This window comes from Magnolia sinica, chromosome 7, assembly GCF_029962835.1.
Source record: "Magnolia sinica isolate HGM2019 chromosome 7, MsV1, whole genome shotgun sequence".
Taxonomy (NCBI): Eukaryota; Viridiplantae; Streptophyta; class Magnoliopsida; order Magnoliales; family Magnoliaceae; genus Magnolia; species Magnolia sinica.
Window position 1 is genome coordinate 13,345,746 of NC_080579.1, and position 72,089 is coordinate 13,417,834.

A 72,089-nucleotide genomic window follows, 5' to 3' on the forward strand; every position below is an offset into this window, starting at 1 on the left:
TGCTAAGATAATCAGTATAAGCTTGTCGAACCCTAATGGATAGCAAGTCAGCTAATGCATGCACTACCACATACACAGTGTGGCAGTCAAGTGCAATATCCAAACCATCCATCTATTGGACCTCATTGTGTAGATTTTACTGCCCGAAGATAAAGTTGATCCATATAATAGGTGTGCCATGATATTAGAAATAAATTGATGTGTTCGAGAAGTTACTCATAATTGTACATCTGTCCAGTTAATTGTGGCACACCCATTTAGTGAACGGACTAGATTCTTGAGATAGAGAATATACATAGTGGTATATCCTTTTAATGAATGGCTTAGACATGACACTTGTTGGCGCGCGCGCACACACACACACACATATATATGTATATATATATATATATATATATATAGAGAGAGAGAGAGAGAGAGAGAGAGAGAGAGAGAGGATTGACACCTTTGGACATTTTTTGGAACTCGAGATTGGACATACCGGTTATTGAATAAGGGGAATTATGGTTCATGGATATCAGTATCCTTTTGTACCATGACCTTCATAGGTTTCAAAACGGACCTATAATCATTACATCATGTGAAGAATGACCATATTGGGTTCGGATGAAATGTCTCCACCATGGAGGGCCGACTTGGTGTTGATTTTGCCTTATCCCTACCCACATATGAGTGTAAGTGGATAGGAATCCTATTGAACATTTGGACACTTACATTAGTGGATCAAGATCAAGTTGCTAGTTGAGCCCATTAGCCTAAACTTGGATTAGGCTTGATAATGCATGAATTAATCGGTAGACAGGAATATGTAATGGTTAAGATCCTGATTATACGGCTTTAGCTCGCTTTATGGAGCTACTATTCAGCCAATAAAACTGGGTGTGGCTGGGTACATCCATCTAAGTGGAGAGAGAGAGAGAGAGAGAGAGAGAGAGAGAGAGAGAGAGAGAGAGTCCATCTCCCTCTTCTCACATCTCTATCCGCAAGTTTGAATATGTGGGGCCATAGGCGCAGATGGTGGTGTGTCACTCACCCCTACGACCAAGGCAGACGTGTGTTCTCATACGCCTTTAATTTGGGATAGATTGAGAAAGAGACACCTCCTATGTTGGAGGATTAACATTGACAAATTAAAAAATCTACATCATGCCCATATACTGTGTTAAAGTTCGTAAGTTTAGATATTGTAGAAATTTGGGATGATCCATACTAGAGATCCTAGGGTTAATTTAAAAGATGGATTTTTTTTTTTAATAAAATGTTTAAATTCAATTGCATTTCTAATAAAATCCAACATATCCAATTTAAAAAGCACTTTCCTGAGTTACAACAGCTATTTCCCAAGTTTCTTAGTGGTGCAAGATGCTGCACATTGGCTTGAAGTTGAAAGGTAAGAGAAGTTTGTCTGCTGATTTATCTCATTCCCTGTTGGGGCTGCCTATCCCCCCGCCAATCTAGCATCATTTCAAGTGGGTTAAATGGGTGAATCCTCTGCGGGGCTAGTCCAAGCTCAACATTGATGGGTATGCTCAAGGGAACCCGGGTCAGTCGAGGTGCGGGGGTATTTGCAGAGGGTGTGATGGCAGGTTCTTGTTTGCATTATCAGCGGGGTACGGGGATGGTTCCAATAACCGTGCAGAATTGCGGGCAGTGTGGGATGGGCTCTTGCTTTGTTCTAAATATGGGCTGAATAAAGTGGAGGTGGAATCTGATTCCAGGCTGGTGGTGGGCCTGCTTAACGAGAGAGGATACCTTGCTTGGCGTTGGAAGCAGTGGGTTAGAAGGATCACCAAGCTTAAGAACCAGGTCCAATATACTGTTACCCACATTTTAAAGAGAAGTTAACGGTCTGGCAGATGGGCTAGCTCGGCTCGATAGTGACAATCAATCCTTTACTTATTTCATGAATATTTCGGACCTCCCGGCGCAGATCAGAAGCCTATACTTCCTGGATAAAGTGGGGCTGGGGTCAGTTAGGGATATCAGGAAGGCCCCCTTGGGCGAATCTTATCTTTAGGCTATTTATAGCCGTTATGATAGGCCTCTCCGAGGTGGTCCCTCGGGAAGGCTTGAATTGTTCAGTTTGTTGTACAGTTTCTCCATAGAAATGAAATTGTAACTTAAAAAATAAAATAAAATTTAAAAGCACTTTACAATTACACTAGGGGTTAGGCAAGTGCTGTCAATAGGTTGGACTTAGGCTGTAGAAATTCAAAATTGTGAATATGAGTGTCCCAATAGGCCTAGCCGTATCAGTTTTAAATCCAGGCCGAACCAACCCAGGTCTGGTCCATGACCACTCTATACTTGCCATAGTTTGATCCTTTCATTGTGTGCTCTCCTAGCAAACCTAGGTATCTAGGTTGAGGCCCCACATTTTCCCCATGTGCTTCCGCCAAGTGTCTTATGGGGCCTAGCATGAATCTTACCTAACATGCATGCATTTTGGCGCTTGGCATAAATCTTACCTAACATCCATGCGTTTCGACGCCTGTAACAAATCTTACCTAACATGCCTGCATTTTGGTGCCTGGCACGAATCTTACCTAACATTTACGCGTTTCGGTGCCTGAAACGAATCTTACCTAACATGCATGTGCAAATGCATATAGCCCATCGGTGGCAGCCTGTCACATGTGCATTGTCCATTCCTAGTATAAATATGTGTTGAGGAGTTTCAATGCTTTGTCAATTATGTACTCTTGAGAGGCGGTAGTGATTTATCTTAGTTTTGAATTGAATTACATATCAAGCGATCAAAGTTCCCATGAGAGGTGCCTTTCCGGCTGGTGGCACTTTACAATAGGTATAATTCCACATAAATTTTTAAAGGGGCTATTAGGCTGGTGGCCCTCTTTTGATGGATGTTTGATGATCAAGGAGTTTCTTCTTTATTACCATATTGATGGTGCGGGGCATTTTTTTTTTTTTTGTAATTTAATTTTTTATTTGAATCTTTCCATGTCATCATCTCTGTGCTGTGTTATCATATTTTCTCTCCATTCGAATTAATTTTTGGGTTTTGTTAAGGACAGTGTATTTACTGCTGAGTGCATCTACACGCCAGTGCACATGCTAACATGGCATAAATGTGCAAGATCCAAGCAGTCTATTAAGTGGTTCGCACTGTTACATCACCTGGCCCAAATAACTGATAGTTTTTTATCAGCTAGGCACAACATATGAAACAAATAAATGGCTAGGAAAAACATGCACTTTGGCCCGCCTGATGAATGGACCATCTTGATTTTTTGGTCAGAATATTGGCTTAGCATGTCCCACTTGATGGACTGTTCATATCTTCCACATTGGCACATGCAGCAGTGGTGAAAATGGACGTTTGACCATTTTATCATGGATATCTGATTAATTATGACTTGAGGTGCATCTTAATAAACAAGTATAAAATTTGAGTTGGTTGTAACAGCTTTATGAAGTGGGCCATTAACTGTGAAGGAACTTTCATATTTTGGATTACCAGGATTGGTAAACTCATAGATAGGGGTAATATCTCTCTCAAGCTCATTCAAAGAGAGGGGAATGGTCCGGCTGATGGCTTGGCCCCGTATAGGGAGTGAGTTGCAATCGTCCCTCTCCTTTGATTATGCTAAAGACCTTCCGGCTCAGATTCGGGGCTTGGTTTTCTTGGATCAAGTTGGCCTGGGTTCATAAAGGGGTAGTCATTTTTTTTGTCTATGTTTACGATAGGTGCCCCCAGTTTTATGTTACTACGGGGTACCCGAAATTACTCCTGATAGCTGTATAGCATAGTTGCCATTGAAATGAAAATTTGCCTGAGTTTTTTTTTTTTTTTTTTTAAAGAAAAATAAAGGAGCTTTCATATTTCTACGATACTTGTTATGCTTTGTAGAACATCTGAGACATCCAGGTGGGCCTCACCATGAATCATTTGGCATGAAATAGAGCCAATTAACTCATCGTATAGGTGACCCGTCAAAATCCATATGCCAGTGATCTGAACGCAGGCGCATATGCGGCCAGCATGATGTGTGGATTGGCTTGATTTTTTTCCAGATGATTGTCATGGTGGGGCCTATCTTCTGCATGGATGGGAAGTCCCACCTTACAACAGTGCGCAAGTAAAGGTAATACCCACATAGCATGCAATGAGTTGTACATGACCTCTCTCTCTCTCTCTCTCTCTCTCTCTCTCTCTCTCTCTCTCTCTCTCTCTCTCTCTCTCTCTCTCTCTTTTTCCTTAGAAAATGACATGGATTCTACTGGAAAATTCCTCAAGAGTTCTAACATACCAAATAATGCTTGACAAAGTGAAACTCAAAGGTGGTTTTGGAGAGCCTAATGACCCCAGCATCCAATTCTTTTCTCTATCAGTAAAGCTTTTTTTCCTTTGGGCATCATTTGACACATATTTAATATCCAATCCATCAAATAGATCGATGCATCACCTTGGCGATTAGACGAACCAAAATTCCAGCTTGTCCCATCATCAAACGGAGCACATGTGAATTTGGATCCCTTTGTACATTGTTTTGATGATGTGGCCACCTGATGATCAGACAGCCCGAGTTTTGCTTATTCTAATCATCATGCGGTGATGCGTCTGTTGGACAGGTTGGATGTCATCCATGCACCAAGTGGGCCTGTTTTACCACTTTCTTTTTAGAGAAAAATAAAGAGGCATTTAGGTCATTTTAACCCCTGAAAAGTACCAACCTGAAAATTTGGCTCGTAATTCCTCAGGGTAAAGTAGATGTCATGTTTAAATCCGAAAATGGTAGTTAGAAATTAAAGATTGACCTTATATGGCCAGGGCAAGGACCGAGTCCTTAGACCAATCTTGTAAGCACATTCCCAACCCTTTGTGTAGCATCCACAAATAGACACGTGCCGATATGAAACACTTGTCAAAGATTCGAGCTTCGCATGTGGTTGGAAATAACGCTTACATCTTTTGCCTTAAAAGTAGGCAGTTTCACTCAAGGTGCACTGCAACGTGCAAAGAGCATATGCAGTTAAATAATTTTTTTAGCCTTCCATATATTTTGCAGGTCATGGCCAACTTGAAAAATTGCCTGACTTTTTAGGTCAAAAGTATTAAACAGTATAGTCCACCTAATGGAAAGATCTAATCAGCATGTGTTTGATATTGACATGTGTGCCCATCTTTGTCAGGTAGTGGTCCCATACCATATGGAATCACGTTTGATTTGATTGGCTGCTTGTCTTGTATGGATGGATATATATATATATATATATATATATATATATATATATATATATATATATATATACATATATATATATATATATATATATTTTAAACACACACCCATCTATACTATATGGGCACCCAAATGTATGACCTCGTTGTTGAAATGCAATCTGTCTACCACTGAACTATGGAACTGGACCCATCATAATATATAAGAATATCATTGTAAGTTTAAATGTAACGATGATTATATTACCATAATAGTTGTATGATAGAAACTGTAGGATGTGTATAAATAGCATAACAATCGATGCCATGATCGCTATAATTCTGATTAGTGGTGTTCACATCATGTATCTAATTAAATTTTTTTTTTTTCCTTCTAAGAATTGATTATCATCTGAGTTAATGGTCTTTCAGGAATGGGCCACAAACATAGGACCCAAAGACGATCCTTGGTTGAGGTCATGGATTTGATCCCAGATCTTCCAATTTTGGAAAAAGAAGCTATTAGAACTGACTCAATTACGATAGTCAACCTTCACATTAAGGTAAAAAATATTATATATATATTTTTTTATAGTAAGTCTCAGGTTGTTAGTGGCCACAAGGAAACTTCTCTCTTGTTCATGGAGTTTATTGAGACCCAATTGTCTCATGATCGAAACTATTGAACCAGTGTCTATCATCATTGATGGATGGACCATGCCCAAAAATATTCTTAGTTAGACAACTCTTGCCTTTTATTCTTTGAAATGCAAATACATGGTTGAAGACATGTAGACGAACTATCCACATTTAAGGGGAAAACAGCTAATGATCGGACGATCAGATTTTCCAATTTGGATGGGGCCATCATATCAATGGCTCAGATAAGTGTGCGTTGGCCCCTATGCATGAAAACTACATGCACTGCAAAGTAGTTCCCTATTATTCCTGAATCTCCAGATTTTCTATCAGCGCACGTACTTCCCTTTTCCCTTTTATCCTTCACTATAATCGCCTTTCATGTCAATCCTTTTTCAACTCTAATTGTGACATCTCCTTGAATATTTATCTGTAATAATACAAACTATAAATTTTTTTTTTTTCTGTGTTGACAGAAGAATATAACCGTCCACTAGCTGGGACGGTTAGGAGAGGTAATACAATTGAGGAGGATGAGATGTTAGAAAAACAGCTATTAAATGATGACAAGGAATTTGCAGAGCACATTATGTTAGTGGATTTGGGGCGCAACGATATTGGAAGGTTTTTTTTTATTTTTCCTTTCCTTTTATAGAGATATGCAAACAATTACATATTTTATTCATTTCAAGTTGGTGTTGCGCTATGCATCATCATCATCATCTAAGCCTTATTCCAATTTATTGAGACTGGCTACATGAATCCTTTTCCACAATTCCCCGCTATCAAGGGCCATAAATTCAGTTAGACCGTAGGTCACGCATGAGTGCATTCATGAATACATATATTTTACTGTGAAATTTTACTCTATTTTATTCATGTAGCAATGATTTCCAATAATGTATTATTGAGAAGGGGTCCTCTAAAACTTTGCCTCTGTATAAAATGGAATTTATGCTTTAATTTTAAGATTACGCTTGTTTACTCATAAGTTTTTCGTTTGCCTAGATCTCCATTTCAAGAAGCAAATATATTTTTTTATGGCCTAGGAACCATTTTCCCTCGCCGCCTACAATTGATGGGCTTAATTTTCATTTTTACTAGCTTATTGGTTACATATTTCTGGTCTAGTAGATCCTTAAATGGTATGCATGTAAAATGCTGTTTCACATAAGCAATTCTCAAGAAACAATTCCATAGAATTGTTTCCTGAGAATCAATTATGTAGGTGCTAGAGGTTGAAAAGCACCGTCCACCACTGAGCCATGGGTTGTTTCTTGAGAAGCACTGTCTACCACTGAGCCATGGGTTGAATCCATGCATCATTTTTCACTTGGCATACATACAAGGGGATTTCTAAATATGTTTGTTGGGGGAATTGAGTAGTGGATTGGCCCTTCAAAAAATAGGTTGTGCCCTGCTGCTTCTACTTGAACGTTTTTTTAATATAAAATCTCTCTTTATTTTGTAGGCACCATATTCATGTGCCAGTGATTCTTTGAAGACAACCGCATGCATTTTTACGACCCAGGGCGCTAGTGAGGAGTCCAATGAAATGAACTTGATCCCTCTCAAATGACATATTTGCTCGATGTTCTTACCTTTAATCAAAGAATCTTTCTCTTCAATCTCTACTCATCGAAGGAGGCTGCTATGTGTAGATGGCTATAATATAGTAGCAAGATCCCTCAAACATGCACTGTATGCATTTTTACGATTAAGGAGGCTAGTGATGAGTCCAATGAAACAGACCTTATCTCTCTCAAATGACATATTTGCTCGACTTTCATACTTTTAATCAAAGAATCTTTCTCTTCAATCTTTACTCATCAAAGGAGACTGTTATGTGTAGATGGCTATACTGTAATAGCAAGATCCCTCAGACATCCATGTATATAGATGCGATTAAATTAAACACACCAATCCATTTGGTGAGTAATTGGATGGTGGTTATCATAAAATCTAAGGTGATAGATCGATATTGTCCCAAATCATCGTTACTTTTCTGGCATATAATTGCAATTCTAATACCAGCTCAGAAAATTGCTTCCTACAACCACAAGGTTCCCAACCATCACGCTCCGTCAATTCGTGATGCAGAGAATAACATAAAAAAGTTCACGGGGAGGAGGCTTCTGATATCTATGGAGAAGAGATGGGCATGGGATGCGCCGTGTGGTCCATTGACATAGCATCTCCTTATTTAAGTAGATGTACATGTGAGAATTAATGAGAGTGGATTAGGTGTTACCCTTGCCGTATGGGGCCCACCTTGATGAATGTGTTATGTATCAATGCATCCCATCCATTTTTTCAGCTCATTTTAGGACCTTAACCTAAAACTTAAGCAGATCCAAATCTTTGGTGGACCACACCACTGGAAAAGAGGTGAATGACCACTATTTTTTTTTGCAGGCTACAATTTTTTTGGATCAAGCTAATCTTTGTATTATCCCTTCATTCAAGTCTTTTTTTAAAAATAAAAAATAAAAAAAAAATCTTATCAATGGGTTGGATGGCAAATAAGCATTATGGATTTGCTTACGGTGGGCCCCCCACCTGAGAAGTTTTTAATGGTGAGCTTTCAATTACCATTGTTTCCTGTGATGTGGTCTACCTGATATTTGGATCTGCTTAATTTTTGGGACCACATCCTTAAAATGGGTTGGAGAAATGGATGGAAGGCGTAGAAACAACACATCATCAAGGTGGACCCCACGGTAAGAGTTACACCCACTCAGGTACCACCTAATCCGCTCCCCATTGTAATAGGGCAGTAGACCAATGAGATCAGAGTAAATGGCATCTAAACTCATTTTAAAGACTTTGGTTTTGTCTATTATTTTTTTCAAGTTCTTTTAAGATATCACAGGGTATATTGTGATTGACATCATATCACGGTGGTTCATAATCTACTAATCATTTCTCATTAATATGATAGTTTTGGTGGAGATGTCAATGGATCGGATCCTATAGTACCCATAATTAGCTTAATTAGGCTTGTGTCTTGTTGAGTTGGGGTCCTTTCGAGTCCGGGTCACATTTTTGAAGACCCAAATCCGGTTGGTACCCTTTGATGGATTTACATTGTGTGTTGTGTTACAAAACCTTATTATGTTGCTAAGATAATCAATATGAGCTTTGTTGAACCTTGATGGATGTGCAAGTCAACTAATGCATGCACTACCACACACACAACTTGACAGTCAAGTGCAGTATCCAAACCATCCATCTAGTGGACCTCATTGTGTAGATTTTACTGCCCAAAGATAAAGGTGATCCATATAATATTAGGTGTGCCATGATATTAGAAATAAATTGATGGGTCAGAGAAGTTACTCATAGACGTACATCTGTCCAGGTAATTGTGGCGCACCTATTTAGTGAACCTACTAGATTCTTGAGATAGGGAATATACATTGTGGTATCCTTTTGATGAATGGCTTGGACATGACACTTGTTGGCACATGCATAGATAGTGGTGTGCCGATATGTATGGGTGTGTAGCTTGGCAAAGCTCAATATATATAATTATCTTTACATATATAACACCAATGGTAGGGGAATTTTTGCCCTGCAGTTAGTTTCCAATGGCAGACAACTTTATGTGTTTAAGGAATATAAAAAGACATGATAAATAAAGTCGTGGGTATTTTGGGAATTTAAAAATGGGTGCTTGTGGTTGAGATTTCACCCACACCACACACTTATGGACCACACCAATGGAAACAATGTAAACTTGCTCCCAAAACCAGCAAGTTCATATGGTGTGGCTCATTTGAGTATTTTAATAGGTTGAGTTTTCTATATTCTCTTCATCCTGGTGAGTTAGATTTGATTAACGGGTTTGATGAAAGATAAGCCACATGGTGGCCCACATACAAACCTATAGAAGGCATCCCATTCACATAGTTGCATTTGGTGTGACTCATGATTTGTGAATCTAGCTGATTTTTATTTTCACTTCAAGAACTAAAATTGTGTATAGAAACTATTGATCAGAGTTGATTTTACACTAAAAAGTCGTTTGGAAGTCTGTAAAATATTTAAGTTGTAAAGTGATTATACAGAGTCGAATTGCATAACTGTTTGGATACTTGTATTTCCTTACAAAGGCTTTACTGGCTATAAACATATTACAACTTTTAGTTGTACTATGAAAATTATAATATGAAACCTAGCAAGAAGCCATGTTTTAGATTATTGACAAACTCTTTTCAACTAAAAGGAAATTATACATAATAAAACATGATGGTTGATACACACCCATGATGTTTGGGCCCTACCATACTATGTATGGTACATCCAATTTTTCCTTCATGTGCTTCCCTTGATGCTCTTCTATGGCCCCAAAAAATTAGTTTGATTGATCGTCAAATGGACCACATGAGAGGGAAGATGGGACGTTCTCCATAAAAAATTTATAGATTGCATTTAGACTGTGGACCAATCCAAAGCAATCAGGTGGGACCCATAGAGTTGTTGAGTATACAGGCATTTTAATACACCCCGTAAGCACCATACCAAATAAAGAGTTTGAGTCGTAATAAGCATGGCATTGATGAGGCCTGGTGAAGGAGAAAGGAGGGGAGGAATCTGATGATGGAAAAGATTCTACTACCTATTAGCCCTATAAGTCAAGGGTTCTCGGCCCTCTCTCCAATCACTTGACTACCGCATCAAAAGCCCCATTATTATCCATGAGATGATATGGAAGACCCAAACATTTGCAACAACCTTCATTTTCTTCGGTGAATGTTTGAAGTAAGTAAGGTCCCTCGATTCTCACATGATTGGGTCACAATGATTCTATCAATAATTGGGAACTCAAGATTGGACATGAAGGTCATTGATTGAGGGGGGATTATGGTTCATGGATCTTAGTATCATATTGTACCATAACCTTCAAGGGGTGTTTGGTGCATGGAATTAGATGGTTTTAAGTTGGATAGAATTGCTTTTTTGCAATAAATGCACTTGTCATCGGATTGTCTCTTAATGCCATGGGAGTGAGCCTATTCACTTTGGTGTTTGGATCATGTAGGATGTATGGCTTAAATACATGTTTTTATTCATTTAGTGTTTGGTTGTACATGGAAAACGACTACCAATCTTGAAAACTACAGGTAAGTAATCCACCCCGTCCATCTATTTTATGAGATCATTTCAGGACATGCTACCAAAAGTCAAGCAAATCCAAAACTCAAGTGGGCCATACGAGAGGAAAGAGTGGGGAAAGAATTTCCTACTGTTGAAACCTTCCTGAGATCCACCTTGATGTTTATATGTCATCCTAACTGTTTATAAGTTCATTCCTGCTGGGATGAACTGACAACATAGAAAACTTTATTGCGATACAAAACTTTTGTGGCCATATGAATGTTTCAATGGTGGTCACTCAATCCCCACTGTTTTCTCTTGTGTGGCCCACTTGAGTTTTAAATCTACCTCTTTTTGGGTCGCACACACTAAAATGATCTTGTAAAATAGATGAGCGGGGTGGATTCCTCACAAATATCAAGGTGGGCCTCACCTCCCTTCCCAGCGTAAGAACTTCCTAACTCATGCTTTTAGGAGGGAATCCCATAGATTTCGCTAATCCTGGTTGAGTAGCAGAAAGCCCTCCCTAACCCTCCCTACTCCATGTGCAAGATTCAATGTTGGAAACGCATGATGGACCAAACAAGGATGATTTTTCAAACCAAGAGATTTAAAGTTCTATACCACTTAATACCATCTAATTCTATGCGCCAAACACTCCCTCATAGGTTTCAAAATAGATCTATAATCATCACATCATGTGAAGAATGACCATATATGAAATGTCTCCACCTTTGAGGGTGGACTTGGACTTGGTATCGATATTGCCTTTTCCCTACCTCACATATGAGTGTGAGTGGATAAGAATCCTATTGAACATGTGGACACTTACATTAGTGGTTCAAGATCAAGTTACTAGTCGAGCCCATTAGCGTAGACTTTGATTAGGCTTGATGATGCATGAGATTAATCTCTAGACCTCAGAATGTATAAGGATTAAGATCATGATTGTAAGGCTTCGGCTCACTTTATGGAGTTACTACTCGGCCAATAAAAATGGGTGTGGCTGGGTACATTCATCTAAGTGGTGAGAGAGAGATTCCATCTCCCTCTTCTCACCTCTCCACGCAAGTGTGAATATGTGGGGTCATAGGAGCAAATGGTGGTGTGTCACTCACCCCTATCCCCAAGGGAGACGTGTATTCTCATACGCCCTCAATCTGGTATAGATTGGGAGAGAGACACCTCCAGTGTTGGACGATTGGCATCGACAAATTAAAAAATCTACATCGTGCCCATATATTACATCAAAGTACGTAGGTTTAGATATTGTAAAAATCTAGGATGATCCAGACTAGAGATCCTAGGGTTAATTTAAAAGAAGGATTTTTTTAAAAAAATATTTAAATTCCATTGCACGCATTTCTAATAAAATCCAACACATCCAATTTCAAAGCACTATACAATTAAACTAGGGGCTTGGCAAGTGTTGTCAGTAGGCTGGACTCAGGCTTATGAAATTCAAAAATTTGAATATGAGTATCCTAATAGGCCTGGCCCCACCAATTTGAAATTCGTGTTGAACAAACCTAGGTGTGGTCCATGACCACACTCTACTTGCCATAGTTTGATCCTTTCATCGTGTGCTCTCCTAGCAAAGCTAGGTAGAGGCCCTACCTTTTCCTTGTGTGCTTCCGCCAAGTGTCTTTTGGGACCTAGCGAGAATCCTGCCTAACATGCATGCATTTTGGCACTTGGCACAAATATTACCTAATATGCATGTGTTTTGATGCCTGGCACAAATCTTACCTAACATGCCTGCATTTTGGTACATTGCATGAATCTTACCTAACATGCATGCGTTTCGGTGCTTGAAGCGAATCTTACCTAACATGCATTCACAAATGCATGCAGCCCATCGGTGGCAACCTGTCACATGTGCGTTGTACAGTCCTTCTATAAATGTGTTAAGGAGTTTCAATGTTTTCTCAATTATATGCTCTTGCGAGGTGTTGATTTCTCTTTTAGTTTTGAATTGAATTGCATACCAAGCGATCAAAGGTGCCATGAAAGGTGCCTTTTCGGCTTGTGCAATAGGTATATTTCCATATAATTTTTTAAAGGGGCTACCGAGCTGGTGGCCCCTCTTGATGTACGCTTCTCTTCTTTATTACCACATTGATCGGTTGAGACCCTTTATCTTTTGGCATCTTCTCTATGTTGTCATTTCTGTGTTGTGTTTTCATATTTGCTCTTCATTCAAATTTTTTTTAAGTTTTGTGAAGGCCACATGCATTTACAGTTGAGTGCATCTACATGCCAGTGCACATGCTAACATGGCATAAATGTGCAAGATCCAGGCAGTCTATCAGGCAGTCCCATTGTCTACATCACCTAGCCTAAATAACTGATAGTTTTCTATCAGCTAGGCACAATATATGAAACAAATAAATGGCTAGGAAAAACGACCATCTTGATGTTTTAGCCAGAATATTGGCTTTAGCATGTCCCACTTGATGGAGAGCTCGTATCTTCCACATTGGCACATGCAGCGGTAGTTAAAATGGACGTTTGTCTATTTTATCGTGGATATTTAATTAACTGTGATTCTACTGGAAAATTCTTTTGGAGAGCCTAATGACCCCAGCATCCAATTCTTTTCTCTAGCAATAAAGCTTTTTTTTTTTTCCCTATGGAGATCATTTGACACATGTTTAATATCCAATATTCCATCAAATAGATCGATGCATCACCTTGGCGATTAGACGAACCAAAATTCCAGCTTGTCCCATCATCAAATGGAGCACATATGAATTTGGATCGTTTTGTACATTGTTTCGATGATGTGGCCCACCTGATGATCGGACAGCCTGAGTTTTGCTTATTCTAATCATCATGCGGTGATGCATTTGTTGGACAGGTTGGATGCCATGCATGCACCAAGTGGGCTATTTTACCACTTTCTTTTTAGAGAAAAATAATGAGGCATTTAGGTCATTTTAACCCCTGAAAAGTACCAACCTGAAAACTTGGCTCATAATTCCTCATGGTAAAAATCCAAAAATGGTAGTTAGAAATTAAAGTAGACGTCATGTTTAAATTTGAAGTACTAGTTTCATACATATGGAAAATGAACAAGTGCAAACTTTTTCATGGTATTCAGTGCAAATGAGTTGTGTGGGCCCACCATGATATGTTGATGAGATCCACAAAACTATGTTGCACATACTCCCTTGTTGGCCAAGGGCCCAAAGATTTGATCAATCGATGACTCAGGTGGGTCGCCTGGGCTGTATGAAGCGTTTATTCCATTCAATTCATATGAAATATTTAACTAATATGATGGCACACCTAAAAAACTAGGCTATTCTGAAGCTTGGGAGGCTCAACACTGATCAATGGTGGGCATCCCTCTCCTAACCGTTCCTGCTGGTGTAGCCTTGTGTGTGTGTGTTGAGGTTTGTAATTCAACATGTCTCAGCTAGGGGTTGCAATGGGTCACACCACCCAACCCAACCTTGTGGGGGCTGGCCCCCTAAACTTGACCAGAGGGTCTAAGCTCATGTTTGAAATCTAGGCCCAATGTCTTCGCTAGAGGGCCGAGCTCATGTTTCAAATCTAAGCCCAGTGTCCTAGCCAGATTGTCCCAGGTGGCCCTTTAATTTGGTCTGTTGCAATAATCAGTGTTACCGTTGTACAAACGAATGGGCGAAATGAAGAAACTCGTGATGGTCCCATTCAATTTTTGTGGAGTTAAAAAGCACCTTTTGAATTATAGGTCATATTTCTATAATAAAAACCATTTATATAATGGATCCTTTCATGGGTGCAGGGATACTAAATATTTTCTAGATTTTGACTATTTCAAACCTTTGATCATATAACTCTTTATCTTACCGAGCTACCCCTATCTCAACCTGACCTTATATGGCCAGGGCAAGGATCGAGTCCTTAGACCAATTAGGGCCGGGGCTTAGGAGGCTGGGCCAGGCTAAGGCCAATCTTGCAAGCACATTACAAATAGGCACGTGTTGATATGAAACACTTGTCAAAGATTTGAGCTTCGCATGTAGTAGGAAATAATGCTTACATCTTCTGCCTTAAAAGTAGGCAATTTCACTCAAGGTGCACCGCAACGTGAAAAGAAAATATGCAGTTAATAAATTTTTTAGCCTTCCATATATTTTGCAGGACATGGCCAACTTGAAAAATAGCCTGACTTTTTAGGCCAAAATAATTAGACAGTATAGTCCACCTAATGGAAAGATCTAATCAAGCATTTGTTTGATATTGACACGTGTGCCCATCTTTGTCAGGAAGTGGTCCCATACCATATGGAATCACCTCCCTCTTCTTCTTTTGTTTTTTTTTACACACACACCCATAATATATGGGCAACCAAATGTATGACCTCATTGTTGAAATGCAATCTATCTACCAATGAACCATGGAACTGGACCCATCATAATATATAATTAGATTATTGTAAGTTTAAATGTAACGGCGATTGTATTACCATAATAGTTGTATGAAAGAAACTATGGGTTGTGTATAAATAGCGTAACAATGGATGCCATGATCGCTATAATTCTGATTAGTGGTGTTCACGTCATGTATCTAATTCAATTTATTTTTTTCTTCTTATATGAATTGATTATCATCTGAATTAATGGTCTTTCAGGAATTGGCCACAAACATGGGACCCAAAGACGATCATTGGTTGAGGTCATGGATTTCATCCCAAATCATCCAATTGTGGAAAAAGAAGCTATTAGAACAGACTCAATTACGATAGTCAACCTTCACATTAAGGTAACAAATATTATATATGTTTTTTTTAGTAAGTCTCAGTTTGTTAGTGGCCACAAGGAAACTTCTCTCTTGTTCATGGAGTATATTGGGACCCAATGGTCTCATGATCCAGACTGTTGAACTGGTGTCTATCATTATTGAGGGATGGATGCCCAAAAAATATTCTTAGTTAGACAACTCTTGCTTTTTATTCGTTGACATCCAAATACATGGTTGAAGAGATGCAGACCAACTATCCATATTTAAGGGGAAAACGACTAATGATTAGATGATCAAATCTTCCAATTTGGATGGGGCCATCATATCAATGGCTCATATAATTGTTCATGGGCCCCTGTTGCGCAGCACACCAACAACGCAGTGAACTTAAATCCAATCTCCGGTCTACACCCACAAATGATAAATAAGAAGAAATATAACTAGAAGAAGAATAAAGCATTCCAAACAAACCACAAGACAATATATACGTGGAAAAACCCCAACAAAGGAAAAAAAAAAAAAAAAAACCACGGATGCAAACTTCCACTATGAATTAAAACGAATATTACAAGGTAATATACTAACTTCTCCCTTGGAAGTACAGAGAAAACCCTTTGCCCACACCTTGGAATAACTCTCATAATACCTAGAAAATCCCTAGGGATCCCTATTTATAGTTTAGGCAACTCCCCTCTCGCACCCTTGCGAAAGCCAATTCAAAAATCTACAGTCCGCATCAAATTCGGAAATGAATCTACGTAACCTCGACTGATCGAGCAGGGTACTTGACTGGTTGAGCATGGGCCTCAACCGGTCAAGTACTGCAGAACAAAAAAACCGATGCTCGCTGGACTTTGAGTCGTCCACGACTGGTTGAGGAGGCCACTCGACCGGTCAAGCAGGGCACTCGACTGGTCGAGCGGCCGTCCAGATGTGGCTCCACATCTCAATAGGCCGCTACGCATGAAAACTACATGCGCCACAAAGAAGTTCCCTATTATTCCACTCTTATTTTCATTTGAAAACAATGCTATAGCCAAAGGCATTCACTAATGACGGAATTACAATATTCCATCAAAGAGCAGTACAAAATGAAATATCAAGCTTACAACGTCCATAAAAGTGACATGTAAAGTATCCGATGGTTCATGTTAGAACTTCTACTGGTCAGATGATCATAGCCACCAATTCCAAGAATGAGCTAACAAGCCTTCTTGGAAATGGTGAGCCAACTACGAAGCTAGATTACTTCCCAAAATTATCCCAAGCATTGATATTGTGTAGGGCAGTTTTGATAATCGTCCACAAATCCCATGGGTAATCTGAACTATTTCTTAAAATTTGTAGCAATTTAGATATTAATGATTGGTCATTTATTATTTGAACATTGGGAATTCTAGACAATGTTAAGAAGCAAATTGGCCACATGTGCCTGTTTGCAACATGCGAGTGGTGAACCCCATAGAGGTGCACTCACTCGAATCCACTAAGCATTCTTCCTAGAATGTATGTGAATATAAAAGCGCACTTCTCCTATTTGTTAATAAAAATTCTGAGTTTCTTAACTATACATTCTCTCTTAGAGCATGGTGATGTAACATTTTTAACTTTTGACATGTTCCTGTACTCATACTTCATCGATCTAGATATTTTAGCTCTCAGATCTACATATATGATTGTGCTTTCTTTCAAGCACTTGATCAGCTATCAAAAAATGGAAGAGAATATGACTTGGATACTATTAGGCATTTGAATGAATATGGAGATGCAGGCTTGCCAACACTGATGCTTGCTTATAGGAAACTTGAAGAGTCGAGAGTATTCTACTTGGAGGCAAGATCTAGGTTTTCCACCACGCTTCTCTCTCGGTTGATTCTCCTTCTTTGTCTGACCAATTCCTCTCTTTCAGAGTTAGGGAGCTATGGGCTGACTTAGTTAATCAGTCTGCCACCCTCCCTGGCCCTTGGATTGTTTGTGGGGACTTCAACGCGGTCACTACCTCCTTGGACGGTTCACAGATTTTATGGAAAAGGATCTGATTCTTTTGGGTGCAACTATTGTGGACAATTTGTGAGCCTTTATTGATATGACATCTTCATGTTTGTTCTGCTTCAGTTGATATGAGCAAGAAAGAAGATTCCAACGGACCATCTTCAATTATGATTTACTTGCACTAGTTACTAGGTTGGTAAAAGAAGGAACTGGAAAATGCACTTTAGCAATGGTAACAACACAAATCATGTTGGCATGATTCAAGAGGCTAATATTGGTGTTTGTAAGCAGCGTTGAAGGCATGCAAGTTTGTTGTTCCTGCAAGCAGGTTGCCCATACATTTTCCTAACAATAGGTCATATGTCATATATTTGGGTCATGCTCATACTATAGGATCTTGGCAGCTCTACAACTAGGAATAACAAAATTGCTAATGCTTAGGTTGGTTGCACCAAATATCATGATATTTGGTCCAATCAGACACACCCTTAATTAATATTTTTCAGAACCAATATTGTTGTTGATGTAGTTTCAAATAAACAAATTCTATTTTAGTTGCTATAATCTTGCAAAATCATATATGTTTATCAACTTATTTCTCAATAACATAATTGCAAGGCAATTGATAGTTGATTTGCTATCCAATACATACTTAAATTTTATTTGAGTTGCTTTCTCCCATTAGTATTTGCCCACTACATTTGATACTAGTTATTCTGATTTTGGTTCGCATTATGCTATGATATGAACATATCTATCCATTTTCAACTTAGGACTGTATTTATTAAATTGGCAAATGGCGAGTGCAAACTAAGATCTCACTCTCTACAACTCACTATAAAAAATCCCAAAACCTCAGTTATTTTGTGTGAAAGAAGGGTGCATTTGGATATCCTGAAAGATTGGAGTGATTGGGATGCTTTTCCACCAAATCAATATCTGTGACATTATAGGCTAGATGTGAAATATAGCCAAGCTAGATTTGGGACAAGAAAAGCAAAAAAATGAAGCCTACACAATCCGTTTTCCATTTTTGAACACTACCCTCAAATGAATAGAGGAATGGATGGTAACCATTCCTGAAAAATGAAGCCTACACAATCATAAGTAAATCTACTAACATTGATGCCTCAATTGGTTATTAGATCCTTTCGGCCCTAAACTTTCCATTTGTGTAATTGATCACTTGTAATATTATTGCAAATCACAGGGAGTGTGCTTGGGGACATGATTTTCTCATGATGGGCTCCAAATCTTTATATTTTCATGGGAAATATTGCAAGAATGTATTCCTTTGTTTGCTTAATGCTTGCTTTTCGAGGTGTAGGTGATCATGGGGGTACCTTTAATTCATCATCTTTAGGTGTGGATGCAGAGCTTCTCAAGGGTGGGCCATGGCTAATGCCCATTCTCCTCTGGGCGTCCTTAAAGGGCTGCTCTTTGCGCTTTTTCCACTGCTGGGGCTGTTGTCCTGTCAATGATTCTCATTAATCTGCTAGACATTTTAAATGTAGCTACTTCTTTTTTATTTCAAATTCGTTTATGTTTCTATTGTAATTGTGGTGTTTGAGGGGAGAGAAGGCGAGGCTATCTTTTTATAATATATAAATCCCAAGATTTCGTGTGTGCTTTTAAGTGGCTCTCTCTCTCTCTCTCTCTCTCTCTCTCTCTCTGTGCATAATAAATGTGGCAAACGTGTGGTGGGATGATACTCTCTCTCTCTCTGTAATTGTGGTATTTGTCGAAAACACATTTGCTACTTTTATTATAATTGTCTTATTTTTCGAAATAACCTTTTGTTATTTTCTCGAATTGTAATGGGTTTATAGTAATGGTTTTGTGATATGAGGTTTTTTTTTTTGGTATTGTTATCAATCTAATGGAAGGTTTGTAGTATTGGTGTTTGTGGAAAACTATTCCTGAATCTCCATATTTTCTATCAGTGCACATACTTCTCTTTTCCCTTTTATCCTTCACTATATTCACCTTTCATGTCAATCCTTTTTCAACTTTAATTGTGACATCTCCTTGAATATTTATCTGTATTAATACAAACTATTTTTTTTTTCTCTGTGTTGACAGAAGAAGATAACCGTCCACTAGCTGGGACTGTTAGCTAGGAGAGGTAATACAATTGAAGAGGATGAGAGTGATGACTAGGAATGTGCAGAGCACATAATGTTAGTGGATTTGGGGCGGAACGATGTTGGAAGGTTTTTTTTTTTTTTTCTAGAGATATGCAAACAATTACATATTTTATGCATTTCAAGTTGGTGTTGCGCTATTCAACATCATCATCATCTAAGCCTTATCCCAACTAATTGAGGTTGGCTACATGAATCATTTTCTGCAATTCCCCTCTATCAAGGGCCATAAATTCAGTTAGACCGTAGGTCATGCATGCGTGCATTCATGCATACATATATTTTACTGTGAAATTTCACTCTATCTTTGTAAGACCCGACCCGAGTTCACTTGTGTGTGTGTGTGTGAGTATGCATTTTGTTCATTTTGGTCCTGTGGTCCTACCGGTCAAATTTCGGTGACCCGCGACCTTCGGATAGTGTTTGCGGATACCCTTGAGTTCGGTCATGTAAACCCAACTCGGGTTGACATGAGACCTATGTCATTGCGTCCGTCTCGTCGCCGCGATTCTAACGCCGCGTCCCGTGCGTTAATCCGATATGTACATCTCAAGTTATGATCATTGATCGATATGGGTCATTGATTGCATGATTGGTGGACCCCACCATGGGTTGCACTTTTTCCCATGTCATCATTTCACCCTAGGCTAAGATTTCTAGAAAGGCTATGATCCTAAGCCTTTTTAATACCACCATATGCCACCATCATTGCCTAGGAGAGAGAGAGTTCATTATTACAAGTCTTAAAAGTCTCTCTCTCTCTCTTTCCCTCTCATTTGTCTCTCTCTCTCTCTCTCTCTTTCCCTCTCATTTCTCTCTCTCTCTCTCTTCTCTTCTTCCCCAACAACTTCCCTTCCATCTTCCTCTCTTCTCCAGCCCCTTCTCCCTCAAATCCCCTACCATCTAACCTTCAACAATCCATCTCACCCATTGAAACATGTCCCTTGGAGCATGAAGAGAAGATTGATGTAAGCTTGGAGTGGGATCCATTAAGGTGAGTGATTATAATTGCTGATCTTCTTTTCTACCCCTTTAATCTTATTTTTCTTCCTAGATGGACCATATGGGACCCACCAATCCATGGTAGGGATCCCATTTGATCCCATGGATGTGACCCTTTGGCCCATCCTACATGCATGTCATGATCCATGATGGGGCCATTCTCCATGGACCCCATCATGATGTATTTAATGATCCACTCCATTTTAAGGTCATCTAGACCCTAAGGATCAAGTTGAGATGACATCTCAACCATCCATAGCAATTATAGATCATGCATGTAGTGATTTTATGTTGCATGTTCAATTAATGTAGTTGTATGGGTATGATTCACTCTTGGGAGGGCCCATTAGTGGCGGGGCCCTACCCCCATGGCCGGATTACTCTCTTTTCTTCTTCTCTTCTCTGATTATTATTATTATTTTTTTTTGGATGATAAATGTTATTTGTGGAAAAACACATTTGCTACTTTTATTTAAGTTTTATTTGGGGATTCAGCGCACATGTTAAGTAGCGAGAAAGTTTTGTAAAGTTTTATTTATATTTTTGTATTGTTAAATCTAGCAAGTTTGTGTATTGGATGCTCTTGGAAACCACCTAACTCCATGATCATTGGACACTTCTCTTTTCCCTTTTAATCCTTCACTATATTCACCTTTCATGTCAATCCCTTCTAGTCCTAGTATGTGATCTGGACTTATGTGGGGCCTACTGAGGAAGGCCACATACCCTTTTTATGGCTGAGATAATGAGACTATTGAGATATAGGCTGATGTGTCCAGCCATGTATTGAGGAGGATGAGAGTGATGACAAGGAATGTGCAGAGCACGTCGTGTTAGTGGATTTGCAGAGCACATCCTCTGATTATGACCAAGATATCAGTGATTCTCCACAATTGTAGCAGTTTGTTTCCTTGTATATTTGTTTCCATATTTGTAATTGTACAGCTACCATGTATCTTCTGTCTATAAATGTATATCTCCTCACAGCATATTTGCTTGAGGCATTCCCTTTACATGGTATCAAAGCCAATAGGTCAACCCTTTGCTGGTTTTTTTTTTTTTCCATGGCCGAATACAACACTTCTCTACTTCCGCTCAATACAATGGTTCACATGGTCACCATCAAACTCACTCCCACAAATTATCTCTTGTGGCGTCGTTAGTTTGTTCTCCCGCTTGAAAGTCAGGATCTTATGGGCTATTTGGATGAGTCTTTGTCTGCACCCACTGCTCAAGTCCATGCTGGCAATGACCTTGTTTCTAATCTTGCCTACAAGACATGGCACACGCAGGATCGCATTTTACTCAGCCTTCTCTATGCCTCTCTCACTGAGGAATGTATGGCTGAAGTCGTTAATTGCACTACAGCTCGTGATGCTTGGCTGGCCCTTGAAGTTTCTTTTTCTTAAAGTTCAAAGACCAGAGAACTACAGAGAGGTGTTTCACTTATTATAGGACCCACCTACAAAATTTTGGGGCCAATGGACACCTGTACACACCATGGTGGTGGCTGGACTGACCCATTACAATACGGTGTCCAGATCAGTCCGATTTTAGGATAGATTGATTTATTTAAATAAATTAAAATATTTATATATCGGTCTAAAAATTCTGAAATTTTGTGGAGATATGGTCCACCCATTCAATTCTAGGATCCACTTACCAAATTTCAAGGCCAATGGACCTCTGTGCACACTACACAGTGGCGAGGGCCGGACTAGCCCACCGCATTGGGACGTCCAGGTCAAACAAATTTTCTGGACAGTCTATTTTATTTAAATAAATCTAAGTATGCATATGTACATTAGAAGGTTTTAAAAATTTTATGGGGGTGTAGGTCACCTATAGAAGTATCACTCTATAAAATTTCAAACCAAAAATACATTTGAGTTTCCCGTGGTATAGCTGGAAGTAGTCCGCTAGGCAGGATGCCCAAGCTGGGGCATCCAGCCTGCTTCGTGGGCCCCACCTTGATGCCTGTTGAATGTCCCACCACCCATCCATATGGGATCCCTTCTCTTGTTGCTTCTCATCCTTTAAAAATCATACTTGCCTCCTTTTTATTCAATTAGAACCGATTAGGTGAATTTTTGGGTGAATTTTTGGACCAGATACCCCAGGCCCATAGGGCTGCCTACACAAGGGACATCCCTGCCAGGTGCTATGAAAAAGGGCTCTATATTCTTGATCGTGGGCTGTCCAGTCTTTTCTATGTAATTCTTGTGCCCATTTCTATATTTGTATTGCACATATCCTTCTTTTCACATCTAGTTTGGGGCCCTTTGAATAGCATGATGTGTGTGAGCCATATTTTCAAGAATTAATTATCAAAACTCAATTAGAAAAATCACCACTTCTTTTCCAAATGTTGAATCAAATTGCTCCAACGGATTCAACCTGCAGAAATTTGGGTGGGCTGGCCAATTTGATCCGGTTATTGAGCCCAATACTATTGTTCTATAGATGATTTCTCTCGCTTGGGGCAATAGTTGGCCCAGCTAGATTTTTGAGGAGGATTTATGTCAGTATCTTACCAATATGTCATTAATCAATTCGATAGTAAAATCAAATTTTTGGGCTTAATTAGTGTATGATTAGAGGCCCATTCCCATCCCAACTAGGATTCTTCTTGGGCTAGTCTCTTAGTTAAGTGTGGTATGGGCATAACCTTATAGCCTAATTGGTATTGGAAGATAGGCCACATCATGAACCCTTGGGTCTCCTATATTATTTCATTGTGATGGGTTCCTCTATGGGCCAAATATCAAGTAGTTGGGCGAGTCCTTGTTTCCACCCATGCTATCTCATCAAACTCCATCACCCTTGGGCCAAGATGTGATGGCCCAACTCCTACATGTGTTAAAAATTCTATATGGTAAAATTCCTTCTTATTCTATACTTCATACATTTGGTTGTCTTTGTTTTTCCTTTCTACGTGATTATATGCCCAATAAATTATCACCTCGCTCTATCCCTTGTGTTTTTATTGGCTATAGTTCTCTTCATAAGGGTTTTCGTTGCTTGGATAAGAAAACTAAATGGGTCTATGTGTCTCGCCATGTTCAATTTTTTGAGGATTATTTTCCTTATGCCACCTCCACTATTCCTTCTTCGGTTGGCACTGATTATGTCACTTTTACTGATACTTGTAACAGTTTTCTTCTTAGTGACAGTTCTTTCCTCATAGGTGTGACTCCCGCTTCTAGTTCGGCCCCCACACCTTGTGTTCCTTGTACTGACTCAAGTCCCCTTCTCATGCCTCCCTTCACACCCTCTTAGCCTTATTCGCTTGAACTAGCCTTGGACGTCCCACCACCTGCCTCTTCTTCCGCTGTCCAACCGCCTACCTCTTCTCACCCCATGATCACCCGTGCTCGGGATGGTATTGTTAAACCCCGCATTATTCATTTGTTATGTGCTTTCCCTACTCCTCCGTGGTTTCAGGTACATCTTGCGGTTAAAGAGCCTCATGGTTTTAAGTCAGCTATCAAGCATCCAACATGGCTCTTGGCAATGGATGATAAAATTGCCGCTCTCAAGTACAATAACACATGGCGATTATTTTCTCGTCCAGCTGATCATAATGTTGTAGGTTGTAGATGGATTTTTAAGACCAAGCTTCATGCCGACGGATCAATTGAGCATCACAAAGCTCGTCTAGTAGCGCAAGGTTTTTCTCAAAAGCGTGGCATTGATTTTGAAGAAACTTTTAGTTCTGTTGTTCAACCTGCTTCTGTTCGCATTATTTTGTCCCTTGCTGCTATGAATAATTGGCCTTTACGTTAACTTGACGTAAAAAATGCCTTCCTTCACGGGTTTCTCTCTAAGGAAGTCTATATGGAGCAACCCCCAGGCTACATTGATCCGTAATTCTCAACTCATGTCTGTCGCTTACAACGTGCTCTTTATGGTCTTAAACAGGGTCCTCGAGCATGGTTTCAGTGTTTTAACCAATTTTTACTTGGTATTGGGTTTATTGCTAGTCATGTTGATTCCTCTCTCTTTGTCTATCATAGTCCTCATGGTGTTATTTATCTTCTTCTACATGTCGATGATATGGTAATAACAGGAAGCAATTCTTCTATGCTTCGTTCTCTCATTAATCAGCTGACAAAAGAATTTTTCATGAAGGATCTCGGTGGTCTACACTATTTTTTGGGGATTGAAATTGTTAGAAATGACAAGGGTCTTTTTCTCAGCCAAGCTAAATATGTGCTTGATCTGTTGACTCGAGCAGAAATGGTCGATTGCAAGCCTATCTCAACTCCTTTTTTTGGTGGGATCTCATCTAACCGATTCTGGTACTTCTTATTAAGATGCTACACAATTTCGTTCACTAGCTGGTGCATTACAATATTTGACTCTTACGCGGCCGGATTTATCCTACAGTGTTAACTCTATATGTCAATATATGCATGCTCCCACCGTTGATCATTTTAGAGCCTTGAAGCGTATTTTACGCTATATCAAAGGAACCTACCATTATGGCCTGCAACTCTCACGGGATTCCTCTCTGACTTTGCTCGGCTATTCTGATGCCGATTGGGCCGGCTGTCCCGTCACTTGGCGTTCAACAACCGGATTTGCTGTTTATCTTGGCCGCAACTTAATTTCATGGTGCTCTAAAAAGCAAACTACCATTGCACGCTCTAGTGCTGAGGTCGAATACCGTGCTCTTGCCTCTGTTGCTACAGAACTTTCATGGACACTTCAACTTCTTAGAGAACTCCAGATCACCCTCCCCTCTCCTCCGAGACTCTTATGCAACAACAATAGTGCCATATTCATTGCTTCCAACCTGGTCACCAAATCTCGCTCCAAACATATTGATATTGACTATCATTTTGTTTGGGAACTTGTTGCTCGAAGGATTATTAGTCTTGGCTTTGTCCCCTCACACCTACAGCTAGCTGATGTTTTCACAAAAGCAGTGGCCAAATTACATTTTTTATTGGATCATGGCAAGTTGTGCGTTTTTCCTCTTTCTACCACGCCAACTTTAAAGGGGGATATTAGAGGACAATCTTACTCCTCTAATTATGACCAAGATATCAGTGATTCTCCACAATTGTAGCAGTTTGTTTTCCTTGTATATTTGTTTTCATATTTGTAATTGTACAGCTACCATGTATCTTCTATCTATAAATGTATATCTCCTCACAACATATTTGCTTGAGGCATTCCCTTTACAGTAACGATGTTGGACGATTTTTTTTTTCCTTCCCTTTTCTAGAGATATTTAAACAATTACATATTTTATGCATTTCAAGTTGGTGTTGCGCTATTCATCATCATCATCTAAGCCTTATCCCAACTAATTGAGGTTGGCTACATGAATCCTTTTCCGAAATTCCCCTCTATCAATGGCCATAAATTCAGTTAGACCGTAGGTCACGCATGTGTGCATTCATGCATACATATATTTTATTGTGAAATTTCACTCCATTTTATTCATGCAGCAATGATATCCAATAATGTATTATTGAGAAGGGGGTCCTCTAAAACTGTCTTTGTATAAAATGGAATTTACGCTTTAATTTTAAGATTACGCTTATTTAATCATAAGTTTTTCGTTCGCCTAGACCTTCATTTCAAGAAGCAAATATATTTTTTATGGCCTAGGAACCATTTTATCTCACTGCCTACAATTGATGGTCTTGATTTTCATTTTTACTAGCTTATTGGTTACATATTTCAGGTCTAGTAGATCCTTAAATGGTATGCATATAAAATGCTGTTTCACATAAGCAATTCTCAAGAAACAATTCCAACATTATGTTTATTTGATGATTTTACTATTAAATTGTGGACATTCATTTGATGGTTAAAAATGAAAATGTCCTATAGTCCCGTTTTAACAAAGAAGTCGTCACGAATTCATTGGATTGTGAAGAGCCTTGCTTACGGTTCATAGGTCAACGGAATCTACCTTGCCCTACTTCCACAGAAGTACAACAATAAGTCACAAATTTTGGAACTAAAGAAAAGTTCTCTTAAAGATGTCAACAAATCAAGATCAAATTATGATTCTTCCCTTCATAGTCCACCACTCTGTAAGCTTAAAACCTCATGCGAATCAATGGAGCATTATGAATACTTCTCTTTGATGCCCACATCTGCTCAAGCTACACATCAAAGAGGAGCATGCCGTGGACATTCTATTTTGGTGGCTTATATAGTCGAAATAAGACATTGGCTAGAGCATCTCATATAGAAGTTGGTCTAAGATCATGATGGAAATGACATGATAAAAATTGTTGAAGTAGTGATAGAAAAGAACATAACATTGTTAATTAGAATCCCTTACAGATGAAGTTTAGTGGACTAAATTACTTATAATATCATCGTTAATTATTAGGAAAGATGATATTTCCCCTTCTATGTGTTACGATTGATTTCATTTTCCTTGTAATTTTTCCTATATTGTCAGATTTGATTAGGAAGATGTTAGCTTGCAATTAATTATAAATTTCTTTTCGTGGGCTATTCCCCTTGTATTTATTCATATGCATTCTTTCAATGAAATATAAGAAAAATTAAAATATTCCTCAAATTAGTTTTTTACATTATGTGGAAAAAAATTACAATGAAAATAAAATCTATCCTTGTATGGAATATCACCTTTCTTAATAGTAATGACACCGCTACGCCAAAATTGTTGTTCATAGTGAGAAGCCAAGAGATATATGCTATTGCCATATTTAATTAAGATATGTACTAGTGAGACATCAATGCTAATATTTATAATAACATGATAAAATGCTATTTGTAAATTGAAAAATCCCTAAAACCTCTGGAACTATTAGAAGAATTGAAAAAAGTAGGAGATGTGTGATACATCATTGTTAGGCATCAACATTTTACTATGACTTATCGTTCCCTGCCACGAATTGAGATGTAATGTCATTTTGCTAACGATAAGTTGAATTTCTTCTATTTATAAAATTTATGCATCTTTTCCACCTTGTTTTTTTCTTTTAAATTTTTTACACACCCACATGGGCACCTGAACCCATGACCTCGATGTTGAAACGCAGTGTCTGCCACGGAGCCATGGATTGAATCCATGCATCATTTTCTACTTGGCATACACACAATGGAATTTCTAAAATGCTTGTTGGAGAAATTGGGGAGTGGATTGGAGCCTTCAAAAAATAGGTTGTGCCCCGATGCCTCTACTTGAACATTTTTTTAAATATAAAATTTCTCTTTATTTTGCAGGCACCACTTTCATGCATCAGTGATTCTTTGAAGACAACCACATGCATTTTTACAATCAAGGGCGCCAGTGAGGAATCCAATGAAATGGACTTGATCCCTCTCAAATGACATATTTGCTCGACTTTCATACTTTTAATCAAAGAATCTTTCTCTTCAATCTCTACTCATCGAAAGATGCTGCTATGTGTAGATGGCTGTATTGTAGTACCAAGATCCCTCAAACACGCACCGCAGCCATTTCATGCATCAGTTTCTTCTCAGACGTTTCGGCCCTTCCTCGCCTTGTTAAGGGTGGTTTTCTCTTGGATAAAGAAGTATGCTCGCCCAGGAAAGTTCCTGCTTCAGGTTAAGTGTAGGTAGCTCCGCTAGGGGAAGGGTCTGTATCTTCCGCGGGTGTTCAGCGAGAGCCTCTGTTTTTTCTTTTTTCCTATTTTCAGCCTCTTATGATAGGCTTCCGCTAGGTCCATTTTTCTCTTTGCGGAAGCCCGAAATACTGTAAAAGATGTACTATGTTGAGGATGAAATGAAAACGTCTTCTTTAAAATTTATTATTATTTTTTTGTAATAAGGCCCAACGAAACAGACCTGATCCCTCTCAAATGACATATTTGCTTGACTTTTACACTTTTAATCAAAGAATCTTTCTCTTCAATCTCTACTCAGCAAAGGAGAATGTTATGCGTATATGGCTATACTGTAATAGCAAGATCCCTCAGGCATGCATGTATATATCGATGCGATTAAATAAAACATACCAATCCATTTGATGAGTAATCAGATGGTCGTGATCTCAAAATCTAAGGTGATAGATCAATTGGATCAATTGTCCCAAACCATTGTTACTTTTCTAGCATTTAAGAGCATTGAAGTGTATTTATAATATGGGACCTTAAACTCCCGGTCAAGGTTCGAGTACCCATAGGCGCTGAAATTCCTCCAGCGTGAGTGTGTGGAGTGTGTGTGCGTGTGTGAAAAAAAAACAGAAAAGAAAGTGTATTTATAATACCAGCTCAGAAAATTGCTTCAACTGCAAACTTCCCAACCATCACGCTCCATCAATTTCTGATGTAGAGAATAACATAAAAAAAGTAATGGGGAGGAGGCTTTTGGCATCTATAGAGAAGAGATGGGTGTGGGATGCACCTTGCGGTGGAAAAAGTGTAGGGGAAAGAGAGAGTTGGAGCGATGGTCTTGGAGTACTCAATTGATATAGCACCTCCTTATTTAAGTAGATGCACATGTGAGAATTTTTAGGAGGAAACAATAGTTCATGAACCACTGTAATGGGAGCAGATTAGGTGTTACCCTCACCATATGGGGCCCACCTTGATGAATGTGTTATATATCCATGCCTCCCATTCATTTTTTCAGCGAATTTCGGGACCTTATCCTAAAACTTAAGCAGATCCAAATCTCTGTGGACCACCATTGGAAAAAGTTGTGAATGACCACTATTTTTTTGGTAGGCTACAAATTTTTTGGATCACACTGATCTCTGTATTTTCCCTTCATAATTCTTTTTTACCTTACCAATGGGTTGGATGGCAAATAAACATTATATAAATTTTAAGAATTCCAAATTCTACTATTCTAATTTTGGGTTTAGGATTTTAGTTTGCAAAATGAATCTCTTAGGTAGATGGGCCTATTTCAGCTAGGCTGTCCACTTATATATAAATGTGTCATTAGTGAGACCATCCACATAAATTTACATGTTCAATGTTTAGATATTACTGTACATCTTAGGGCGTGTTTGGGCAGTGGGATTAGGAGGGATTAAGTGGGATGGGATTTTGTCCTCTGTCAATTCCACTCCATGTTTGGGAAGAATGGAAAAGCCTGGAATTAGAAGAGATGGAACTGCATTGGGTCACTACCAATTTCACTCAATTTTAGCAAGTTGTGTAGGTCCCACCTTGATGTATGGGCTATATCCACACCGTCCACCCATTTTTTGAGATTATTTTAGAGCATGGGCTCAAGTGGACCCCACTATAGAAAGCAATGGGGATTGAATACTTACCATTGAAAACTTCTTTAGGGCCACATAAGTTTTGGATTTACCTCATTTTTAGGCCCATGCCATAAAATGAGGTTACAAAACAAATGAACGGTTTAGATATAACACGTATGTGTTATTCTCAATAATTTCAAATGATGGTAGGTATATCCATTCAATGTACCACCGTATTACTAACAAAGTATGGAATTAATCTTATCCCATAACAGGGGACAATCCCTGCCATGAGTAATAGTTAGAATGTCTTCTAATCCCACCGCCCAAACACGCCCTTAAAGTAATCTATGATTTTCTACATTAATTTATGAGTGTGCCATATGTGCACACGTGCTTAATTACTGCTACGCGTATGCTTGTCTAGGTAGAGTCGGGAGCCGTTTAGGTGAGACCCCGGCCTCACACAAGATGTGCGGCCCTTACCGCGGGGCCCACCTTGATTTACGCATTCTTTCTCAACACCGTCCATCCGATTTTCAATATGATTTTAGGGCAATATCCTAAAAATAAAGCATATCCAATTATCAGGTGGACCATCCCATAGGAAACTCCATGAGTGCAGTTTTTCGCATTCACCTGTCAACGTTGGCAATTTCAAAAGTGTCTAAACCGATCATTGCATGGGGCATGCTGCCTAATTACAATATGATAAAAATTAGGCCCATCTGATCAAGAACCAGGAGCATACATGAAATGAACGGTTAAGAGAAATAGAATGGCCGTCCATATATGCATGTGCCCAATCCGATTTGTTTATGTGCCTGATTCTCGGATAAAAGGGATGTAGATGCAATTAAAGGGCAGATAAGCAGGTTGGATCTTTTACACATGTTCTATGTTGCCACGTGTGGGAGGCGAGTGACATAAGGGTGCACTCGCGCCGGAGCTCCCTCAGAGCCCGCGTCCACCGAAAGACTCAAAGACCCAAACCCACGCGTGTTTGAAAATGAAATCCGAGAATCGCGGGAGCGGAATTGATGTTTCCTGGGTAACAGCTGGCGGGGGTTAGTTACTACCCAAACAGGACCGAGCTTGGGATGGACGGTCCTCTATGGGGCGCTATGGTCCCACTGTAATGTATGTGCTTTATCTATGCCGTCCATCTATTTTTAGAAATCATTTTCCCCTTCCCCACTGTAATGTTTGTGCTTTATCCACGCCGTCCATCTATTTTTACAAATCATTTTCCCATTCTTTCAGAGGAAGGGGGCAAACTGCTGGGAGGGTTGGTTTTCCAATGGAGCCTTTTCAGGGTGGGCCCTGATTATTAATTATATGTCAACTGGTTCAACCTAGTCACCAAGCTAGTTCAATTCGAGTTCGATTCGAGCTGGGTTCCATCCTAATTGAGTCGAGCTGGGGCTAGCTCGAACTCGGCTTGAACTCATTTTTGAGCTAAAAAAATCAGCTCGACTAAGATTGAACTCAGCTTCAAAGCAAGTCGAATCGAGCCTTTTCAAGTCAAGTCAAGCAAGCTAACCGAGCTAGCTCAGCTCGTGTACACCTCTACTTAGAAAGGTTCCACTCGAAACTGTGTTCAAGTTGATTTTTGGAGCTTGAAATTTTTTTGAAATGAGTCCAATCTAAATTGAGCTCGACTCGACTTGAAACTTGATTCAGTTTGAATCGATTCGACTCGGATTGAATTCACTTAATATAAATATTTTATAAATATTATAAATTATAAATTATATATTATAAATATTATAATAGGGAAAAGTTTCTATGCAGTCGAAGTCACGGGAATTTCCCATGAGGTTGAGTTGTGTGGGCCCACTATGATGACATCAACACCATCAGTTAGATGCATCATTCCATGGTGGGCCTAGGGCTTAAAAATCAAGTCAATCTGTGACTTGTGTGGCCACACCACATACAAAAGTCGAGAGGGGTTGCCCTCTATTAAAACATTCATAATCATTGTTGGGCCCATGGAGATATGGTTCACATATCCAGTCTATCCATTATGTGTGTCCCACTTGAATGAGGGGTCAAACTAAGTTTCAGACGCATCCAAATTTCAGGTGACCCCGTCAAGTGCTTTTATATGTTTTAAGCATGACTTCACATGATTTTAGATGGTATGGCCCACCTGAGTTTTGTATATGGCTGATTTTTGGGATATCTCATAATTTAAAGGGGACCCATCAAATGCACGATGTTGATGTTCGACATACATCATGGTGGGGCCCACACAGTTCAACCTCATGAGAAGTTCCCATGAGCTTGATGGCATAAAACCTTTTCCCATTATAATATATATTATATATTATATACATCAAAATTTTTAAAATCTAAACTGGAATTCAACTATTAGGTGGAATTTGAACTCGGCTCAAAAGATCGAGCTCAGCTGGCCTAAGTTGCTGACCAAGCTGAGTTGAGATGGCAAGTCAAGCTCAAGGACTGAGTTGGGTAGCTTGCTAGCTGAGCTGGGCCAAGCTTAACTGGGTTCGAGTCGTGTACAATTCTATCCGTTCGCCCTTCTCTTATGATTTTAATTTATGAGAAAAAAAATAAAAAATTAGGCAAATCCATTGCTCAAGGTGGACCACACTAAATAATAAGCTTAGGTTGCGTTAATGCATTAAAGCATTAGATACAAGTTATGTTAAATGTAAGAGTCATCTATGTTATGGTCCGCAGGAGTGTTGGAACTACCTTAATTTAGTCTCATATCATTTTTTCTTAAAATGATAGGAGGAAAGGGATGGGCACCATATATAAAACAAATACATCCTCGTGGGCCCCACAGATCTGGCCGTTCGTGGCCAAAGACGATCGCGGGTAGGACGCAATCCGCGTCCAGACAAAACACATGTCATGGTGGGCCTCACAATGCTGCGAGGTCGTCTCTAGCTACCTTGTGAGAGTATTACCCAATCCACGCCCCCTAACATTAGTGGGTATTTCCCTGACCGTGGGGCCCAACTTGTGATTTATGTATTTCCTATCAACGCCGTTCATCAGTTTTTTCATATCATTTGAAGATATTCTAAAAAGGCCGAAGTATATCCAAATCTCAAGTGGACCACACCACAGGAGCCAATGGTCATTGAACGCCCACCGTTAAAAACTTCCGAGGCTCACTGTAATTTTTATTTTCCATCGAACCTGTTGATAAAGTCACACATACATGGATGAATGTAAAAAACAAATATCAGCTTCGTCCAAAACTCGTGGCCCACAAGAAGTTTTTAATGGACACTGACCAATATTTCCCTGTTGTGTGGTCCATTGATATTTAGATCTGCTTCAGTTTCTGGTATCACGCCATAAATGATATGGGAGAACTTATGGACGGCGTGGATATAGAATACATACATCAAGGTGGCCCCCACGGTCAGGGAAACACCAGCACAGGTTCCCAGATAGCACCTGACTCGTTCCCGAGAATCGCAGCATGAGATCCCGTGCCCCTGCTCCCTCACGGCAGTCACGCGCCGAGATTTTAAAATATATCGTTATTTTGACTAATTTTTTTGCCATTTTATAACAAATTATCGCAAAATTTCAGGAAAATTAATTAGTGTTAAAATTATTCAATATTGTAACATTATTTAGTCATTTATAATAGAATTTTTATATTTTATTTGAAGCTATATTTTATTGATAATATCGCGAGAAAGACGGTAAATCTCCCGAGAAATTATCGGTCCCGAGATTTGTCGCTAAATGCAGAGATAACCACATCAATGTATTATTTGATGCTGCGGAAGAGCGTGATAGCTCAAACTCACGTACTTGGAGTTATATATATATATATATATATATATATATATATATATATATATATATATATATATATATATATATAAACCGTTTAAATTTCTGGGATCGCTCTAGATCGGTCAAAGGATTAACTTAGAATGATTGGATAGTTCTATATTTTGATTAACGGATATCTTTTTTTATTGAACAAAGATCGTTAAATCTTTTATTTTAACCGTCCCTTGCAATCCACCAATTCGACCGTTCAGGATATTCGTTCATGCTCATTCTTCGTTTTTTTACCTATGCAGTTTTGGTGGATACCTGACTGTGGGGCCCACCTTGATATGTGTGTCTTACATCCACACCGTCCGTCCGTTTTGATAGCTCACATGATCCCAAAAATGAAGCAGATCTAAATCTCAGGTGGACCACAGCACAGAAAACACTGGTGTTCGACCATTAAAAGCTTCTAGTGGACTACAAAAGTTTTGAATCGAGCTGATATTCATGTGGTCCCTTCATCCAGGTCTTTGTGACCTTATCAACAGGTTGGATGGTAAATAAACATTACTTTGGCCTAAAATAAGTTTTTAATGGTGGGTATTCAATCACCACTATTTCTGATCGTGTGGTCCACCTGAGATCTGAATCTGCTTCAATTTTTGGATCTTGCACTAAAATAAACTGTCAAAAAGGATGGACGGCTTTGATTTAAGGAACACACATCAATGTGGGCCCCACAGTTAGGGTTCCATCGAAGTCAGGTCCCTATTTTACACACGAATGTGAGGTCCGATCTCTCTATCAGGTGGGCCACACTAATATCTTCTTGATAGAAACTAGGCAGCGACAGCCACCTTACGATTGAAACGACCCGATCTTTAAACATTGTTCCCCCACCTGATGGAAAGATGGGATCGTCCACTCGTGTGATATATTGGCACGTGTACTTGCCTCTAGATTGGTTATGACCCTACGCGCGTGTAGCTTAAGAAGACCCGTTCAGCTCCCGCCATCTGTACGTTTTGTTCTTCTTTCTTTTCTTTTGGCTCGTTTTCAGATTCCATTCCATCCTTTTCTCCACCCTTTTGATTGATTTTTTTTTCATGGGTTGTTGAGATTTGATTTGATTTTTGTTGGGTTTGTTTGGAATTTGCATTTGTTAATCTCTATTCGTCATGGCTCTCTTCTTTTCCATTGCTTGATATGTAGACAATATCATTGTTCATACAATCCCGCTGTTTTTAGATTTCATTTTTTTTAATCTTTTTTTTTTTTTCCTATTTTTTTATGGATTTTTTGTGGGGTTTGTTTGGGATTTGAATTTTGTGATCTTTCTGTTCTGTTCTTTTGCATTAATTGATTTGAAGACAATGTCATTGTTCATAGAGTCCTGCTGTTTTTAGATTTCATCTTACCCTTTTTTTTTTTCTTTTTTTTTAATTGTTTTCTTCGATGGATTTTAGTTTTTGGTTGGATATTATTTTGGGTTGGTTTCATTCGCTTTGATTTTCTAATTTCTTTGGTTCTGTTTTAATTCCACTTTGATGCTTTTTCTTTTGGAATTTTGACATTGGAAATTCTCATGACTGAGTTAGCGATTCATGTGGTTTCTAATCCTTATGAATCTTGTTTGGATCAAAATAGGATTTTTGGAATGTTTCTGTTGGTTTTGGATTGAATGATGTTTTCTTTTGATTTTCATTTGATGAAGCATTTTGGTTTATTTGATTTTGTAATGAATATGCAGAATCAGTGCTAAGTAGTTCCAGCAATGGCCGAAAGGAACCCACGGCCTACTGGAATTTTGTCTCAAAAATCCATCTTCTTTTTCTTCACGATCCTGGCTTTCCTGATTACCTTCTCCTGGTTCTTCTTCCTACGATCCGCCGGCCACCCGAATTTCATCGACCACAACTTCTTATCCAATGCAAAGCTCTTTGCTGTGATCGATGACGGGAATTCCTCATCCCACAATCCAAAGAAAGTTCAGCCATTGGCTGCTTCATCCTTATTCTCCACCAATGAAGAAGACAATGGTCAGGAAGACGAGGAGTTCAAGAAATGCAATCCGAATAAGGCGGTCCTGAAAGTTTTCATGTACGATTTGCCACCCGAATTCCATTTTGGGATGTTGGATTGGAAAGGCGGGAACGGTAGTGTTTGGCCAGATCTTCAATCAGAAGTCCCGCACTATCCCGGCGGATTGAATTTGCAACATAGCATTGAGTACTGGCTTACATTAGACCTTCTATCTTCTCAGTTTGCCAACTGGCCTGGCCCATGTAGCGCGATCAGAGTTGAGAATTCTACTGAAGCCGATGTTGTTTTCGTCCCGTTCTTTTCTTCGCTGAGTTACAATCGACATTCAAAGGTGACGCAATTGGAAAAGATCAGCAGGAACAATTTTCTACAAGCGAAGCTGGTTCAATTTTTGATCGCCCAGGAGGAATGGAAGAGATCGGGTGGACGTGATCATGTCATCTTAGCACATCATCCCAACAGCATGTTGGAAGCCAGGAAGACGTTGTGGCCCGCCATATTAATCCTCTCTGATTTTGGGAGGTATCCTCCGAACATAGCTAATGTTGAGAAGGATGTCATTGCGCCTTACAAGCATGTGATCCATACAATCATCAATGACATTGCTGGATTCAATAGCCGGCCGACGTTGCTATATTTCCAAGGAGCCATTTACAGGAAGGATGTGAGTACTACTGCATCGTTCCCATTGTTTCAATATTTCTTTCTCATGTACTGATTTAATTTTGGTTGCTTTCGATGGATTTATGCTCTGTTTGGATGCATTATCGAATTGAAATGTGATAGCTGGTTCCATCAGGTGGGACCGAACAAATGACATAATTGCAATTTGCAGCTTGGGTTGTGGTCATGGCCATTTTAGTATTGAAGAAAAATAATTTGTGATTTTGGAAGTTCTACTCTTATTGAATTTCCGAATTGCATTTGAAAGAAAGCACACACTCACATCCTCATAAGTATCACTTCATGAATTTTAGATTCTATAAAGAGTATAAATCCCATAATTCCAGAATCATCTTTTTTGCAGCCTGGACTGAGCGCACCCTTTTTCCCGACATAGTTACCAAAAATGTAACTGCAATCTGGTCATTTCCACTTAAACGAGCAAATTGTTGCAATGTGATTGAATGGTGCATCCAAATGCAACCTTAAACTTCAATTCTTTTTTTTTGAATCGATTGTCACAAGAATCTGAATTAGCAATGGATTGACAATCATGGGAAGTGGATTGATGATCATGATCCGTCATGAACATCTATTAAAGGGTTGCTGACCATAAGAGGTTCGCTGAACATGGTACTCATGTGCTAGATCCTAGTCACTCACAGGTGGGCCACAAAAAATTCAGGTAAACTCACTAGGTGGGCCACAATGTATCAAACAAATGGATGGCCAAAACAATATTTTTCTAGCTGCACGTAGGCTACATAGTGGCCTTAACCAGACTATTTATTGGGCTTGTGACCATGAAGTCTGACCACCTGATGAACAAGTCGGATCTTGCACAAGCATGCCATATCACATTCACCGGTGCATACATGGGCAGAGATACAAAAACATGCATCCCCATAGCAAGCCTCTAATTATAATAATCCTGAGACCCTCTTTGTGTGCCTCTTAAAAATGAGTTCATCTTATTTTAGTTCAGTGTAGTTATGTATTAGAGATCATGTTTCTTTTTGGTATGGATTAAAAATAATCTTGATAACCAACTTTCATGATCTCCAAGTGTGTTTGGTTGCACCAAATATCATGAAATTTCATGTATTATCCACAAAATTACCTTGATCAATCATTACATATCATGAAATTTCATATGTTTACGGCAACTAAATGTGCCCTAATACATGTTTATGATTAACTAAAATGAGATGAAATCATTTCCAAGTGGCACCCAAACTATGCATGCCCCTTGATTCCTGCTTGTATTTTCAATTTGTAATTTCTCTTCTTGAAGCTTTAGCAAAGCCATCGCCTAGCTAATGTTCTCTTCTAGATCCACCTCGATACAAGATTTCTACCAAACAAGGTATCATATCCTACTTATGAATCTTTGGTTAAAACGTCATTGCAACTGTGCATTCACATGGCCAGTTGATCAAAGGGCTACTTTTTGATTTATTGCAGTTCTTGATTCTATAAATTCATATTACAACTAAAGTCTCCATTGTCCATACCTGGTTGAGATAGAATCTGCATTGGGTTACTGATCAGAATGTTGCCAGCTTGTATCAACGGCCATGATCAATCTCTCCTTTGCTTTTACCTTCTGTGACTTGGTGGATTTGATGCAGAACGGACTCTGACAGAAGCCTCCATAGATGAAGAAAAGAAGAAAGAAAAGAGATACTGTAGGGAACTTCCTATACACAACCCACTTGTGATTTGTGGCAGAAAAGGCTAGAAAATGGAATCCCCCCAATGCAGTTTCTATTCTTCATGTAGGAGTTCATTCTAGCCATTTCCTTTTCTTCTTGGGTGGGTTCTGGAGTGTTTGGACATCTTATTTCCTTGAATTTCCCTTCCCCTCATCCTTCCTCTTTCACTTGGGGGACTGTTTGGGTGGGTTTTCTCTGTTTCTTGCTATCCAAATCCATGTTGCTGTTTCATGAAGGTGAGAACATTCGTTCTTATGATTCGAAGAGATACATTCGCGAATCTTCGGATTATCAAAAAGTGATTTGTCCAAGAACGCTTTCATTGGTTTGATTTCAGTTTCAGTACTGGTGGGCCCATGCTCATATTAACTATGAATGATCCTACAGACTCTGAAATTTGTAACAAACTAACACTGACTGAATGGCGTTGTTGATTTTCTTACCTTGGAATTCGAAAAAATTCAAATAACGGTGAAGTATGATTTTTGGAGTGTTCGATTCTTTCTACCTTTCTTATTGTTTCTGTTACTGTATCCATTCAGTTTTTGCTTATTCTTGACCTGGGTTTTATCTTCAGGGCGGGTTCATTCGACAAGAGCTGTTCTATCTTCTCAAAAATGAAAAGGATGTGCATTTCACCTTTGGAAGTGTGAGCCGGGACGGCATCAAAAATGCAAGCAAGGGGATGCACTCGTCAAAATTCTGCCTCAACATCGCGGGTGACACCCCATCATCCAACCGTCTATTCGACGCGATCGCTAGTCACTGTGTCCCAGTCATCATCAGCGATGAGATTGAGCTCCCTTACGAAGACGTTCTGGACTACTCTAAATTCTGCATCTTTGTTCGCACTTCAGAAGCTCTCAAAAAGGGGTTCCTCATAAACCTGATTAGGAGCATTGGAGAGGCCGAGTGGACCAAAATGTGGGAAAGGATGAAAGAAATCGAGCGTCACTTTGAATTTCAGTATCCATCGAAGAAGGAAGATGCGGTTCAGATGATTTGGCAGGCGGTGGCCCGGAAGGTTTCAGCAGTTCGATTAAAGGTCCACAGGTCAAGAAGGTTTGCATGGTCTGATATCAGCAACAACGGAAGAAAACGAAATCCATTCCGCAGAAGAAAAGGATTGGTTAGTAGTAAGCACTCTAAAACAAAATTTCCATTTGAAACATTTTGATGAGACTTGCATTTTTACCAAAAATATCGAATCCATTCTGCATTTATGCAACTGCAACCGCTGATTTCATACAGCCAAAGAGGGCTTTAAGAGACGTTATTCTTTCATACCATGGTAGTGCTCTGAAGGAAATCGCTCAAAGGAAGTTGGAAAAGTTCCATTCCTGATTCTTTTTGTAGTGTTCTAGCTTTGCTAGGAGACTAACCATGTATATTTGCAGATTGAGAGAAGGTGAGACATGCATTGTATTCTCACTGTGGATTTTGAGTCCTTTTTACTGTAATGAAGAGGTTGTGTTCTTTCCATTTGCCTTCCAAATCCCATTTTGGAATGCTTGTTGTGAACTGATTTTCAATGAGCAACATGTGCACATAAACTTTAACATTACTTACAAATGTAACAGTAAAAACTCAATATAATCGATGGAGCAGGCATGCACTTACAACGATGGTGTGGGGTTCAGCCTAGAATTACTTCTCAAAGAACCTCCACGGTTGATTTTGTTGTTGATGTCTTAAATCTGTCAGTAACAGGGGTTTGTCGATGCCATCAACAAACCACTCGATGCCATCGATAGATGCTCGATCCCATCGAGAAAATCCGGAAAAATCAATGTTGGTTGCTGGAACGCTTTAAGTGTTGCTTCTCGATGGCATTGAAGTCGACGCCATCGACATATCCTCGATGGCATTAAGGAGTTCGATGCCATCGGCATATCCTCAATGGCTTGTCGATGCCATCGAAGGTCTCATCGAGCGCGCACGCAGAGTTGTGTAAGTGTGAGTTTTGTTTCATATTCCGGTTGTGATAGTATATATATCCTGTCTAATCAGGATTAGAGTACGGAGGAGGTGTATTAGGGCTTTCGAATTCATCCCTAAGGGTTCAAGGGCATATCTAGGGCTTGTGAAGTAGATTTGAGGCTTGTTCGAATTAGTAAGACTCCGTCTCTTGTAATTTTTTTGGCAAAGTGATCTAAACAACGTGGCCCACTTGATAGACTGCTTGGATTTCCAGATTAGCATGTGTACTGACATGTAGATGATGTGTCCTTACTAAAACTCTAAAAATGATTTGAATGAAATCAAACATAATAATAATAACATGGAGAATATGAGATGCGGACAAAATGGTGGTCTCATACAATCAACATGATATTAAAGAATGGACTCCTTGATTATGGGCCACTCGACCAGTGGGCCTATAAAAAATTATATGGAATTACCTCTTGTACAAGCTCAAAGGTGCCGGTCATGGCACCGGGGATCCCTTGATATGTAATTCAATTCGAAACTAAAGAAATTATCATTAGTCACTTGCAAGAGTATTTAATTGTGGAAGCATTGAAATGCCATAGTGTGTATTTATACCGTCGTGGATGCACAATGTGCATATGACACGTTGCAGCTGACGGGTGCATGCAGGTTAGGTAAGATTAGACACTAGGCCGAAGCTACTCTTGCATGGCAAAGCACCCGTGGTTTTGCGAGGAGAGCACATGGTGAAAGGATCAAACTGTGGGTCAAGCCTAGAGCAGTCATGGCCCGGGTCGGATCAGCCTAGATGAACCAGTGGGAAAGGGCCTACTGGGCCACTCCTATTGAAATGTTTGATTTCCCTTCAGCCTAGCCCCTAGTTCAAATGTAAAGTGTTTTCAAATTGGATACGTATGGCCCTTCTGTGGGTCAGGTTGGGTTGCACAGGGTGGCCATTGGTCCTTTTATTTAATGGGCCTAAATGGCATGTCCTGGCCTAGATCTTCCATCAAAACCCAAATTGACTAAATCATATTTAAAAACATTAGAGATTGGGTCTTACCTAACTTATCTATGAAAGAAATGATGAAATTGGATATGTATGGCCCTTCTCAGATGAATATGATGAATTCAATTATTTATGTAATCCAAGTAGAGTTGTACATGAACCGAGTTACCTCGGTTAACTTGCTTGACTCGATTCCGAAAAGCTCGACTCAGCTCGGTTTGAAACTGTGTTCCAGCTGAGTCGAGTTGATTTTTTTAGCTCAAAAAGATTTCGAGTCGAGTCCGAGCTAGACCAAAATCGACTCGACTTGACTTAGAACTTGAATTGGTTCGAATCGATTCGATTGGGATCGGGTTCACTCTATATAAATATTTTGTATATATTTATATATTTAAATAAGTTATATATTATATTACACACACACACGTACACATATATATACGGTTCGAAAGATCAAGCTCGACCTCGGCTTGGGCTGCTAACTGAGCCGAGCTGAGCTGGCCAGTCAGGCTCGAGGACCGAGGCAAATCGAGTTCAAGATGGGGTAGCCTGCTGGCCTAGTTGAGCCGAGCTAGGCCAAGCTCGACTCGGTTCGACTCATGTACAGCTCTAAATCCAAGTGGTTTGTAAGACATGGAGTGAAGGGTGTAGTGACTTACACTTTTAGCACTATAGAGCTCATAAGATGTGTTGGGATGTCAGCCGTTGGATATCAATGACCAAAATCATCTATATGATGGACCTCACTGAAGGTAGAGGGCACCAAAAATCTCTCAGATTAAGTAATTTTGACCCTATTCCAAATTGAAGGTAACTGTCCATTTTCAGATGGAAAGACTAGAATGGAAAAAAAGAAAAAAAAAGAAAAAGAAAAAGAAAAAAGGATTGAGATATTTCAATATGACCATTAGTTTTTAGTTTTGTAAATCCACCATCCAAGGTAAGGCCCATCATATTAGCAGTTGGGATCATTGAAAGATGACCTAGTTTCAAAGCGTAAGTGTTTATCATATAACAATATGCTGTATGCATTCTAAGCTTTTCATGGGACGAAGGATGTGGGCCACACGCGGATAGAGAGAGGGTGTAGACTAACCACACAGATGAAAGGCTCGAATGGGTAGGTCCACCAGATCTGACGGTATCTATACAGTTTTATGAATCATCGTAAAACTAAAAATTGACAGCCCTAGTCTAGTGATCAACCTAACTACTACAAGAGTGACTAATCACTCCTTTGATCCATGGTTAAATAGCCAATTGATACAATCAATCGTTTATATCATAGAGTAGAGCCTTGTGGATGATAAAGCATTTTCTCATTATTTCTCTAGTTGATTTTTCTAGGGTGTTTTTACTTTTTAGGGTGCCTTTGCACCGAGAAAATTTCTCTCTAATATAGAAAGAAATCTTTTTAGGAGAATATAAGGAGTTTGTTATGATATCCCTATCACATCTGACCTCATCTTTATACACTCTCTTTCCAACATTTCTCACTCAATAATGTTGTAAGAGGGCACAATATAAATTATCCATCTTATCATCTCTTGACAGTCAAAATCAAAAGGTTATATATGATCAAAGAAATTGAAGGCCTAAACAATGGATGACCCAGATCAATGATAGAACCTTCTCTTTGTAACAAGTACAGGTTATCCATTTTCTAGCCATTGATCAAATGGCTAAGATCACCTAATCAAAGCGACCTTTAAAAGGAATGGGCAACAAAATGTAGCCCCACATGATGGACAGTCCATATGAATGACTAGACATTATTTTAATCCAGATGGACCATCCATTTTCCTAGCCATTGCTTTGATAATTAGGTATAGCTTGATGAAAGTGATTTTGCCATAACAAGCCCCACATGTCCCTTACTCATGCCCTGGTGGTAGACTCACAAGAGTTTCAACACGAGGTCATGGGTTTGATTGCCTGTTGTGGTGATATCCCACTGTCTGGTGTTGAGTGTGTGCGCAAATAAATAGAAGGTGTGAGTGCATACATAAATACAGAAAAAACTAACATGATGGACAATTTACGTTAGTGTTCAGACCTATATATTATGGTAAATATGAACCATTCATTTTCTATGATTAAATGCATAGGATCATTTTACCACTGTGACTTTTAATTGGGACAGACACTCAAAAGGTGGGACCACATGATAGATGGTCTACTACAAGAAAACTTGCCTTTACTGGCGGTCAGGGACCTTTACCGGTGGTTTTGCTGAATGCCCCTATAGGTTTCACTCTCCAAAAAGGATTAAAAGCTACGAATAAGATTCGTAGCTAAATTAACTAGCTACGGAATATAACCGTAGCAATTTCGTTGCCAATTCTTTTGAAATTAACAATAGCTACGGTTGCGAGATAAATCGTTATGGTCAGTAGCCTAGAGCCTTTCTTTTTTTTCTTTTTTTTCTTTTTTTTTTTTTTAAACATATTGCTCTATATTTGTACCAAAGGAATCTCTTCCTCCAAGAGTACCCCAAACTGCTCTAGTTGGACTCTCATCCTACATCAGCTCAATAAACTAAGGATTCATTTGGGTTTTTGTGCATTTGGCAGCAGATGGGATGCACTCCAAATCATCAAAGTGGTAATTGGTTGGGGTGGAAAAACCAGGAAAGTAGAAACCTATTCACATCAGGTCCCATTTTCGACAGTGCCCCTGGCATAGAGTGGATTGGTCCGGCCGAAATAACAGCACCAACCCCATTTTGCATGTAACCATTGAATTTGGGCCTTTTTTATGACCAAAACCACAGTATTGTTGTATCCGATTGCACATCATTTCACTTTTTTGTTGCAATGCAAAGAACTAATTGTTGAAGGATTTCATAAGGCTACTAATTGCAATTAGTTTCCTTATGAAGGAATATGCTTAATGGAGTTTTGTAAAGTGTACATGCCTGTGTAAGGATAGCTTATGTATGTACGCATCACACATTTGCCCGTATGGATATAGGTATCATATCAATCCATCCATCAGAGGGATATTGCTATATGGATGACCTAACCCAAGAATCAGGTCAGTCCACTAGACAGGTACTCCATGGTTCAAAGAAACAAATACTAGATAGGTGGCCCATAGTTTATGAAACGAGTGCACAACTGTGAAAAACTTGGGTAAATTTTTCTAAGCCGTCTGCCTGTTACTATCATCGCCCACCTACTGAATGCATCGATCGGCTTGATTTTCTGGTGAATGACCAGATGGATGGTTGGATATTGCACCTGTCTCCTCTGTTGGCACAAGTGCAATGTATAGATGTCTTGTACAAGTGTGGGCTTTGCAAAAGCTCAATTCAATGACTTAGGGCATGTGTATTGAACGACTCCATTGTTTTATTTCGTAATGATTGAGTTCCCATCACCACCCTATCTTCTTCTAATATTGGTGATATCAACAGTAGTATTGTTATTGCTAATGACATGTCGTGCCTTCCTTAATTATTGCAAGCTTTTCCGAAGGTTGCCAATGAAAATTCATAGGTCACGTGTTTCCTTTTCCTGATGAAACGTTACATTTTTGGTTTCTACCTATCCTAACAGGCAAGTTTCCTCCTGATGTCCTTAATTATTTGATGGATTAGACCATGTTTGGACTCTGAATTTGAATTTTTCAGATTCAATGTAGATCAGAGTGGCCTGAGTACGTTAACACTGGATTTGAAATTATAATCATTTCACGTACATCCAACTTGTAATTCATGGAATTGGAATTTGGGGTTTTGTTGTCACACAAATACTAAATCTCCCAATCACCACTTTGGTCATTTCTTCTAATATTAAATTGGATTGTTGCAATTTAGATGATTTTGACATCAAACACATTTTTGAAATCTCTAACAGTGGCTGTTTGAAAATATATCTCTTTTAAAGAACCTTAAAACAATAGTTAGCAGCAAATTGTCATTAGTTCATGGGACCACCAATGTGCTCCATGCACGGCCATGTGGGACCTACCTTCAGAAATTAGACTGGCCAGCTCATTGGGTGGGTCTATTGAATGCGGACACTAGGCGCTAGCTCGCTAGGTGGGCAGAACTTGTTGAATGTGGACAATTGGCTAATTGTCCATCGCTTCGAAACCATCCATTGTCATAGTGCATGTCTAGCCCACCTGGCCAATTGACTGATTGGATTCTCAGATCAGGTCATTTTCATGGCGAGGCCCACCTGATGGGCCCTTGATGTTCCACAAAATGTGTGTTGGCAAGTCCATTTCCATCAGTTTAATATCTTGTTTAATGTTGATGCCTGAAATTCAAATGGTAGAGGGTTAGTTTCACATCGAACGTGTTTTTCTTCTATCCACGAAGAAATCGAGTGCTATCTTTCAAGACTCTTTGCATGATTGGGCATTTGATTTTGAAGTCACTTGATCGAACCTCTTAACTCTGGAATTTGATTGCAGTTTCATGTGGCTTGCATTGACATGTGGTTGAGGCAAAAATCTGTTTGCCCCATCTGTAAATCTCTAGTGAGGTACTACCATTTACTCCACAGCAGCAAGGAAATGGGATGTTTGGACGTGGAAAGCATTAAACTCCTTGACATGTGGAATTTGATTGCAGTTTCATGTGGCTTGCATTGACATGTGGTTGAGGCAAAAAGCTGTTTGCCCCATTTGTAAATCTCTAGTGAGGTACTACCATTTACTCCACAGCAGGAAGGAAATGGCATGTTTGGACGTGGAAAGCATTAATCTCCTTCAGAGCTAAATTGACATGGGGTGATCTAGACCACTCATTTGGAAGGCCCCACCAATGAAGTAGGTTCTTCTTCTTCACATCGTCATCCCCCCACCTACAAAAAACGAAAAAAAAAAAAAAAAATGAAAAGAAAAGACAATATCATCATGTTAGTAATGTGAAATTTTTGAAAGCTTATCGTTAATTATTGGGAGATTATTATTGTTATTTTAATGCTGAATTCATTCTACTATCATGTTAGCATGGTGAATTTTTGAAAGCTTATCAGCAATTGTTGGGATATTATCAATTTTTTTTTTTGCTGAATTCATTCTATTATTATGCTAGTATGGTGAAATTTTTGAAAGCGTATCAGTAATTGTTCGAGTTATATTTCTCCTAATTGCATTAGGTCTTACTCATATTTCCCATCCATGGTTTGGAATCATAAAACATAATGTTGCATTGAAGATAGATTACATCATACTATCAATGTGATTTTTTCATGGAAGCATAGGGAATGTGTTTTGAAGTTAATGGAGAGCTGAAATTAAACAATTGGAGCTTCTAGGTGAAACTATGCAATTAGGAGCACTACAACTATTAGTGCTTTGAGAATAATGGAGGAGCACTTCTATTTCATTAAATAATTTATAAAATTTTCTTTTCTTTTTTTTTTCTTTTTAAATGAGCAATGTGATTGCTTTTAACCGTTGGCATTGGTCAAACAAGCCGTCAAGAAATACAGTATCGGTGTTGCTCCTCGACGGTTTGAAGTCGTCACTAATGCCAATGGTTATGATAGTTTACATTGCCGACGGCTTTAAACTGTCAGCGAGCATTGCCGACGCCCCAATGGCCCTTTTGATAACTAAAAGCCATTGGAAAAGATTGATAGTTTTTAACCGTCGGTGTTGCCCTATTTTTGGTAGTGTATGCTTGTGTTTGAGATTATCATTTGAGCACTTTTCTGATTAATTTTATATGATTGATTGGAAATTATATTTATGAATGCTAGAAATTAAATATTTTGCACATCTAACACACATGTACACTATTGTCTATAGACTAGTTGCTTGATTAGGATGCCGATTATAATCTATATGATTAGACCCTCTATTAGCTTTGAAGCCTTAGAGTTAATTGTCTTACTTAGTTTAAATAGACATTAGTTTATGTAAGAAATTGTGTGTTAAAGTAATAAATTTGAATTGGTCCTAATCACCCCCCACTAGGATAACCATTCATTCCTTAGCTACGCCAAGCTTCCACATGTAGTCGTGGTAGACTATTCCATATTCAATTTTACCCTATCCAATTTGGTTCAAATCTTAGATGATCCTTCTTGATTATTACACCATGTGTATTTGTTGCCAAAATACCCCACATCTAGAAGGCCATATTGGTGAATGGTTGCTGCAAACTCTTTGGAGCTCCCAATGTCAGGGTTATAACAGCCCAACCTCTTAGATAGGTCTACAACCGCGATGAAGTCCCCACAAGCCGCCTACAGACCTGGGTTGGAAGAGGCTTGGTCCACCAAAGACATCCAGAGCTAACGCCTTAGAATTTTGGAACATTTAGCATAGACTATCGAGAAGAGAACTTGATCAACTCCACCTTGAAGTCCCCTTTCAAAGATAATATTTGATCAGAAGAAGAGTGAATGGAGGCTGAGAGGGGGATGTTGAAGAATACCGCCTTCCCACCTTCTCTTGCATTAGAGAGAGGGCTCACTAAATTCCCGAACTCCAAATCCAAGTTGTAACAATGAATGTTTCATTTTTCTTTTTTCCTTTTTTAATCTTAACTTACTAAAAAAACATACATAATCTTTGTTACCTTAACATGAAGGTTGATTAGGGTAATTGAGTCCGTTCTAATGGTTTCTTTTTCCACAATTGGATGATTTGGGATCAAATCCATGACCTCAACCAACGATCGTCTTGGGGTCCCATGTTTGTGGCCCATTCCTGAAAGACCATTAAGTCAAATAATAATATGGATGATAATATAAATTCATAGAAAAAAATAAATTAGATACATGACATAAACACACCTAATCAGCTATTATAGTAATATAATCATTATTACATTTGAACTTAAAACAATCTTATACATCATGAATATGGGTCCGGTTCCATGGCTCGGTGGTAGACAAATTGCCTTTCAACTGGGTTCAAGTGCCCATGTCATGTGGGTTTGTGTGAAAAGAAAGAAAGAGAGAAGAAGCAGCCCCTTATATATCATGACGATGGATTCTGAAAAATTTTTAAAAAAATGTGGTAATTCCACATACTATGGGAGCACTGCCTGGCAAAGATGGGCACACATGTAAACATGGAACACATGTGCTTGATTAGATCTTTCCAACAGGTGGACTACACTGTTTAATTCTATAAAAGTCAGGCCATTTTTCAAGTTGGCCATGACCTACAAAATAAATGAAAGGCTAATTTTTTATTTTTTATTTTATGTAACTGCCTATTTTCTTTGCCTGTTGTGGTTCAACTTTAGGAGTGAAACTGTCCTAGCCCGTAGTCCCCTGAACCCTGCTCCTCATTAGTTTATGAAAGCCTTGGTCCTCACCCTGACCATATAGGGTCAAGCGGGGCTAGGGCCTATCCTGTAAGAAAAAGAGTATAACATAATTAAAGTCTCATGATATAAATAATTTTCATGATAGCAACATGACGTGGAATTCAAAATGTGCCCTTAAACTCTACATAAAAGTCCTATATCATCCATCCCTTTCAATAAGGATGACACTTGATTATTGCAACCAACCAAAGGGTCACCCGAGACTTTTATCATTGGCACTGGGCCAATCCGGCTAGGATGCTGAGCCTAGATTTCAAATTTGACCTCGGGGCTCAAGTCAAGTACTTTAGGGCACCAAGCCCTAGCCTGACAAGGCTGTATTAGGTGGCCTGACCCAATGCCACCCTTAGCCGTGACGCGCACACACACACACACACACACGCACACATGCATATATACTAGATGTGTGTATACCTACATACAAATATATTAGTTATATATGTGCGGGTCAAGTGGATGGTATTTCTATACGCTGGAAGACCTTCCCCTAAGATTCGGGGTCTTCTATTCTTAGATAGAACGGGACTGGGCAACCTGCGAATAGGCTAATTATCGCTGCTCCTTTTGCGCTTTTGCATATTTCTTTTCTTTAGGGTCATTGTGCTCCTTTGTCTCTTCAATAGGCGGGCCCAAATCGCGGGGCTCGCTCAAATCATAAGCTGTAAAAAAAAATTGTTCAATATATTTAATATCCTTTGAAAAAAAAATGATGATACCTCATTTAGCCATGGTCCAAAAATCATGCCAATCCATTACTCAGGTGGACCACGCAAGAAGGAAGAGTTAGGAGAGAGATGCCCACCATTGATTTGCACTAAGCACCCCTAATTTCAGAATTGCCTGATTTTCTAGTGTGCCATCATCTTAGGTAGATCTTTCATATCAATGGATTGGATGGAATACACAGAGTAGAATATATCCAAAACTAGATGCATGCATGATATCCAACCTATCCAACAAATGCATCCCCACGTGATTATTAGAAAAACCAAAACTCAGGCTGCCCCAATCATCGGGTGGGCCACATCACCAAAACAATGTACACCACTCAAAAAGCATCCAAATCTATGTGTGCTCGATCTGATGATTGGATAAGCTGAAATTTTGACTCGTAAAGTCATCAAGGTGAAGTGCATCTATTGGATGGATTAGATGTTAAAAGCGTGTCACATGGATTAAATAAATAAATAAACTAATAATAATCTCTACAGCTGGAGAGAAAAAATAGTGGGTATTAGGGGCATTAGGTACCGAAAAAACGCACCTTCTCATCCTTTCATTTTGCCAAGTGCCCAACCGTGACAATCAAGCCAATCCACACATCAGGTGGGCCACACATGCACGTGTGTTCACATCACAGGTATATTGCTTTTGATGGGTCACCTACGATGAGCGAACTGGCTCTATTTCATGCCAATATTTCATGCCAAATAATTCATGGTGAGGCCCACCTAGATCGCTTAAATGTTCTACATAGCATACCAAGTATCGTACAAATATCATATAGTTCCTTAAAATTTAATGGCAAACTTCATAAAGCTGTTACAACCAACACCATTTCTACACTTTGCTATATATTAAGATGCACCTCAAATCACAATTAATCAGATATATCCATGATAAAATGAACAAAGGTTCATTTTGACTACCACTGCATGTGCCAATGCGGAGGATACCAGCAGTCCAAGTGGGACATGCTAACCCAATATTCTGGCCAAAAAATCAAGGTGGTCCACTCATGTAACAGGCACGCCACAGTGCATGTTTTTCCTAGCCATTCATTTGTTCCACATATTGTGTCCACCTGATACAAAACTACCAGTTATTTGTGCTAGGTGATGTGGACAGTGTGGACTACATGATAAACCGCTTAGATCTTTCACATTTATGCCATGTTAATTAGCATGTGCACTGGCATGTAGATGCACTCAGCTGTAAATGCATGTGGCCTTGAGAAAACTCAAAAAATAATTCCAATGGAGTGCAAAAATGATAACACACAACACAGAGATGATGGCATAGAGAAGATGCGAAAAAGGGTCTCGCACCATCAATATGATAATGAAGAAGAGACTACTTAGATCATCAAGCGTCCATCAAGAGAGGACCACCAGCCTAATAGCCCCTTTAAAAAAATATATGGAATTATACCTATTGCACAAGCCGGATAGGCACCTTTCATGGCACCGTAGATCACTTGATATGTAATTCGATTCGAAACCAAAAGATAAATCACTAGCACCTATCAAGAGTATATAATTGGCAAAGCATTGAAACTCCACAACACATACTTATACTAGGAATGTATGGTACTGCACATGTGACACGTTGCCGTCTATGGGCGGCATGCATTTGCATTTGCATGTTAGGTAAGACTTCAGGTGCTGAAACGTGTGTATGTTAGGTAAGATTCGTGCCAGGTGCCGAAACGCATGCATGTTAGGTAAGAAGCACACAGGGAAAAGGTGGGGCTTCAACCTAGATACCCAGGTTTTCTAGGAGAGCATATGGTAAGTAGAGTGTGGTCATGGACTAGACCTAGGTTGATTCAGCCTAGATTTCAAATTGGTGGGGCCAAGCCTATCGGGAGACTCGTATTCTCAATTTTGAATTTCATTAGCCTATTGACAACATTTGCCAAGCCTCTAGTTTAATTGTAGAGTGCTTTTAAATTGGATATGTTGGATTTTATTAGAAATGCAATGGAATTTAAACATTAAAAAAAAAAATAAAAATCGATCTTTTAAATTAACCCTAGGATCTCTATTCTGGATCATCCTAGAGTTCTACAATATCTAAACCTACGATGGATAATTTATATCATACTTTGACACGATATATGGGCATGATGTAGATTTTTTAATTTGTCGATAGCAATCCTCCAATATAGGAGATGTCTCTCTCCTAATCTATCCCAAGTTGAGGGTGTATGAGAACACATGCTTGCCTTATGGGTAGGGGTGAGTGACACCACTGTCTACGCCTATGGTCTCACATATTCACACATCCGGATAGAGATGTAAGAAGAGGGAGATGGAATCTCTTTCTCACCACTTAGATGTACCCAGCCACCATTTTTATTGACCAAGTAATTATGGCACCATAGAGTGAGCTACAGCCGTATAATCAGGATCTTAACCATTACATGTTCCTACTAGCACAAACCTATGGAAAATTCCGCCTTCCGAACTCCGCCTTCCGCGCAAGTGCGCTGCGCATGAGCTTTGCACTAGTGCTCCGTGCTAGTGCACGGCTAGTGTCTGTCAATTTGGTTAGTGGGCCACCGAATCTAGCCTTCTGCGCAAGTTTTCCACATAAGAGCTTTGCCCTAGTGCTCCGCGCGGAGGAGTTTCCACGCTAAAGGAACTCTGCGCAAGCAATCACGGTTCCAGGGTGAAGAAGGAAAGGTGGTTTGAAGAAGGAAGGGCGATGTGGAGCAGGGCTCCATTTGGGAGCAGAGGAGCAAGGGCGTCCCCAGATTTATGAAGGAAGGGATTGAGGTACCCTCGAGTGACTAGCAGATGGAGATCAACCTAGAGGAGGGGAGCTACCCTGCAGAAACAGGGGATAAAATCTGAAAGCTTCAGCGTGTTTGCTGGGAACCTACCGTTCGACTGCTCCCACCAAGACCTGCTAACCATATTTCAGAGATATGGGAAGGTCACTGATGTTTACATCCCAACATTCCCGAATTCCAGGCGCCCGAGGGGTTTTGCCTTCATTCGTTTCCTATATGAAGAAGAAGTGAGAGCTGCCATGGGGATGTTGGATGGGCAGCGCATAGATGGAAGAATAGCAACAGTCAAGATGGCTAGATCTAGGGTGTAGAAGCTAGATCCCCTTCCTCCTGACAAGGTCTAGCAATCGCCAACCCTTCCGCCAGACCCTAGGTCTTTCGCTGGAGTGCTGCGTAATGGCAGACAACCCTGAAAATTTCCTTAGTTCAGAGGAAGGGATGATACCATCCGAGTACAGGAAAATATCATAACAGTTGTAGATGAGAAAGCAGTGGCCGCCAAGCTTGAGCAGCTGAAATTAGGCCTTGTTGGAGTCACAACAGACCACTCCATCTCCATTCTATGGCTAACAGTAGCCATCAGAGCATCCAGATTCAAAGCATCCGTGATTGATGTGGTCCAAATTTCCTCTGTGAAATTCCTGATTATCCTCAAATCAGTGGAGGGAATTCAGTGACTTTCAACAAGATGGGCAGCTTCACCTCCAAATGGGGCTAGATAGCATATACCCTTGGTCCCCAAATGATGCAGAATCCGAAGAAGGCACTTGGCTCTGATTATTCGGTATTCCCCCTCATGCCTAGCTCGAATTAGTTATTATCGACCTAGGGAGCTACTTAAATTCGGCAAGGTTCTCCAGATTGACTCATGTAGCAGGTTTGGGCTATTCCAAATGTATGCTAGAATCCAGATTAAACTTAGGCCAGGAGTTAATCTTAAACAAGTCCTGTAATTGCAGGTGGGAAACTCATACTTCCCTGTCCACATTCAAGTCAAGGGCGGAGGTCACTTAGGGGATTGCGATCCAGATTTTCCAGTTGCTCCAAGACCACCAATTGAGCTGTTTAAAGAATAGGTCGGTAGAAGATTTGGGAATGCTCTGACCATCCAAGGTACACCAAAGCCAAATAGCTCGCAACCTTCTCAACGATATGAATCTTTCAAAACGTCCGATTCAAGGCCAATTCCAGAGCCTTCCACTGGACAGGAGATTATCGAAGGAGGAGGTAGGCATCAGATTGTAGCCCTATCTGACGGAATTGCTAGCATGGGAGCAGCAACCCAATCTTCAGAAGACGGGCTTTCTGGCGAGGATTGCTACTTAGGGAGTCTTGTGTAACCCCCACAGGCAATGCTGACTGCTCCAACCAAATCTCAGGCTGGGAGCTGTGTGGGTGGTATCCCCCTGAGGGACCTTCCCCAATAGGCAGAGGTCATCATCTTACCAGGTCCGAGGGATGCTCCCCTAGAGGCAGATCTCTATCGACCCCTCGTACCAAGCCCATCATAAAGTACCAGCAACAGAGGATTGCGAGTGCACGTAGATCCCCTATTGGATCTAATTATGCTCTTCATTGCCAAGGTAACAGCAGAGGTCAACTGGAGGTGGATCTTTCACCTTACTTTGAGGACGCTGTAAGGTCAGTGGGTCCAAATCCATCCTCAATTTCATTCTCAGCTACAGGCCGGAGAAATTTACCTGATTTGGAGTAGCAGAACAGTTTGAAGATATGCCCAGGGATTAATGTAGGCCAGTCCCCCAGGGAGGTTCGGAGCCCAGACTCTCTGACTACAGCCTCCGCTGGCTTTTCCGCTGGTAATCAGGGACCAACAGGGCAGGTGGAGAATCCCCAGTAGATCTAGCAGAAAAGTGTTCATCCCCTCCCTCTAAAGAAGCAGCCTAGGAGAGTTCTGGCAAAGCTGGGGAACGACGAATGACATAGCAGATTGAGATGGCTAAAGAGGGCCATGAATTCCGGTTGTGTTGCTGATGGATAGAGTCCTCATCTGGAATGCCTGAGGGGTTGGAAACTCCCCGACTATAAGGGCGGCTAAGAGAATTATTAGGAGCCATAACCCTTGGCTCGTGGCCATTTTGGAGCCGATGTTAAGAGAGGATAAACGTGTTGGGATCGGGCTAAAGCTCGGATTCCACTCTTCCTTATCCAATGTGACTGAAGGGGGCAAAATATGGGTTTTTTTTACAAGAACTAGATTCTTGTAAATATCCTTAATTCCTCTAACCAGATGATCTCCTTGAGTATTGCTTTGCAGGTCAATTAGGCTCCCATCACTCTATCCATTGTCTATGCTAGCTGTGGGAGAGTGATAAGAAGGCAATTATGGGGTGACATAGCAGCGTTCAGCAGCGCTGTCCAGGCCCCTTGGACGATTTGTGGGGATTTTAATGCGGTGCTAACAGCTTCAAAAAGACTGGGGAGTAGGAGAGATACGTACAGACCCGAGTTCGGTTGATTTTGCTAAAGTGGTGGATAATGCAGGCCTTCAGGATGCAGGCTTTTCGGGGAACAGATTCACATGGTGTAACAACTGTTTAGGGAATGTAAGATCTTGGGCCAGGCTGGATAGAGTGTTGATCAATGTTAATTGGGCTAACGCCTTTTAGAGATTTAGGGTGGATCATTTGCCGAGGGTTTGGTTGGACCACTCTCCCCTTCTGCTAGTCTTCCCGAGGTATTCCCCCTCGGCTCCCAGGCCGTTTCGCTTCCAAAGAATGTGGACCCTGCATGATTCCTTTCAGCTTGTTATGGAAAAGGCCTGGGAGGGACAACCCTCCACGCAGCCCATGCTAAACCTTTAGCTGAAGCTTAGGAATGTGAAAAAGGCCCTCAAGAGTTGGAATCGTGACGTGTTTGGGAATGTGTTTCTCCAACTCAAGTCAGCAGAGAAAGAAGTAGAGGACGTGGAAGCCAAGATGCAATGTCAGCCAGATGTGGACCTCTCCAATGAGCTGGCCCTGACAATGCAACATTTAGCTAAGGTGGAGCTCCTGGAAGAGGTCTTTTGGAAGCAAAAAAGCGAGAAACTCCTAGCTTAATGAAGGGGACCGGAACACAAAATTCTTCCATGTGGCGGCCCAAGAAAGAATTAGGAGAGCAGAAATTACCTCCATCATGACTGAAGAGGGCGAAGTAATCACGGACCAACAAAATCTTGAGGCTGCGGTCAGATTTTTTAAGAAAGCTTTCTTAGGTGAGAACATCCCAGCCGATCCTTCCATCCTTTCACCCAACTCCCACTTGGTTTCCATAGAGTGGAGCGATATGCTGGCAGCCCCCTCTCTCTCTAAGAGGTGCTTCAAGCGGTTTTATCCCTCCCTAAAGATGGGGCCCCTAGCCCGGATGGCTTTTCGGGCGGATTCTTTTTAGCCTGCTGGTCTACTATTGGGCAGGACGTGCTCAAAGCTATTGAATTCTTTCTTCAGGTTAGTGATATCCCTGAAGTGTTTACATCTTTCCTTATCTATCTCATCCCAAATAACCCTACGGCCTCTTCCTTCGCCGATTTCCGGCCGTTAAGCCTTTGCAATTGCATCTATAAGGTTTTCTCCAGAATCCTGGCTTCAAGGCTTAGTCAAGTGCGGCCCACCATCATCTCAGCCGAACAATATGCTTTGATTCGGGGCCGTTCCATTGTCGAAAATGTTATCCTTGCTCAGGAGCTTCTTAGGGATATAAGTAGGAAGGTGAGGGCTGGTAACATCGTCTTGAAGCTTGATATGGAGAGGGCCTACGACAAAGTTGATTGGGGATTCTTGAAGGCAGTGCTCTGCAGGTTCGGGTTCAGCAACAGGTGGATCTTGTTGGTGGAAAAGTACTAGAATAACTGTTGGTTTTCTGTCCTCCTAAATGGTGAAGCATCTGACTATTTTAAATCTTCAAGAGGCCTTCGTCAGGGCAACCCTCTGTCGCCTGACTTGTTCATTATCACAACTGAAGTGTTAAGCAGAGGTTTCAAATCTATCATAAATAGAGGTTTTTGCCATCTCTTCAAGCTCAAGCACGACTGCTAGGCCTCAACCCACTTACTCTTTACTGACGATACCCTGTTGTTTCTTAACGGGAGTAGAGCGTCCATTCAGGGTGCTCTAAATTTCCTCTCCACTTTCCAATCTACTTCGGGGCAAAAGATCAACTATGCCAAGAGCTCTTTCCTTTGTTCCAGCAAATGGACTGACAGAGAAATTAGGCATATGGAGAGGCAGTTGGGATTTCCTAAAGCTTCTACTAATATGAAATATCTAGGGGTGCCATTCAAAGTGGACAGATTAAGAAGGTCTGATGTTCATTTCCTCCTAGACAAAGTTAACAGCAGAATCAATGGGTGCAAAGCCAAGTTTTTGTCCCAAGGGTGGTGTTGATGAAGCACATTTTAAACAGCGTCCCGATGCATGTTCTCGCTGCTTCCTTTGTTCTGGTGGGCTTCTTTCAAGATTTGGAAAGGCGGTTTTCCAACTTCCTATGGGGATGGGATGACGATAAACCAAAATTCCACTGGATTAGCTAGAAGAAAGTGTGCAGGCCTGTTGGTGAGGGAGGGCTGGGGATCAGTCCTCTAAGAGTTTCCTTGAATGCTCTTAGGTTGAAGCTCGCCTGGGACATCAAAATTAGGAAGGTGGACAGCCAGTGGGCTGCGCTGATGAGGGCTAAACACCCCCAGGACTTCTATCTAGATGTTGGAGCCAGAGTGCATCGGCTAGCCTCCCCGCTCTGGGTCAACATTAGCAGGTTATTTCTCCTCCTTGAGGAGAACCTCCAGTGGCAAGTGGGCTATGGAAATGTAAATCTGTGGACGTCAAATTGGACAGGCCAGTGGCCTCTCGCTGCTCCCGCTGAAATAGCCATCCCTTCTCCCCTACGGTAGCTAAAAGTCAGAGATTTGGTGGGGCGAAATGGGTCGCTACCTCCTTCGGTGTTCTCACTCTTGCCACAGCAAGTCATTGATGATATTTTTGCTGGTGGTTTTGCGTCTTCGGATGAGCCTGACTATTGCTTCTGGCCCCATGACTCTTCTAGCTTATTCTCAGTTAAGTCGGCGAGGGACCTTTATAGATCCAAATCTCAGCAGAGGAGTTGGGCCAAGGAGGTTTGGCACGGTAAACTCCCACCAAAAATTGCCTCCTTCGTGTGGAGGTTGCTGCATGGTGTGCTACCTATGGATGAGAGAATCCAATCCAAGGGAGTTATTTTGGCATCAAGGTGTGTTGGCTTTGGGGATGATTCGGCTAACCTTCCTGCGATTGAGTCCCTTCATCACCTCTTCATCCAATGGGAGCTTGCGAGACCTCGGTTTGGGCCCATTTCAGGGTTAGGTTTGGCCTCCCGGCGCTGCAGGCCCACATAATCATGATAAGGCTGAACTAGTGGTGGATGGAGGCCTTTGGTGGCCCCAATGTGACCTAGAGGAAGATCACGCCGAGCGTCATCCTTTGGGAGGTTTGGAGGGCTAGAAACGCCATCAGGATGGGGTGCAAGAGGATCTCTAAGGCTGCCACTATAGTCAGGGTACAATGGTGGATGGACGCTCTTTGCCCCGGGCGGACCCATTGCTCGCAGCGGCGTGGTGTTGAGGTGGTCAAGTGGGCAAAGCCAAGGGAGGGTTGGGTCAAATTAAACTTGGAAAGCTCGGCTCGAGGTAATCCTAGTCCTTCGGGGGCTGGAGGGATTTGTAGGAATGCAGAGGGTAATCTGCTCTTCACCTTTTCCATGGGGTTTGGTGTTGGGTCCAGCAATAGAGCGGAGCTCCGCTCTCTGTGGAATGACTTGTTTATGTGTCTCAGCAAGGGCTTCTCCAAGATTGAAGTGGAATTGGATTCGAGGTTGGTCATTAACCTCATTTGCGGGAACTCTCGCCCAAATTGGGCATAGAAACACTGGCTCCAGAGAATTGAGTTTCTCAAATCTCAGGCGACCCTCTCCTTTCGCCACATCCCGAGGGAGGAAAACGGTTCGATCGATGCTTTGCCGCGTATTGGGAGCTGCTCACAGCAATATTCCTCCTACCAGGTTCTCTCCGACCTCCCGATTGAGGTTAGGGGATTAATCTTTCTAGATAAAATAGGGTTAGGGGCCATCAAAAGGCTCTCTAGGGCCCTGTAGGGTGTCTTCTATCAGCTTGAGGTGGCCAGTTTTGTTTTCCACTACTAAAAAAGGACAACACCAATGGCTAAAAACCATCAGCATGACCTTCCTCGATGGCTAAAAGCCGTCGGATGGTTCGTCGGGAAAGGGTGCATCGGCGTTGCTCGCCAACAAATTAAAACCGTGGGCGTTGTCAACGGCTAAAACCGTCAGGGTTTCCGACAGCTCAGGGGGACGGTTTTAGCCGTCGGCGTTTTTGATGGTTTTTAGCCTTCGGTGTTTCTCATTAATCTTTTAAAAAAAATGAAAATTAATTTCCTAATCAACTCACACATCCAAAACTAGATATACCCATTTTTCCAAAGCCCTAGACAAACCAACCTATTTGAGAAGGTAAGTCTACACAAAAAACTTTAATCTTATTGCAGGTTATGAAGTCCAGATAATTAAAAGGTACATGAAATTTTAATTATATAATATATTATGATTATTTTTTTTCGATTCCCAAAATATCTCTATTTTTATTAAGAATGTTTGCCATGTCATTGGACTTATAATGAAGAAGCCATATCCACTAATCAATTGAACCACATTGCATGATGCTATTTATCATGGCCAGGCATTGTTTTCTATGGTGTGGCCCACTAGTACCGAGAGTGCAATCAATGCTTACAGGTCATCACCTTGAATCAAGGTCAGAAGGATAAAGAAGAGAAGGATCATACAATGAGGATGCCAACTACAACTTGAGCAATATATCCAACACAGAACCACTATACACATGAAATTGGGCTCAAAAGTAAAGCAGAACACTACCTCCTATCAATGAAACAACTGATTGTTGCATTCTAACATTCTCTTCCAAATCTTGTAACCTCTTCTTAGTGTGATCTACAACATCAACCTTTTGTCCAAAAAGTCCCAGGAAACCATTACGTTGAAATTTTTGCATAGGTCTTGATTTTAAATGCGCAAGATGTTTATACAGCTTCTCTGCATCACTCTAAAAAGAACGTCAACTTGAATGTAAATATCAACATGGAATAAGATACATAAGGATGGTGTGCATGCTTAGCGAAATGCTGAAACGAAGATACTAAACAGAGTCCAAAACTCACTAATTGACTAAGAGCCCAGTCTAGCATGTTTCAGACATTAAATTCAAGTTTCAGTTCAATATAGACACACCACTGCTTTATTGAAGAAAGACAGAACTAAAATGGTACAGGTCCCACTCCCAACACAAATATCCTGATGACTGCAAAAAGGTTTTAAGTTAGTACATATCATGTCCATAAAAGAAATGATTTCACATGCCAAAGTAAAAATCTAGAGTCTTGTGAGTTGCTTTCATGATTCAAAGGTATTTCACCTGCATGAGCCGCCCCAAAAATCCAAACCATCTTCACTAGAGGGACAATAAAATTCAAAATGGATTTGATACAAAAAACATGTTAGTTGTACAATTAATGGATCAATGATTCTACAAACATATTTCAATAAAAGATAAGATTGCATAAATAATAAAAAAATAAAAAATTTGAGATGTTGGTCTTACCAGAAAAGCTTGAATCTTACAATATGACACGAAAGAACACTACCAAGCGAACACACTTCTTGCTGTAATTGACACAAGAAGACAGCCGAGGCATGCTGATAAAGCCTTTTAGTCAAAATCTGCACAAAAAGCAAACAAATCACGGGCACAAATATTTCTAAAATAAATGTGAATTGTTATAAATAGAGTTCTAGTAATAAAGCCTCTATTCTCTAAGTTGAAAGCAATCATCTGAAATTGAATAGAGAATAATTAAGGAAAAAATAAAGATAAATAGACGTGCCGCTGATCATATCTTTTTCATAGTTATAACTCAAAAGTATATTTAAAGCCATCATAGGCATTTCAAATAATTCAAGCACGAGCTTGGAAATATCATCCAAAGTCGAAACAAAACAAGAAATTATGATTCAAAAACAAGACATAATTTTCCAAATTATTAAGTCTGGTTTCCTTACCTCTTAGATCTCAACTAAGAATGAAGTTCAAGTTTCATCTCATGGTTGCTATGGAGTTCTACACTCAAAAACAAGCACACGTGTAAAGGAGCACACAAAGTACAAAAGTACAAGTTCATGTTTCATCTCATGGCTGCTACGGAGTTCTACACTCCAAAACATGCGCAGCATGTGTAAAGAAGCACACAAGTACAAAAGTCTTAAGGAAATGTTAGGATCTCTAACCTTGGGAGATATTATGAAATGGTCTATGCACAGTGGAGCCCAACAGACCAATGTTCTGGATAAAAGAACTATCAGCATGATCCTCTAAGCTGATCGAATTCCTAAACTAAAAAAAGAGACACATCCGCACTCTCAAACAGATCTCTAACCTTGGGAGATATTATGAAATGGTCCATCCACAGTGGAGCCCAACAGACCAATGTTCTGGATAAAAGAACTATCAGCATGATCCTCTAAGCTGATTGAATTCCTAAACTAAAAAAAGAGACACATCCGCACTCTCAAACACATAGGAGAATGCACCTATTGCTTAATGACTGAACAAGATATTGTTAGAGAAATGGATGAGTAATGAATTGCACAAGTAATTAAATGATCACATTGTCAATAGAAAAGCATAATTTAAAACTGCTTTTCCTCAAGCTAATACCTACATGTCATCGCTAGTTGAAAACATGAAGGAATCATTTGAAGAACACTAAGCAAATCCATCTCTTCAAGCTGACAAGAATCAGATTGTGAGAACCAGAATATCTCATTTATGCCAAAACCCTACAAGTATTTCAAAATCTAACAATAGGGAAAGAGCATATTCAGTTAGAATGGTACAGGTCTGAACAAGCCAGGGATTACACTTACAATTATCTTGATCTTGTAAGCTTCCAAGAAGGGATGTCTACTATCCGGTAGAGGACATCAAATACCTTCTGAAGACTGCAAAAGAAATGTCAGGATCATAACCAAAATTTATAACTTAAGAATAACAAGGAGAGCTAATAAACATGTAACAGAAGCATCACCTAGATGCCTGTAAGCCCATCTGAAGCAACCCCTACTACTTCCTCTCTGCTTTTCTTTCTCAACTTCAAACTTAGGGTCATCTCACTGTATGATTCAGCAACCTTCTCACTAGTTGCTATCAAAATATTGTCGAGCAGGATCCCATCTTGCCTTGTACAAATCTCAATGGCAATGGCTGTAACAAGCTCACAGCCAAGTTTCTCAAGTTTTTTTTTTCAATAGAAAAGTGGGAGCCCACTGAGTAGGCGACACCCACCATAAGCTGGCCATGTCTCGGCAACCTGCCATCAACCAACCCTCCACCAAAATGCCTGAACCGATCCCACCATTTGTAGAGCATAGATCCTGATGTGTTGAGACCGCCGCATCAGAGAAGACACCCAGGGGAAGTCAGGTTTCTCAAGTTCAGAGTAATCAGGATTTGGAATCTGATGTGTCTTCCAAATGCCTTTGTAGTTTGGATTATCAATCAATGGGGCATACCATTTTCCCTTGTAAGCCGTGTTTCCTATCATTCCCATCTAAGATTACAACGCCAAACATCATCGAAACTAATCACTGATAAGCAAAGCAAGTCTAGTGAAAATCAACAAGAAAATACAATAGAAGGAATTCCTATATCCTCAGATCTGAAACTCTTCGACTTTCCAAAATCCACCAAAAAACCTAATATCCCAACCTATTCTCCAAACAAGTAAAACTATACATACACCATTTTCTAAAATTCAACCTCCAATGGCTCATTACCTCCAAAAACCTAGTTTCCCACATATTTGCAAGAAAAAAAAAAAACCGATTTGTACATAAAAGAAGGCCGCAAAAGAAACAGGAGTACTGACCTGCTGCTGAGATTGTGAGGATCTCTACCAATTCGAAGGTTCTCTATAAGAGGATTCGTCATAGGCGGAGGCATGGGGACAACTGGAGAGAGAGAGAGAGAGAGAGAAGGTTTCGAGAGAAGAGAGAGGTGTTTGGCTAGGAAGCGGATTGGCGGGTGTACCACACACCACCGATGTGGATCATGTGTTTATGTCACCAAGTTCTGTGGGTCCCATCATGAGGTATGATTCACATTCAAACGGTCCATCCACTTGATAATATCATTATAAGGCTTGAACCAAAAAAATAAAATAAATCCGAAAATCAAGTGGACCACATTGTAAAAAGAAGTGGGAAATTGAACACCTACCGTTGAAACGCTTCTGGGGTCACAGAAATTTTGGATCAATATTATATTTGTTTTTTCTCTTCATTCAGGTCTGTGTGACTTTATTAACATATTGAATGGAAAGAAAACGTTGCGGTGGGCCCTACAAATGTTTTAACGGTAAGAATCATTGTCCCACTGTTATTTTTGGTGTGGTCCACTTGAGTTTGGAAATTACTCATTTTTAGAAGAAATATCTAAAATGATCTCCCCAAATGGATTAACGGTGTAGATATGATAAATACATCATTTTGAGCCATGTAACTTTGATCTCCTTTGAACAGACTGGAGCCTTGAGGAGCGTCAGTCTTCGCACGACACGTCCCCACACCAGCTAGATTGGTGGTGTGTGGTACACTAGCCAATCCGCTTCCATTCGGTTATTGGTGTTACCACTAGCCAGGTGCTCTGTGGGCCCAACATGATGTATGTATGTTATCCACGCCATCCATCTATTTCTTAATATCATTTTAGGGTTTGATCCCAAAAATGAGCAAGATCTAAGTCTCAGGTGAACCACACCACAGGAAAATAGTGGTAATTTAATGTCCACAATTAAAAATTTTGTATTTTTATCGATGGATTATTGTGATCTACCTCATTTTTCGGATCATACCGTAAAATTATCTGAAAAAATGAATGAACAACGTGGATGAGACGTTATATCATGTTCGGGTCCGTAGAGCACCGACCACTAGCCATTGCTTTGTGGCAAGGGGGAGTAGCCCATCTGTTTCCTGCTCACTGATGTTCCTCGAGTTCCGAGTTTACAAACGGTTCAAAGGAAACCAAAGTTACAGAGGCCCACGATGATGTGTTTATCATATCCACACCGTTCATACATTTGGTGAGATCATTTTAGATCTTGATCCGAAAAATAATTAATTTTAGATTCAAGTAGACCACACCCCAAAAAGCAGTGGAGACAATAACTCTCACCATATAAACATTGGCAGGGCCCACTGTCACATTTACTTTCCATCCATTCTATTCATGATTAAGGTCACATAGACCTAGATGAAGAGAAAAAACAAATATCATATTAATTCAAAATTTCAGCGACCCCAAAAGGGTTTCAATGACAGCCGTTCAATCCCTCACTGCCTTTTACATTGTGGTCCACTGGATGTTTGGATCTGTCTTATTTTTTGGATCAAGCCTTATGACTAACTCACCAAGTGGACGGACGGTTTGGATATAACTCACGCATTGTGATGGGACCCACAGAACTTAGTGATATAAACACATTAAGATAGGCGGTTGGTGTGTGATACACCAACCAAGACCCTTTTGTACTGCGCACGGGGCGGAGCCAGAGAGGGACGGCCTAGTCGGGCCTCGTGGAGCCCACCATGATGTATATTGTTGATCCACTCCGTCCATCCATTTCTATAGTTTATTTTAGGTAATATACCAAAAAGGAGGTAAGTAGAAGTGCCGAGTGGGACACCATGTATCAATGGTAGACGCTCAATATCTATTACTTCCTGTGGTGTGGTCCATTTGGGCCTTCAATCTACTTCTTTTTTTTGGCTCATGCCTTGAAATGCACTTTCAAAATGGATGGATGGCTTAGCTAAAATAGAAATATTGTGGTGGGCGTTACATTCCAATTTTTTTGCTATTGCACTTGAATACGGAGGTTTACATCGTTTTGGTTTCGCCGGCGGCTTATTATTATTTGCCAACGAATTTTAGCCGTCGGCCGTCGGAAAAAACACTGTACAGCTCAGTGCTGGTCATTTTTTGGATAGTGTTAAAACGTAGAACCATATAACCCAGGAACCTTGAGTATAAAACATAAAAATGAGAAGTAAAACCCAAACATTTGAAATCCTAATTTAAAACTAAAAAACCTCTCCACTAATGCAAGACCTCTAAGAAACCATCCAATCGCATCCGAATGGATAGATTGACTTTCTTGTATGGACGATGATTCACTTACTCATTGGGACCTTCTCTCTGAATCAAAGGCTACCACATGGCTCCCCTTCCAACAAATTGTTAATAGAACTTTAGGATTTAAATACAATTTATTAGTGATAATTTAATTATCACTTTAGCCTACCATACAAGAATCTCAGTACCTTTGTTGCGCACAACACTAGGGGAAGCCTTGGGATTCGAGCCAAGTTGTATAGGTAGTCAGGGATAATTCAATTGCCATCTACACCTCTACAAAAGAAATACCTTCTCCTTAGTGTATGGCTCCCAGTTATGCATATTTGGAGCATCTGCAGCCATAGTTTGAAATGATTTATACATACTCAGATATTTTCTAACTTGACAGTGGATGAAAAGCCTATCGAGTAGACCACATTCACTTAGAAGTCATTGTCTATGGTCCCTTACCCACTTGGGCATGAACCAAGTATAGGAACTAAGTTTTAAACCTAAACCTACAAAATAAAATCCTACTTAAATTAGAATCAACTAAAAAAATAATAAGATGAGGGAACAAAGTTACCAATTTAGAAGAACTAGGATTAATGAAGATACAAAACAAAAACCAAACAAATGATGCTAGTTTCAAAATAAATTTGTAACAACCTTAACTAGAACTAAACTTCCTAAAAGTAAAGCCCTATATTAGAATTAGAAATCAAAGCCTAACCTAAATCTAAGTATTTTCAGTGCAAAGTCCCCGACAATTATGGCAAAAACTTAATCAAACGTAAGGATTAACAACCTCAAGTACAGGACTACGATGCAGTAATAACTTGGTAAGACCAAGTTTGATCCATAGGGAATTTGGCAAGAATATATTATGAATTAATTATATGAAAATAGTTATTATGGGTTTTTAATCCAGTAGAATAGAACAGTCGTACAAACAATTATAAAAAAAGACTAAAGATTCATTACTTCCTAATTAATAGATTTTGAATTCAATTCATCTTCTCGAGTTGATAACTCAATTAGAATTGGATTCCAATCTGTTCTAATTAGAAGATAACATGGTAATATTGATGAAAAATAACTAACATAGGTTAGAAACATGATGGGCTTGATCTCTCATAAAGATCTAAGTAATCATATCTCAGGGAATTGAAAGCATCTAATGTATCCGGAGGTGACAATAGATCAAACAACTTTACAAATTGATTCCTTCCCCAATTTAAGAATTTAATTACATCCAATCACAATTCAACATGAAAACTTAAATTTTCATTGAAGAAACAAATTAAACATCAAATATTCATTAAAAGGTTCATCAATTAGCCTTAACTAAGAGATTAGCCAAGCATAGTCAACATCTTAAACAAAACATAAAGAAAACTAAAAAAAAAAAACAAATGATAACTCCAAAGAAGTTCCACAACTCTTAAGTCTCTCTCCTCGATCTACCTTAATTCGTACCTAGGAAGGCTTAAAATACCTCTTTAAATAGGAAAAGTTCGCACCGACTTGAAATCGACTTCAATTTTCATACTTCTTTAATGCTTTGATTGCAACCGACTGTAATCTTCGGTCGCACCGAATTTTGCATTGAATGTCTCTTGATTGTAGCCAAATTTCTTTAATTTTCTTCTGAAGTATTTATCTCCCTCAGGTCACACTGAACATCCCTTTGGTGGCATCGAACCTGGCTTCGAAAGAACCTAAGTGTCGAGCCAAATTAAGTCAAAAATCACAATTTGTTGCTGGATTATTCTGCTCATACTCGGTTAAATTGAACTAACTTCCAGTGGAATCGAACAGTCTGTTATTTCTATTATTTGCACAATATGATTTTTTTTGTCTTTCCTCCATCTTTTGTACTTAATTTTGTTGGATCTTTAGCATGTGAATTACTCATTAATGACTTCTAAATCTCCAAGTTTTCTCTTGATTAATCTTTTGAGCTTTAATCCTCTTTCTTAAGCATGATTTCGTATTTGTTTCCCATATTAACTCGCATATAGAAATTAGATGTTAGTTAATCAATTAAGCACTTTAAATACATGGAAACTAATGTAATTGAGATGATAAATATGCAATATTTGGATGTTATCACACCCCCAACTAGCATTTTATTAGTCATATGCAAAACATATGAAAAATTCTGAATTCAAAACCATTCCGAAAAGGGATAAATTGTGTAACATCAAATAGTCTTAAACTAATCCAATCTAGAGAGAACCAAATCAAGCATATTATTCACTAAAATTACAATACTTTAATAAATAGTCCGATTAAACTTAAGGTAATGATTATATAATTGAATAATTCTCAATCATTGAGTTTCATGAATGTATTATATAGTCCAAACTTAACAACACCATATATCCATTTTTTTACTTTCAATGTTTATAATGATAATCAAAGAAACCAACCAAAACCTGTCTTACTGTTCAATAATTCACTCTTCCAACTCTTAATTTTTCCATTGACAGCTTACACACTATTACTCTTTTTTTTTTTCTCAAAATTTCTTCTTCTTCTTCTTCTCTCTCTCTCTCTCTCTCTCTCTCTCTCTCTCTCTCTCTCTCTCTCTCTCTCTCTTTTAAATCTCTATCATGAACTTCAATAAGTAGCCTCATTCGATGACAACTATTTTTATTTATTATTATTTGTAGCTGGTAATACTCTTTCTTTTTCACTTTTCTCAATGAACATGATGAACAAATTCCCCAGGTTTAGTTCCTAGCATTCTTATTAATCATCACGTCAACAATTCAACATCCAACTAAGGTCTAATGTATAAGTTAGATGTTGCTCATGAATTCATAACCCAATCAATGTTTAAAAATGTTCAACCAAATATCATTAAACTAAATTTAATCTTAAAATCCATTAAGTAACTCGAATCCAGGCTTAAAAAATATTCAATACTAAATCTCAAATTTATTTCCTGAAAGTATCTGTTTAATCTCCCTATTGGAAACTTTAGTTTGGCTACTTATATGTGGATAATAGGGTATGGCCACTTTGTGTATAATACCATATTTCCTCATTAAGTTATCAAATGCTCAATTACAAAAGAGTGAACCACCATCACTGATTATCGATCTCGGCGTTATAAACCTTAACAAGATATTTTCTTTTAAAAAATGTAGAACTACTTTGTGATCATTAATTCTACAAGCAATCGCCTCCACCCACTTAAAAACATAATTCATAACTAACAGGATGTAAAGATGTCTAAAAGATTGGAGAAAATGTCCCTTGAAATCGATATCCCAAGAATAAAAGAATTTTGACAATTAGAATCAGATTTTCAAGCATAATATTTTTGTGTGACATTCTTCCCATTTTTGACATTGCTCACATACTTTGCAAAACTTATGAGTATCTTTAAACATTGTCGGCCAATAGAAACCACATTGAAAAATCTTAACAATGATTTTCTTTGCCGAAAAATGACCTCTGCAAGCTTGTGAGTGACAGAAGGAGATGACACTAGAGTGCTCATTATTTAGAACACATCTTCTAATGATTTGGTTTGGGAAATATTTAAAGAAATAAGGATCATCCTAAAAAAAAACTACGTACTTCGATAAAAAAATCTTATCTTTTGATGTCTAATGGATCGGCAATTTACATATCACAAGATAATTTACTATGACAGTGTTCCAATATAATTGGGAGACAAAAAATAATCGTTCATCTGGAAAAGTCTCTTTTATTGGTGAACTCTCAATGGAATCTGAAACAATCATTCGAAACATGTTGTCCGCTACTACGTTCTCTACTCCTTTCTTGTCACGTATTTCTACGTTAAATTCTTGAAGTAGTAGGATCCATCTTAGAAGACAAGGCTTAGCATTATTTTTTGAAAGAAAATTCTTGAGTGCCACATGGACAGTGAAAATTATAATTTTTTTTAATCTAATCAATTAAGATATGAATTTGTCCAGAGCAATGACTACGACAAGGAGTTCCTTTTCTGTTGTAAAGTAATTTATCTAGGCACCATTCAACGCTCTACTTGCGTAGTAGATAACACATAATTTTTTTCTCTTCTTTTGGCCTTGTCCACTTCAATTCCATTGGACGAAATCATGTGTCTAAGGACAATTCTCTTCTAAAACTATAAAATATCACTTTTCCCAATTCAAGACAAGGTTCTTCTCTTCACGCCTTGTCGAGACCAAAATCACGTGCTTGAGGAACTCCTCAAATGTACTTTCGAAAATGGAGAAGTCATCTATGAACACTTATAGAAAATGCTCAACCATATCTAAAAAGATACTAGGCATGCATATCTGGAATGTCGCAGGAGCATTGCATAACCCGAATGACATCCTTCGGTATGCAAAGGTGTCAAAGGAGAAAGATAGTCTTCTCCTAATCTTCAGGAGCTATCTAAATCTGATTGTAGCCCAAGTACTCATCTAGGAAACAATAATAGGAATGATCGACCAACCTTTCTAAAATTTGATTAATAAAAGGTAAGGGAAAGTTGCCTTTACTCATGATGGTATTCAGCTTCCTGTAGTCAATGTACGTTCTCCAACCAATGGTAACTCTAGTTGGCACGAGCTCATTGTTGGCATTGGCTACGATGGTAATTTCAGACTTATTAGGTATTACCTGAGTTGGACTCACCCACTTGACTATTAGATACCAACCGCTTCAACATCTCCATCTTAACCACATACCTCATGTTAGAATTTAATCAGCATTGTAGTTGCCTTGATTTTTTGACATTCTCTTATAGGTGTATTCAGTGAGTGCAAATCAAGGGGTCAATTCTCTTGAGATCCGTAATAGTCCATCCTATGACGCTCTTATGGTTCTTAAGAGTAGTAATCAGCTTTCTCTCTTGCTCATTATCTAAGTGAAAAGAAATCACTACTAGATATATGTCTCTTTGACCTAAATAAACATATTTCAGATCAGATGACAATGATTTTAGGTCAAGTTTCAATGGCTTGATTCTAAATGGTACAGGCTTTGAGTTTATAAGGGGCAATTTTTCAAAGCTCGGCCTCCATCAGTTAATTTTAAGCACTAGCTCAACATTCAACAAAGAGCTTACTATATCTAAAATCATGTGATAATTATAATCCATAAAGTGAGTGATACAAGCTTCTAAGGGATCGAATATCGTAGTCAATATGAGCTCCTCCTCCAAGAGTGTGTCAATCATATTCACCTCGTGGACCTCATCTACATCCCTATGTTATTTACAAAGAGTGAATACATTTACCTCCAATGTTATGTTCTCAAAGGACGGTTTCATCACCCCATTCTGACAATTGATGATTGCGTTTGAAGTGGCCAGGAATGGGCATCCTATGATGACCAGAATTTGGGTGCTAGCGTTTATGACAGGCTATGTGTCTATGATGAAAAAAGTATACTGGGTAGTAAAACTTATCAACTACCCCTTTCGATATATGAATAGATTAGTCAGCGAGTTATAGGGTAGTCTTGGTGGGTTTTAATTCACCAAGCTCCAATTATTCATACACTGAGTAAAGTATGAGATTAACGCTTGCCCCCAAGTCTAACGAGGCCTGTTCAATTTGGAATTTTCTTATGACATATAAAATCGTAGGGCTACTCGGGTCTTTATATTTTGGGGAAGCATTTTGCTTGATAATTGCGCTCACTTATTTTGTAAAAAAAGGCTTTCTTTTGCATTTTTAATTTGTATTTTACAGTGTAAAGCTCATTTAGAAACTTACCATATGAAGAATTTGCTTAATCGCATCCAACAGAGGGATATAGATTTTTATTTACTGGAAAATTTCCAAGATATCCTAATTCTCTGATGGCCATTTTGATGCAACTAGCCATTGGGAAAATAGAGCCATGAGTTTGTGTTTATGCACCGACTCTTCGTCATGTGGGGTAGGGCTTGGTCCATCATTACCATCAGATTTATCTGAATCCTTGGGCATGTCGACCTTCATCGGTATCGTCTTGTCTATTTCCTTACCACTTCTAAGAATAGTGATAGACTTGGCTTGTTTCACATGTGGGCTCGAAGGATTCGAATTACTCACTTTGTATTGCCCTTTTAGGCTAGGCTGAGGTTGGGCTGGAAGCATCCCTCTCTCCCTAACAATCAAGTGTGATATAATCCTTAAAACTGATGTTTTAATATCAGTTATAGCATGCATGGTGGTTTGATTGAATTGTGTCTACTCTTGCATAAATGCTTGCAACATGTCCTTAAGGGTCCTCTTTTGTGGTTGCACTTGTAGTGCACTTTGAGGTGTAGGGAGAGGTCCTTAAGGAGGAGTGTTTACATTAGTAGTTGGCCCATTTCTCTAATTGAAGTTGGGATGATTTCGCTAATTAGGACTATACATGTTAGAATTCAGTGCACGGAATGGGTGTTGCTAAGCATTTATAGCATTCGCTTGAGCTTGCAGCACATATTGAAAAGCTGGGATTGTAGGACAATCCTTTGTAAAGTGTGCGTCACTCTCGCAAATGCCATATACACTTAACACGGCCGCGTTGGTGGGTTGGATAACTTCCACCTTAGTTCTATGGCCTCAACTGTTTGAGTGACGCCCATAATTTTCGCATTCACATCATCATCCTCCTTGAGGATGTATATTCTCCCTTTTTTCCTTAGGGTTCGACTTGGGATTACTTGATTTATTGGTGGTGCCTTGTGATTGTACGTTTTCATCCAACCTATTAAGGTAATCGAATGCCTCCTCTGTGTCCTTTGTCATGAACTCGTCATTGCACATCATCTCCATAAATTGAAGCATGCTTGAATTCAATCCATCATAGAAGAAACTGATTACTTGCCAAATTTCATAACCATAATGTGGGCATGTAAGTAACAGGTCCTTGAATGTCTCTCAACATTGGAAGAATGCCTTGTCTTCCTTTTGGGAGAAATTCATTATGACACGCCTTAAGGTATTGGTTTTATGAACAGTGAAGAACTTTTTAAGAAACTTCCAGGTCATCTCAGCCCACGTGCTTATTGAGCACGGTCTCAGTGAATGAAGCGATGACTTGGCCTTCTCCTTTAAGGAAATGGAAAATAACTTAAGTCTAACGATGTCTTGAGAGATGTTTCTATAATGCAAAGTTGCTATAATTTCGTTGAATTTTTTATTTTTTTTGAGATATAGATGTGGGTTTTTTGAGTCAAGTCTGTGAATTTTAGGAAGAAGTTGGATCACTCTCAGTTCGAAATCTATGTTACCTTCATTGACCGAAAAAAATTATACAAGATTGTGTGGTTACTCTTGTCAGTTATAGGTAATCTCTCAAAGTTCTTATTAGGAAAATGTAGTGTGCCTCATTCTCATCATGTACTGTCCTATCCAGTGTCACATTTCTCATAGAAATTTCATTGAAATTTTGTCTAGTTTATGCCATATTCTCCTAAAAGTATGGTTCCTGCTCATGCATATTTAGAGCATTTGTAGCCATGGTTTAAGATGATTCAGGCGTACTCAGATATTTTCTAACTTGACGGTGGATGGAAAGCCTGTCGACTAGACCTTCTTCACTCAGAAGTCATTGTGTATGGTCCCTTACCCACTTGGGCATGAACTAAGTTCTAAATCTAAACCTAGAAAATAAAATCCCACAACAATTCAAATCAACTAAAAATTAATAAGGTGAGGGAACATAATTACCGATTTAAAAGAACTAGGATTAATGAAGCTACAAAACAAAAATTAAACAAACAATGTTGATTTTAAAACAAATCTGTAAAAATCCTAACTAGAACCAAACTTCTTAGATTTAAAACCTAAAAGAAAAACCCTAGGTTAAAACTAGAAATCAAAGCCTAACCCAAACCTAGGTATTTTCAACGCAAAGTCCTCAGCAATGGCCTAAAAAACTTGTTCGAACTCAAGGGTTGACAACCCTAAGTATAGGGTTGTGATGTAGTACTAACTCG

General features: G+C 39.5%; 1 protein-coding gene and 3 long non-coding RNA genes across 7 annotated transcripts; 3 read left to right on the plus strand and 1 right to left on the minus strand.

The window, feature by feature from the left end:
- Positions 1–2,697: 2,697 nt before the first annotated feature.
- Positions 2,698–28,168, plus strand: LOC131251094 (uncharacterized). Of its 4 annotated transcripts, XR_009173581.1 has the most exons (5): positions 2,698–2,774; positions 12,935–12,958; positions 15,543–15,673; positions 19,727–19,857; positions 28,012–28,168. It is a non-coding gene; the product is annotated as an uncharacterized LOC131251094 (long non-coding RNA). The 4 variants fall into 4 exon arrangements; XR_009173580.1 differs by lacking the exon at positions 2,698–2,774 and having other exon boundaries at positions 12,863–12,958; XR_009173582.1 differs by lacking the exons at positions 2,698–2,774; positions 12,935–12,958; positions 15,543–15,673 and adding an exon at positions 19,109–19,154.
- On the plus strand, positions 5,567–7,640 carry LOC131251095 (uncharacterized). The gene is made up of 3 exons (XR_009173583.1): positions 5,567–5,745; positions 6,298–6,445; positions 7,293–7,640. It is a non-coding gene; the product is annotated as an uncharacterized LOC131251095 (long non-coding RNA).
- A 6,379-nt stretch (positions 28,169–34,547) lies between the features above and the next one.
- LOC131251097 (probable arabinosyltransferase ARAD1) lies at positions 34,548–39,434 on the plus strand. Its single transcript, XM_058251606.1, has 2 exons — positions 34,548–36,449; positions 38,741–39,434. Exons 1-2 carry the CDS (start codon positions 35,517–35,519, stop codon positions 39,338–39,340), a joined length of 1,533 nt encoding a protein of 510 aa, XP_058107589.1. The 5' UTR covers positions 34,548–35,516; the 3' UTR covers positions 39,341–39,434.
- Positions 39,435–58,848: 19,414 nt separating this feature from the next.
- Positions 58,849–61,897, minus strand: LOC131251980 (uncharacterized). The gene is made up of 6 exons (XR_009174083.1): positions 61,325–61,897; positions 61,068–61,243; positions 60,907–60,981; positions 60,702–60,768; positions 60,417–60,471; positions 58,849–59,703 (listed from the first exon to the last, which is right to left on the minus strand). It is a non-coding gene; the product is annotated as an uncharacterized LOC131251980 (long non-coding RNA).
- Between the last annotated feature and the right edge of the window lie 10,192 nt (positions 61,898–72,089).

Coding starts and splice junctions, on each gene's coding strand:
- LOC131251097 (XM_058251606.1), top strand. CDS start 35,517: ATGGCCGAAAGGAACCCACGGCCTACTGGAATTTTGTCTCAAAAATCC. Junction 36,450..38,740: donor GAGCCATTTACAGGAAGGAT/GTGAGTACTACT, acceptor TTTTATCTTCAG/GGCGGGTTCATTCGACAAGA.